Raw genomic sequence first — 65,269 nt, forward strand, 5'->3', positions numbered from 1 at the left:
GGGGGGTCTACTACTGTTGGAAAATTGAAATGAAAACCATCTTTCATTTTTTTGTGATCTACAAACTAATTTATTCTTTTATGTGAAATATAGGTGCACCATGGCTCCTAGTAAAGAGGTATCGTGTGGCTTGATAGTCTTCCTAGGATGGCTAACCATTGAATAAATGTCCATCTAGGAATTTGTTTCTTCTGCCCTTGTTTGCTAAGTATATAATTCTTTTTAGCCGTTCACTAAAAATGATAGAACTACATGTTTTTTCAGCTAAGATTCCAGCTTGATGAAGAATTGCTGAGAGAAAGTGTTTTGCAGAAAATGGATGAACTTTGAAGAGCCTCAAAGTCTAGATTAGTCAAAAAAAGAAAAAGTAAAAGACCCTTCAAATGAGGGAAAAAGGCTAAAGCTGCATGTAGCCTAATACCGTCAAGTCACGGTGCAATTGTGGCTTTTGATCCTGTTGTAGAACTTTTTGACTTACAAGTCTGGTCAGATGTCTCCTTAAATAAGCTTTTCTTTGCGGTGATGGAAGAGGTGTCTGACACAATGGCTGAAATGCAGTTCATTAAGCTTCTGTTAGCCAAATCTCCAAAGCTGCAAGCATGAGAATCAAGCTGAAGTCAATGGACATTGCTAAAGAATCGAGGAATCTGAAAAAGTTGATAGGATATCGACGTGCATCAGTTCGTGGAGTAATCACTTTCCCAAAATAAAGGTATATGAACATCAAGTTCATTAGCTTACTTACCTCCTGGAGTTACTTTTGTTTTGGCTGTCTTTTATGGACTCTCATTTTTAGCTGGATGTTCCTTTGTCTTGGTGTTCTAGTGTTCAATTCATATTGATATTTGGTTGGCTATTTGTAATTTCAATTTATATTGATGTTGTCTTCCGCTCTATGTAGGTTTGTGGCTTGAAAGAGAAATTGATGGTTCGTGACTTTTTGTCGGAGATGTAGATACGATCTTGCCAGTGCTTGTTGGAACTTCGAAGCCTGCCATTCCTATGATACTTGTTCTCGTACTGATATTCTTGTATATAAGTTTAGCATAGTACTTGATGCTAGATCAACTTTTGTTATTTCGGAGATGTAATGCTTTGAACATATTGCTAAGGAATGAGTAATAAATTGTGTCCTTCAGTTTCTATGAGTAATTTGTATGAGCTTGCTATGAAATGCCATTCAAATTTTTGAGAGTGTTAATTATGAAATTAATGCTATTAATTTGAGTTTAGAGAGCTACAAAAACAGCTTCAAGATATACTTGATTCACAAAAGCCAACCATAGCGTTCCAAACATGCTATTGAAAGCAAATTAAATACAGCAGGCTTAAAACGCTATGAAAGGTAGCTTAAAGACAGCATGCCAAAAACGCTATGAAAGGTCTCCTATAGATAGCGGTCTAAGAACGCTATTGAAAGCATAGACTTTTAATTGCATCGGCTAATAAGGCGTTCTCCGGAACGCTATGTATATCATACTATAGCGGTTTTGGCACGCTAAGAAAGGCCTTATTTGTTGTAGTGGTTTAGGTAGTCTTAAGTCTAGTTGAAAGAGAAAAAGTCTTGGAGAGTTTTCAAGTGACTACTCAATGGAGGAAAATTTCCTAGAAAGTGTACCTATGCATGTGTAGGCTTATATAGGCATGCTAACATAGCTTATGAAGTACATATATACATATATATGAGTATATATGTGTGTCTAAGAAAGTAACTCTAGGATAATTAGGTTTAAGGCTATACCTTAGGTTTGCATGCATGACATGCATAAAGATGGCCACCTTTGGAAGCAACATGATGGCTATGACTTGTCTAGTCAAAGTTATATATATATTGGCAAGTCAAATGGCCAATAACCAAGGGATAATAATTCCACTAGCATTTATTAACCAATGGTTAAAAAGGTAAATGATGGTAGGTATGGGCTTGAATGACCATTCATGGGGTATAATGATTACCTCTAAAGGTTTAAGGGTTCAATTAGGTTTGGGAGGGGTTCATAAGGTTCAAAGATGGTCAAAAAGGTCCAATTAGGGTTAGAGAAATGTAACTAGGTGAATTGGTAGTCCGATTCCTCCAACTAATCGGTTGGAAACTAACTTTACTAGTCATGTAGGGCTTTTAATCAAGAAATGAAATTTAAAAGACTAAAATCTAATTATGACGGTTTATAGAAATTAAAAATGAATATTTAAAGTAATATTAAGTAATTAAAAGAAATTCCGATAAATAAATAAAATTTTTATTCATAAAAAAAATTCCGAGTCATTACAATTACACCATAGAGCAAGTAATTCTTCACATGCTGTGTACCCAAAAAAAAGTCTTCACATGCTATAACCCTTTTTTTTTACATCACTATATTTATCTTCGCGGATAAGTGTCAAAAACATGCTATAGCGGGTCTCCTTCATGCCCCACTCTCCCTCAACTTTTGGTCGGGTATTTTTTATTTTTGTTATTTTAGATTTTTGTCTTAATTTTTTAGATTAATCATAGACAAATCAGAAAAGTATAAAAACATGAAGTGAACTTTAAAAAATTTCATATAAGATGACAAAGATACCAAAAATACCAGTTGTTTGGTATTTTCCGTCTTTAGTGAACTTTTCTTTTTCTTTTTTTTTTTTGCTTTTGATCATATTTTTAGACTCCTTTCGTTGAAATGGACAATTAATCCAATAAATATAATGTGAATCTAACCAAAATTTAAAAAAGATAGAACAAATTGAGCAAAACAAAGAATACCAAAATTTAGGGAGAACGGCTTCGGAATAGCCCCGACTTTTTCTGTTTTCATTTGTCAAGTAAATTTGTTGAGATCAATGCATGCTTAAAATATTACTGAGGAAGAAAACATGGGTTGGTATGTTTAACATGTGAAGCTGGGGTATTTCCGTCCATTACATAAACAGTTGCCCCCTTTAAAAACATAATTGATTACTCAATTATTACGCCTAGATTTCCCATGGAAGTGGAATTGAATTCTGGAGGTACAATGTATTTCTATCACGTGCCTTAGGGGCACACATTAACAAGACCGTATATAATTAGCTTGTTGTTCAAATTAAAGAGAGATTTTGTTAATATGTGCCCCAAGGGTATATGTTAGTTCTCATTAAATGAGTCACCCACTAATATGGGAATTTACAGAAGTAATAAATTGGGTTTCTGGAAAGATTACACTTTATAATTTTTAGACGAAAATGCCCTTAACTTTAATTTGGAACTAAGATTAAGATTAAGAAGTACCCAACTGATAAGCACCCGTTAATGCAATGCAGGGTGCGCTAGTATCTAGTTTTAGTTAATTTCATCGCTTAATTAGTTGCTTCTTAATTGCGTTTACTCATAAGGTATGTTTGTAGTGCTTTCAGGTAAATCGTGTGAATAAGACATATTTTGACATCATCCATGGCCCGAGTGCGTCCAAGTACCCGAGGAACCAATAAAGACCCTGTTGGCCCCTGAAAATCTGTCTAAGTATGGAAAAATCACTTTTCGAAAAAATATCAATTTTCGAGATAAAAAATGGCGGTAATTGATCCTTGAATTTTTCTAAGAGCAACTTCAAAATTGCAAGGTTTTATTCAAAGATTAAGGTCATGTTTTGAGCCATTTATTCGATAGAAAAGTGTGTTGTTTTCTATTTTACACTAAAAGCTGGGGGTCAACATTTTGATTGGATTGAAATCTCAAAATTCTGGTAATGCCATTGTTTCCAAATGGGGGGTACTTCCTTATTTTCATTAAATAAATTAAAGTAAAGAAAATGTAAAAGAAAGGTTTAAAATGTAATCTTTACTTAAATGCAATCTTTACTTAAGTAAAGATTGCATTTTAAACCTTTCTTTTACCTTTTCTTTACTTTAATTTATTTAATGAAAATAAGATGCTGTGGAGATTTGCCCGAGCAGAACCTGTCATTGCCCGAGCAGAAGCTGGATGGGCAAGGCAGAAGATGATTTGCCAAGGCAGAACCTGTCATTGCCCGAGCAAGAGGAAGGCAGCCAAGGCAGAATTCTGAGCTATTGAGCTCGGCATCGATGGGATGCCATTTGTTACATCGATGCCGAGCCCCTTAGTGGTCCAGTCTCTTATCCATCTCGGCATCGATGGGATAAAACTCTTTACATCGATGCCGAGCCCCTTAGTGAAGCATTCTAAGGCCGTTGCCATCGATGCCGAGGGGCTTAGCATGGGATTTTCAGAGCATCTAGGGAATATTCCAGGCGCGGAGCTTAGAAGTATAAAAGCTTATTTCATTGTTTTGTAGATAGAAAAAAGTAGACTTAGATTTGCTTACCTAATTTTAGATCTAGACCTAGATTCAAATTGTTCTTGAGTGTTCTTGTTGTTCTTCATTTTTTCAGCACTTATCTTTTAATTTTCTGCTCTTAGTTGTTACTTTTTGTTGTTATTGTCTTTATTAAAGTTGTTTATCTTCTCCCGATCTATCTTAATCTCTAGTTTATTTCAAGTCTTGTTATTTCATTATGTCAAGTAGTTTTTCACTTGCTTTTATCTCTCTAGATATGAATGAGTAGTTTCAAGGGTTAGGTCATGGGGTGATTAGCACCTCATGGCTCGGGCAAAAATTGCATTTTGCACCCAATAAAGCTTTAAACTTTGATTTGAAAATTGATGTGGGGTTCGGGTTTGTTTGTCAAATTACCGAGGTGTTAACCTCTTTGATCATGTGTAGGTGGGAGCTTCGCCTACCCACCACACATGATGCTTAGAGCTCTTTCGCACGAGGTATTTGCCAAATGAATTCTAGAGCTAGCTTGATTCTCAAATCATTTTATTTTCCAATTTGAGAACTTTAACCAAGTATCTTAAATTGTGTAGTTAGGTGAAAAGTGTGATTTAGCTCGGGTCTTGGGTGTTAATAATTCCTAGACCTAGCCTATCTTTTCTCTAGTTAATTCGTTTTTAATTTAGCCTTTTATTTCCACCTTTTAAAGTAAAACAAAGTTGGCTGTCTAAAAGCCAAAAGCCCTTACTTGCATCTACAAATCCGAGCAAGCCATATAATTATTCCCTTGGGTACGATCCCGGATTTCCGGTTTATTATGCTTCAACAGACGTTTTAGGCCCTATGCTTGGGGCGTTATTCCATTACATCGGAGCAAACGAAGCACCAACCATCAAAAACATAAGATGGAACTTACGATCGAGTAATTGTTTGCTTAGTTCTTCATGAGTTTTTTTTTTTTCTTTCATCGTTTTTCATGAGCTCTTGAAACTTAATTTTAGCAAAATTAATTGTTAAACATTAGAAAACAATTTGGAGCAATATGATAACTTCACTATTTCATTTTGATGAGAGAAAACATAGAAGTAACAGAGTAAAGACTAATATTAAATATGAAAAGGATTCACAAAAGACTGCTGATAAAAAAAAACATTAAACATTAAACCAAACAATAAGCCAACAATTTTATTTTATATTTTGCTTGGGGACTTTAAAATAAAAATTGATTAATAAAAACATCAATAACTCATTCAAGAATATACTGTAGTAGTTATTATAAGGAGTGTACCGTACAATGCTAAGCACTTTTTTTTTTTCATCTTCAGCCCTCTCTTGGCCTCCTCTTTTTTCCCTTTTCTTCTTGCATGTACTTAACGGGGTAAACAATTACTTTCTCTTTTGTCTTTCATCTTTGTTTATGATGTGGTGTACCCATGTTCTGAAACACCAAAGGGCTAGAAAAATAGAAGGAAATTGAAAAGATAACATAGCGGGAAATGCCAAAGGGTAATTTGGTGGTCTCACCTGGAACAAGCTTTTCTCTTGGTTAGTATTAGCAAAATTATTTATTACTTCTACAACTTTCCATACTAGTGGGTGTAGTTGGACACCTTCAATGAGAACTAAACATATGCTCTCAGGGCACATATTACTTTAAGAATTAATTAAACATGGGCAGTTTGATCCGATCGATTTAAGATCACAATAGCCACAGTTACTTGCAAGCCTCATCTCTTTCGGCTCTATGTTTCCACAGCTTGCAAATTCCTTCCCAAATCATCCCCGTAAGTGTTTAAATATACATACAAACATACCTACGTACATTTGTATATTACACAGCATTAGTGATCAATATAATTTGTCACTTCGTAAATGGTTAAGAAAGGTATCACTGTCACGTAGCTAGCTAGACAACGACATGTAGTGATTGTACTTGGAGAATGCTGAATAATTAGTGGGGGAAAAGTGAATAATTAGTGGGGGAAAAGAAAGTAGGTAAAAGTAAGGAGGGGTGAAGTGTGAGAAGGACTGAAGGAGGGAATGGGAGATGGTGCTGTGCAGTGGAGTGCACAGCACCGTGCTATGAATCTCTGAGCCGTCGGATCATGCATCCGACGGCTTGGATCTCATCTTGGCAATCAACGGTTCTCGATCGTTCATTGTCGAGATGAGATCCAAGCCGTCGAATGCACAATTCGACAGCTCGGAACTGCACAGTACGGTGCACAACACCAACCCCAAATCCCTGAAGGAGGGGGTCAAGTGTGAGAAGGAAATCAATAATGTGATCACATGAGAATGTGAAAAGGCGATGAGACGACCCAAATGAAGCGGGCTAATTTGGTTTTCCAAGGGAGTAAGGCCCCGTTCCAGTTCCTATTAGTATTTTTTAAGAAGATAATTTCAAGCTCAAAAATTATGTGTTTACGCAAATAATTTTCTTAGAAATATGGATCATATTTGATAGATCTCATTGAGATCTTTTATGTCTTGCTCACGTCAAGGTTCATGCGTCACCCCTTAAAGAGTTGAGCTATATAACCCACATGCATTTGAGAGCAAGGATGGAGCATGCATCACCCCTTAAAGAGTTGAGCTATATAACCCACATGCGTTTGAGAGCAAGGATGGAGCTGGGAAGGTCTAGTAAGGGCGGCCACCACGGCAAAATTTTAGAAAATACAATTATTAATTATTAAAAAAAATTATCCCCAACTCATATAAACTCACCACCGCTATTTTATTTTTTTCCTTATTTTTTGTTATATAGTAATCCTAAATCCTCTATTTTTTTTTTTTTTTTTGAAGAAAGGAGACCTAAAATAGTATTCCAAAACTAAATTAGTTTTTTTCGTACTCTATGTGCAAATGACAAACATCATTTACTATAGTTTTTATTGTGTTATTTTAATTTTTCCTAGAGTCGATGAATATTCATATTGCAATGCATCTTTTTATTTTTTAGTATACATTTCGCAGACTTGTGGATACTGCCAATCGGGGGTGCTTGGCAGCGGTGTGACCCAAGGATGGGACCAGGGGGGGTCTAGAGGCGGTGACCGCCACGATAAGAATTTTAGAAAATGTAATTAGTATATGTAAAAAAAAATTATGCCCAACTTTTATAGTCTCGCCACCACTAAATTTTTTTAGTATACATTTCGCCACTGCTAGGATAAAATCCTGATTCCATCCTTGGGTGTCGAGCTAGCGGCCAATCCAGCCGTTTATGCGCTCGGATTAGATCCGTGTGTGCCGGGATGAACGGCCAAATCGACCACTCGGCACCGCTGCTAAGCACCCCCGCTTGACAGCATATCCTCCAATCCTTCGCATTTAAAATTCTAGTTTCGTCTCTGTGAGAGTGAAAGCACAATAATTAGCGTGAAATGTCTTCCAAAAACATTTATGATGGAGTAACAAAAGTTTTCCGTATATGTTTCACGAAACTAAAAAAACTTAACTTGTTCACTTTCTTATCTTATTATCCTACCTCTCTTAAAGAAGATCAAGTTTGGGGTGATTTTCGCTTGGCAATTTTTGTCCAATTTGGACAATTTTGGCCCTCGATTGTTGGGCTTGTGAATTGCCTCTATTGTCCAGAATTGTAATTTGGCTCTTACCCACATGGCGCGAAGAGGCGCCTCACTCACACGTACATCATCTCCCCACCACGCATAACACACCCATCCTCTCTCTACTGAATTGTCTCAAAACTCTCTCTCTCTCTCTCTCTCTCTCTCTCTCTCTCTCTCTCTCTCTCTCTCTCTCTCTCTCTCTCTCTCTCTCTCTCTCTCTCTCTCTCTCCATTGCCCATCCACGGCCAAACGCCCCTGCTGCTCGCCAGTCGCCACCATTCGATCCGCTCGTCATTACTGCGAGACCCAGTGTTTCGATTTCCAAATGGGATCAAAGGACCGGCTTCTAGAACCATTCCTAGGTCTAGCCGATTCGACATCGACGCTCTATCTAGACCTCTCCTTTGACCGCCTACTTGAGTCCAGGCCTTGTGATTCGGACCAGAACGATATGATAAGCGAGCGATGAAGATGGGTTCTGTGCTCCTCGAAGCCCATAAGAGATCTGCCAGAAAGCATGCCACAATGCACAACGCCGTCGTTTGGGCCCTGCCTCCTGATCTCACTACCAAAATTCGTGTCAATTGATTTATTTTTTTGGGGGGTAAGTGGATATTTTTTTTTTTTTCGTAATTGGAAAGTTTTGTGTGTTGCATGTGGGGTTTTGAGTTGATTTAGATTAGGGAAATTTTTAGAAAGAAGAACATCTCTGTATTGTAATGGGATCAGACTTCTCTGTGTTTTGGGTGCTTTGGATTTTGTGCCCTGAGCACGCATGTCTCTCTTATCCCTAATTATTGAACTATTTCTCGTTCGTTGATTTTAGGGTTTGGGTTTTGGTTATTTGTTCGGTTGGAGTGCACAAAACTCTTTGACGATTTACCTGGAACACTGGATATGGAGTCTACTATTGTGATCAAGGTTTGATCTTCCACAACTCTAATTTATTCTGTTTCTTTTTGTTATGATTCGCAGCATCAATTTTTAGTTTCCCATGTATTTTTTGTATGTGATTTATCGTGCATGTGTGATTTTGTTTCTATATAGCTGATTTGCATGTCTTTGTTAGTGCTAATTTCTTTGGGTTGCATGTATATATTTGTGATTTCCGTTTGGAATTTGTCTTTGAATAAACTTTGTATTTTTTCTGGTTGTTTTCCGGAGTTCTTTGCAGAGGGTGCAATCTAAATGTTACTTGCCAGAATGCATAAATTCTCAATTGGCTCAATGATAGAGTTTACATGGGCTATCCTCAATTTCCCACGATCCCAATGATTTGTATTTTGTGCCTTACTGATAGCTGACTGCACACCTCTATTTTGATTAAGGTAGGAGGAAGAACTCTAGACAATTTTGAATAAAGTTGTGCAAAGTTTGCTACTTGAGCCTTACCCGTCAGATTGATAGTTGCTGAGAAGGCTAGTATGATATTTCAACTGGATTAAAATAGCTGTGTGTTTTGCCATTTTATAAACGAGTTTTTGTTAATCTCTTCCTATCTATTAATTGCAGCCTTGTGTTAGCTAGAATGAAGGAGTATCGTTCAATATTCAGTGTTCCATGGAAAGATCAGAGTAAGTTCGTAAATTCATTTTCTGATTCACAGAGTACATTATGACATATCCAGAGAAGAGCGCTTTTAAAAAAAAAAAAAAGGCTTTTCAAAAAAATATCCAGAGAAGAGCTGCAGCCTAAAATGTGTACATCACATCCCATAAAAGGACAGCCTCTACGATTACACCCATCCAAGATGAAATTTATGTTGTTTTAGCTGTGGACTCTGCTATTTCTTTTACATTTCTGCTTCGGGCCCTTCCCTCTAAATCTTTGTATTTTCTATCATCAGGACAAAAAAGTGAATAAGTTGTATCTTCCTCTTGCTGCTGCTGCTCCTCTTCCTGTTGGAGTAATTACCCAAGCTATGTGACATGTCAATATGGCTCCAAGAATTCTTTCGGAAGGTAACCAGCTCTGTTAACCCACATATTCATTTTAAACATTTTACTAAGTTGGGTTAGTGGCTAGAGTATGTCTATTGGTACTACCATACTGCAATGGATGAATGGTATGACCTGCACAGATGTGGTCATTTTTTGTGTATTTGTAGACTTTATTGAATTAAAAGAGCTTAATTGCATTTTGCTAACTTGCGAGTAGGGGTGGCAAACGGGCGGGTTTGGGTCAAATTGGGTAAGTTGTTAGTGGATTGGGTCTTTAATGGGTTATTGACCCATTTAGACCCATTAACTATGAGTCTAATTACCCATACACATACCCATACCCAACCCAACCCATTTATTTTAAAGCAAACCCGACCCGCTCATTAACCCAATTACATACTCCCTCCGTCCCTTTATTATAGTCCAGTATTCCATTTTGGGCTGTCCCTTAATAAGTGTCCATTTGGTAAAGTTAGTGGGTAAAAGTTGGTAAATTGTCTATTTTGTCCCTAAAAGTAGATTCCATTTTGAAAAGTTAGTGAGTAAAAAGTGTAATGATGATGGGTAAGTAGGGAAAGTGGAGGAAAAAGTTGATGTGAAAGGTAAAATGATGATGTTTTTTTAATAAGTTGGAGTTACGAAGTAGGACATTTAAAAAGGGACGGAGGGAGTATATACTAAAATTTATGATCGAAAAATAAGAAAAGTAAAAAAAAATTATGATCGAAACTCATAAATTTTTTCAAAAAGACGAGAATAAGTAATTTTTTTTGTCTTTATTCATAAAATTATAAGTTTCGATCAAATTTTTTTACTTTTCGGATTCCTCTCGTCGAAACAAATCAATAAGTCACAAAAGTTTGACACAAAACAAAAAAATGCAAAAAAAATTGAATAAAGACAAAAAAATAAGTCAATTTTTTAATCCAAACCCTATGCGGGACTACCATGAGAGAAATTTATTCACGGCGGAGCACAATTTCACCGGTCTATTCGCGCAATTAATTGATAAGATGTGTTTTCAATTTTGACTGGTCAAAATAATTGTTTTATCGGTCACAATTGATTTTTAATTCGGACCGTTCAAAATATTTTTGGATGCGTGTGATTTAGCATAGAACAATTGAATAAAAGAAAGAGAGAGAAGGCCATGCTCCGGGGGGGAGAGAGAGAGAGAGAGAGAGAGAGAGGGGGCCATACTCCTCGGCTTCCCAATTGCAAAAGAGACGGGAAACCTGGTAATTGGTAAAGAGGCAGGAATTTGGTGGGTTACTTTCATTACCCATATATTGAGTCATTTAAGTTGATCCAATTGATGCCTAATTAAGACCCAACTAATAATGGGTTAGTTGGGTTTGGACCCATTCTTACCCAACTAATAAATGGGTTGGGTTGGGTCTATTTTTTAATTGATGGGTCTGAATTTGTTAATGGGTGTGAGTTCAATTTGCCACCCCTACTTGCGAGATATAAGAGATTAGGAAATAGTATGATAATTGAAACAATAATAATTGGCTACATAAATACATGATTTCATCACAATAAGAAGCCACTATCCTTTGAATTTGGTTTCTAAAACAAAGAACTTGCCGATGCTGAGACAAAGATAACTTTAAATCCTGTCTGGGAAAAGGTATATGATTTTCTATTGCATTCTGCTTCATTTTCCTTAATGTATTTGGTAAGAAATCAAACTCATTAAACTCCTGCAGGGCTATTTCAGGAAAGGACGTGTATAAGAGGTGATGGAAAGATATGACGATGTAAGCATACCGTTCAATTAGTTCATTGGAATGCTTGAGAAAATTTATTATGTTTTCTGATGTCTTAACTGCCTACCTCATATAGGATATTTTAGTTTGATGTATAGTACACTCTAAAACTAGTTTCTCCGACATCAAATTTTAGGCAGTAGTACTATTTAACTTCTAGAATTCCTGGAACTCCAAAATCTAATACTGATAAGAAGGTTTCGACAAACAGTAGCAGTTGTTTTTTAAAATTAAGGCTCCGTTTGTTTTGATGTAAAATGTTTTACAATGTAAAATATTTTCCATGTAAAATATTTTTTTAGAAAACAAATTTCAAACATTTATTTTGCAAAAATATTTTCAGAAATTAACAAAATAGTGTAGAGAGAGAAAGAGGGGGCTTAAACGTTGAAAAGATCTGAGATTATTGGAATTGAATGTGAGTCAGGACTGACGATCGAGGAAACTGAGTAGTGAGTATTACAGTAGAAGGCAATGAATTCATTTCGGAAAATAACTTACGAAATATTTAAGGGTAAGTCATTTTCATCCAATTGATGGAAAATGTTTTACATGTAAAATGTTTTCCTCATTTTTGACAAAACCAAACACTGAAAAATAGGTAAAACAATTTACAGGAAAATATTTTACGTCCAAACACACGGAGCCTAAAATTTCAAAATCTACTATTGATATTTTGCGTACACACCTGGAGCAATTATTCAGTGTCCTTTCCCCTCTACACATTCAGATGGAATCTATACACTTAATTCATCTAAAAACCTATTGTTGAAATTTATCATAAAATAGGCACTATAAAAGATTGTCACTTCTGCTCGAGCAATCATTCAGAGGTCCTAAGACACAACGCTTCTCCACCACACATCCTAAACTCCACATTAATAAGTGGCGAGGAAGGATATTTGAGCAATTCGTGAAGTGCCTCAAGAGCACCCAATAATTTTCTATTCATTGCACACCAACATACCAACCAAAGTTGCCAGTATGAATAAGGGAATTGGGAAGGGATAGGGCACACCACACATGCACATGGCACCTGGAATTGCAAATGTCTCAACATCTATTATCAATAGCAATTAAATTATATATACCGTCGGTGTAAATATTTTTTTCCTCCAAATCAATTAGATTGTACTATGTTGCTCTGTTCTGTCTTCTGCTTCATCACTTGCCAACTCCAGGAAAACTGTAGATAATCCGAATCAGCTGAATCGTCTGGCCATGTCACAGGTACTACCAAATTCCTGAAAAAAAAAAAAAAAACAACCCTTTATGAGCAACATATCTAGAGCTTTGGTGGTGTTTTTTGCTTACAAGCCATCAAGTTACTCTTTTTCCCCTTATCCTCACCTCTTGGTCCTAAGTAAACCTGATTGCACAGAATTGACGCTCACGAGGCAGGTTGCCTTGTAAGAAAACTACAACTACTAACAACTTTGAGTAGAAGAGATATTTGTCACATTTGTTAGTTTCTATGACATTACTTCAGTTGTAAATGACTATCCAGAACCATTGGAAGCAAGATTTTGTATTTCAGCTAATAAGCACCGGGATTTTGGATCTCTTATACGATACTTTAAAACACTGGTTGGAAGCTCAGTGAGTATCAGCTGATATTCAAAATCAAGGACGGACTATGGCAGTTTCGTTGTCCCAAGGAGTTTCCAGTCCAAAGGAGTCACAGAGTGGGAGAAAAGGTTGTAGAGGTAATAATAACGTGTTGGCGACGAAAGAGATCATATGATTGAGGTAAAATGATGATGTAAGAGGTCTTATAATCAAGGTAAAGAAAAATGAAGAATGTCAAAAAATATGAGTACTTTTTCGATCGTGTCCCCGTGTCGTAGAAGATGGGAATATGGTTGTGTGTCACAGATTCAATTGTACATGGATAGCATCCAACGATTCCAACCAACCAGTGAAACATTTTGTATCACTGCTTAATCCAAGAAACCATATGATCCGTATTGCATACTTCAAAAAGTATCCTAGATTTGTGTAGCGGGCCGACCCGTGTAGTTTGGGACAACCAGGTCCTATCGGACTACAGGCGCACCTCCTAGGCTCCAACAGTTGAGAATAATTCCCACCCATTTTTAAAACATTTGCGTTTCCATGACGATGCCATCTGCCACTTGAAAGCCTTTGTAAGATGGAAAACACTTCCTTACTGAAATTATGCGGAAGCGTTCAATCTACTCCTAGAGGGGGGGTGAATAGGAGTTTTAATAAAAATATACCAATTTTTAGATTTAAAAATTAATAAAGATAAACGGGTTGATTATCTCGATTAATCAAAAATAAAATAAAAAAGTACTGCAGTAGAATAAAAATTGTAACAAGAGACGCACGATTTACGTGGAAAAACTTAGGGTCCTAAATAACCCTAAGCCAAAACCACGGCCTAACACTACTGATTTATTGTATTAATCAAAAAGAAGTACAGATTGCGAAATAGTAAATCCTTACCCAAGTCTTTACCTATTCTCGCCAATCTCCGATGTTCCCCGAGCTTCTTCAAGATCTAATAGATGCACCACGGACTTCACGCCCGATCTCCGGATTCAACCGGCTCCGAATCAATCTCCAAAAGATTCGGCCACAGCAGCAAACGGCACCAAAAATCACGAACAGTGAATGAATGAATGATATGATGCAAAGCGTGATCTAAACAACTCAAACCGCGTTCGAAGATGCAAGAGGCAAGAACAAACAAAAATCGGAATGCGGGACTGCCACACCAAAAATCCCTCAAGACCGTGCACCCCTTTCTTTCTTTTTAAAACAAAACTTTTGCCTCTGCCGAAAACAAAACAGTCGAGCTAGAGCAAAGAGACGGAACGTGGGCTGCAACCAATTAATCTCCGTTTCCAGAGAAAGAAGTCAGCGCAACCAAAAAAAAACTCTCGCCCACACCGAAGAAAACAAAAACAGTACCGCCCTCCTTTCTTTCTTTCACATATCAGAAAAAAAAAATCTCTCACGCCTCTCGGTCAATTTTATCTTTTGTGCACTCTTTTTCTATTAACCCAATGGGTCAATACATATATATATATATATATATATATATATATATATATATATATATGCAAAAATAAAATCCTTGGCTTACCTAAAACGTAGACAATCTTTCCTTTTGATAACATATTTTCCGAAGAGTAAATGACATATATATGGAAACGAGTATTTGGAGAGATTTATAGGAAAGACAAATGTGTAGAAATAAAATTTCTAATCTTGAAAATGATATGCATGATGTGCTGTGTAAAGCTTTTACCTTTCACGCAATTGGCTCGATTTCGTAGCGGTCAACTTGGCGCAGATAATGGGAGGAGCATCGAGCGAGACACTACCCCTAATTATCCTACCCATTACAATCAAGTGGAGTCGATATAACAAAAGACACTAATGGAGGTTTTGGACAACCCCGGAAAGTGCCAAAATATCTAACACTTACGAACACCTATATTCCTGATTTCGTAAATGGATTTCATAAATTCGTCACTGAAGCAAACCTACAAATAGAAAAGGAAAGAAGATGATCCCTTCGTTATCGTTCCTTTTGGAAGAAATGAAGTTAGCACAAAGGTATTGAATAAAGGTATCGGAAAAAAGGTACCCATTGTCAAGTTTTCCCTAGTAAAATTTTTTCAGTTTCAAAAAAAAGGTGTATCGAAAAAGGTTAAATCACTTGTCGGCGTCACTATTTAGGAGCCGCGTTTTGTTTATGTTATGTTAATGTAATTGGCGATTTCCGGATGCGACAAACCGTTGGAGTCTGTATTTATTCGATTTCCATTTGGGTTGGGAGGTGATTTTATTTTGTCTAGATTAGATACTCCGCCCGTTGGTTCAAGAGTTGATCACGAAGGCCGTGCCGTGCATTTTGCTTGGAAAGGTATATGCATCTCATGTGCATTTAGCTTAATATTTTTCCATGCATCATTAAAGCTATTCGGTGTCTTAATCTTTTATGAAATATCATTTATGCACTAACCTTATATTATTGGCCTTGTTTTATTTGAAGGAAAATTTTGTCTAAGGCCTTTTTAAGTGCTTGCGCCTTAGTAGCGCCTTAGCAACGCCTTACCAGACTAAGGCCCTTGCATGCGTGTTAAGAGAGCCTTAGTAGTGCCTTAGCCGAGTAAGGCCCTTGTACGCGTGCTAAGAGCGCCTTTAGAGGGCTCTCCAGGATTTTTCTTGCTTGGCCATATATAAGCTTGATTTTCATTTTTCTAGGGCAAGAAGAGAGAGAATAGCCCACTTTAGAGAGAGAAAGCATTATCTTCTTTGCTCTTGTGCCTTCATTTGCATTTGGATGAGTTGAATCTAGAATTCACTCATCTTTGTTCAATCTAGAGAAATACTTTAATGATCCGTGTATTCTCTCTAGATTGATTCTTTTGCATAAAAACCTTCACTTTACAAAATCCATACTTTCATGCCTATGATACTACTTGGCCGGATGATACCGGAGCCGTGGTGAACGGAGATCGAGGTGTTGGACTCGTGGTGGCTATGGGATCAAGAAGGAGTTCGGGGAGCTACATCAAAGTGGTGGAGTTAGGATAAGCTTTTGGGGTAAAGTTGTTAATCCTCTCTTAGCACTTTGTAAACCTTTTGATCTATAGCAATTTTGGTAGTTAGGCCGTGGTTTTATGCTTAGGGTGCGATTGACCCTAAGTAGTTTCCACGTATATCTCGGTGTTTGCGTTCTTTAGATTAATTGCCCTTAACTTATATTATTAATTTGGATAGCATTGGCATGGAGTTTGGATAGTAGCTTGAATTATTGGTTGCTTTAAATTTAAATTGCGTCCTATTCACCCCCCTCTAGGACTTTGTAGCGCATTAGATTATTTTCAATTGGTATCAGAGCGGGTTGCTCTTTGTTGGTGTAATTGCCTGAGTTTGATTCTGTGTTTGCGCTATGGAACGTGATAATCATATGGAGGGTGCTTCTAATTCTCGACCTCCTTATTTTGACGGTAGTGACTACCCTCTTTGGAAAACGAAAATGAAAAATCATTTAATATCCCTTGGCATTAAGGTTTGGAGATCCGTTTTGTATGGCTACGAAGAACCTACTATTGAAGATGCTATTACTAAGGAGATTAGAGTGAAAAAGGAGGCCGAGTGGGATTCCGGTGACATTACAAATTGTGAGACTAATGCACGCGCTTTAGGAGCCATCTTTGGTGCTATGTCTAGAAATGAAGTCACACGTATATCCTCTTGTGTCACGGCTAAAGAGGCTTGGGACATTCTTCGTACTTCTCATGAGGGAATAGAGACGGTTAGGGTGTCTAAGCTTCAAATGTGCACAACACGATTTGAACAACTTAAAATGCATGACGAGGAAAACTTTGATGGCTTTATCTCTAGGTTAACCGATATTGTCAACACTTTCCATAGTTTAGGTGAGCCACTCTCCGACCTTAAAGTGTGCCGCAAAATCCTTAGGTCTCTTCCCGAGAGGTTTAGAGTTAAGGTCACCGCTATAGAAGAACGTACGGATGTTGATAAGTTGACCTTTGCTGAACTTGTAGGAAAACTTCAAATCTTTGAGATCAACCACCTCTCCGATTTCAAACCCTCAAAGACTACCTCCAAATCTAATAACGGTATAGCCTTTAAGTCAGCTCGTGAGGAAACCTTTGAAACTTGTGAGGATGAAGATGATATAAGTGACGAAGAGATTGCCATGTTTGCTAAGAAATTTCGAAAATTCTTTAGGAAAGGAAACAATCTAGGTAAACCTTCTAAGCCATCTTCTAGTTTTAAGAAAAATGTCTTTGGAAACAATGATAAACAATTGTCGGTTGAAAAATCTAGAAAGCCACAAGGAATTCAATGTCACGAGTGTCATGGGTTCGGACACATTCAATCCGAGTGTGCTAATACTCTTAAGAAGAAAATGAAGAAAGGTCTTAAAGTCACTTGGGATGATGATAGTGATGAGGATGGTAGTGAGAGTGGTGGTCCAGAGAATGGTGAAGGAAATTCTCGTGTATCTGTGCTTGTTGCCTCTCTTGAATCCACGGAGGCATCTAAACTTCCTATATTGTCTAATACTTCTAGTGTTAAGACTTCAACTACTAGTGAGGATGAAAAAGAAGGTGATGAGGATATAGGTTCAATTCATGAAGCATATGATGAGATGTATCGTGAGTGTCTCACCCTTAAGAAGAAGAAGAAAGAGTTAGAAAGTGAGCTCAAGAGGATAGAGAAAGAAAGGATGTCACTTAGGATTGAGCTAGATGATCTTAAGAAACACAATGCAAATCTAGTCGAAAAATTTGACACCGCGGAGAAGGAAAGAGTAGAAGGTTTGAGAGAGGTTGAGAAGGCGAGATCTAGGATTTGTGAGTTAGAGAGAGACCTAAGTGAGGCTAGTGAAGCTATTAGAAGAAATGATTGTGGAGCCACTAGGATTGCCGAGATGACACGCACGTTTAGAGATAAGAGTGGTCTAGGTTTCATAGATCCACCTTCCCTACAAATGGAGTCTAGTGACCCTAAGAAGAAAATCACATTTGTAAGTGCTGAAACCATAGTGAATCCATTCTCCTCTAGCAATGCTAAATCTTGTGAGAACGAGACACTTGTGAGTGCTAAGCCCGTAGCAAATTTACCTTCTTCTAGCATCTCAAAACCTATAGTGAATGAGTTTCTTGAGAAGAGAGTCCTCATTTGTCATCATTGCGGAAATGAGGGTCACATTCGACCTAAATGCTATCGTTTGAGGAGAGAGCTTCGAAAGAAAGGTCAAACTCAAAGACCTCAAAAGCGATTCGTTCCCCGGGGCGTTGTCCTTGGTCAATCCACTTTGGAGAGACCTCGTAACACTTCTCCCAAGCCTTTCAAAACTCAAGACAATGACTTTTTTGCTCAATTGAATGATCTTGCAACTCAAACTTCTCATATTGTGAAAGAAATTAACAAATTGAGTGTATTTGCCAAGATTTTTGATGTGAATGCTCTTGCTCGTGATAGAAACTTGAATGGTAATTCGCATACTCATGCTCATTCTAACAAAACATGGAAAAAGGTTGAAAATATTTGTCATGTTGCACACATCGCATATAGAGCTCATAATGCTTGCATTTGGTATCTTGATAGTGGTTGTTCTAGGCACATGACCGGGGATAGGGGTATGTTTGCCATGCTTGAAAACTATGATGGTGGTCTTGTGACGTTTGGTGATGGTAAAAAAGGAAAAGTGGTAGGTAGAGGCACTATTTCAACCCCCGGTCTCCCTACTTTGCATGATGTTCTATTTGTTGATGGTTTGAAAGCTAATCTCTTGAGCATAGGCCAATTTTGTGATAATGAGCATAATGTGCAATTTTCAAAAGATACGTGTTCCGTTCTTAATTCTAAGGGAGAATGTGTTGTTAAAGGAATTAGATCTTCGGATAATTGCTATTGTGTTGAACCTCATCCTTCTAACATGTGTCATCGTGTTCTACTTGATGATGTTGAATTGTGGCATCAACGCTTAGGTCATGTTAATTTTCTAGAATTGTACAAAATTACCAATCGTGAGGTTGTGAGAGGTGTGCCCAAGCTTGCAAATGGGAAGGGTCTTGTGTGTGGTGGTTGTATGGAAGGAAAACAAATTAAGTCTCAACATAAGAAAACAAACATAATTGGTACCACTCGGCCTCTTGAGTTGGTACATATAGATCTCATGGGTCCTTCTAGAACTGAGAGCTTGGGAGGTAAAAAATACATTCTTGTTATGGTCGATGATTACTCTCGCTATTCCTGGGTTGGTTATCTTAGGGAAAAATCCGACGCTTGTGCTTCCTTTAAAATTTTGTGTAAACGTCTTCAAAATGAAAAAGGGTATTCATTAGTTCGTGTGAGGAGCGATCACGGTAAAGAATTTGAAAATCTTGGGCTTGACACGTATTGTGATGAAAATGGTATCAAACATGAGTTTTCAGCTCCTCGTACCCCCCAACAAAATGGGGTTGTTGAGAGAAAAAATCGAACTCTTCAAGAAATGGCACGCGTTATGTTGCATGCCAAACGTGTTCCTCGTAATCTTTGGGCCGAAGCTATTAATACCGCATGCTACACTATTAATCGTGTTTATGTGAGGCCGGGAACTTCCCAAACCCCTTATGAAATTTGGAATGGGCGAAAAGTTAAATACTTTAGGGTTTTCGGTAGTAAGTGCTACATTTTAAGAGAAGGAGATTCCTTGGGTAAGTTTGATTCTAGGAGCGATGAGGGAATTTTTCTTGGGTATTCCATTAATAGTCGTGCTTATAGGGTTTATAACCTTAGAACTTCTACTCTTGTGGAGTCGGCAAATGTTATTGTGGATGATACCGCTTTAGGAGATTCAACCCCTAGAAGTGACAATGATTTAGATCCTATTTGGGATATATTTGAGGGGGAGGTTGACCCGGGCAACATTATAGAAGGAGACTCTCATGTGGAAAGTGATGATGATCCAACGGAAGTTGTAGGAAATAGAGATGATGGAGTAGAAGATGATAGTGAGCCGGAGGGTAGTGAAACTATAGACGATGATGAACTTGGTCAACATAATCTTGTTCCTTTGTCTACCAAAGAACCTTCTGCTAGAGTCAAACTTCATCACCCTATAACCCAAGTCATAGGCGATCCAAGTGATAAGATGAAAACTAGGAGGGAAATTAGGAATGAAGTCACCTTTGTGTGCTACACATCCTCCTTAGAGCCCAAGAAAGTGGAAGAAGCCTTAGGTGATGAGAGTTGGGTAGAGGCCATGCAAGAAGAACTCCAACAATTTACTAGGAACGATGTGTGGTACTTAGTCCCTAGACCATCTCATACAAATGTCATAGGCACCAAGTGGATTTTTAAGAATAAAAAAGATGAGAGTGGTATTGTGGTAAGGAATAAGGCTAGGTTGGTGGCTCAAGGGTACACACAAATGGAGGGAATAGACTTTGAAGAAACTTTTGCTCCGGTAGCTAGGTTGGAATCAATTAGGTTGTTATTTGCTATCGCTAGTCATCTTGGTTTTAAACTTTTTCAAATGGATGTGAAGAGTGCTTTTTTAAATGGTGACCTTAAGGAAGAAGTTTATGTTGAACAACCTAAAGGCTTTGTTGACCCATCGAATCCTTCTTATGTGTATCGTCTTCGAAAGGCTTTATATGGCCTTAAACAAGCTCCTCGTGCTTGGTATGAGCGTTTAACCGACCATCTTTTGAATACAGGTTTCGTTCGAGGGGGAGTGGACCGAACTTTGTTTATACGAAAGATTGATAGTGACATTGTCATTGCTCAAATTTACGTCGATGATATAGTGTTCGGATCCACTAGCATTAAACATGCTCATCATTTTGGTGCACAAATGTCTCACGAGTTTCAAATGAGCCTTATGGGAGAATTGACATATTTCCTTGGTTTTCAAATCAAACAATTAAATGATGGAATTTTTATAAGTCAATCCACATATGCTAAAGACTTGGTTAAGAAATTTGGGTTAGAAGATGGTAAATGCACACGAACACCTATGAGCACAAGTGTAAAGATTGCTAAAGACTTTAAAGGAGTGAATGTGGATCCTACGCTCTATAGAAGCATGATAGGAAGTTTGTTGTATCTCACCGCTAGTCGTCCGGATATTGCTTTTAGTGTTGGTGTGTGCGCTAGGTATCAATCCGAACCAAAGGAATCACACTTAACCGCCGTCAAACGCATTATTCGTTATGTGAAAGGGACCTTGTCCTTAGGTTTGTGGTTTCCTAGAGGTACCAATATTGATTTAGCCGCTTTTTCGGATGCCGATTGGGCCGGAAGTGCCGACGATCGCAAAAGCACCTCGGGTGGGTGTTTCTATTTAGGAAATTGTCTAGTGGCTTGGCATAGTAAAAAGCAAAATTGTGTGTCATTATCCACGGCTGAGGCCGAATACATAGCGGCCGGTAGTTGTTGCACACAACTCTTGTGGATGAAGCAAATGTTGCAAGATTATGGTTTACCTCAAGGCACCATGACGGTATTTTGTGACAACACTAGCGCGATCAATATCTCCAAAAATCCGGTTCAACACTCTCGGACTAAGCATATCGATATTCGTCATCATTTCATCCGTGACCTTGTGGAGGATAAGGTCATCTCTCTTGAGTTCATCCCTACACTTGATCAAAAGGCCGATCTTTTCACAAAACCTTTAGACTCCGCTAGATTCGAGTTTCTTAGGAAGTCTATTGGCTTGATTTCTATCGATTGAGGTTGGATAGTTTGCATGTCACTCGTGTGTGTTTCATCTCTTGTTTGTGTCTAGAGTGCATGTGTGTCTTTCATTTTCACTTTCGTGTCTATTTTTTTTGTTATTTTTTTTTAGTTTATTTTATTTGGGATAGCATTTTTTTTTTTTTTGGTTCTTGAGTGTGCTTGCTTGTCCACATGATTGCTTGCTCGTGTTAACTATACTCCTTGTATCATGTTTTAAGGTTAAGTTTGGCTTTTCTTGCAAATTGAGCTTTGAGCTTTGATGACACTTCATGCGCCCATAAAACTATGCATAATTGCCTATATTGTGAAGAGTTTCATTATGTCATTTGAATCTCATGCTCTCTACTATTTGTACACTCTCTCTTGGGGCTTGGTCCTTTTGGTGTCTAAGGGTTCTCAATTTGATTCTTGGTTGAATTCTACTTGTCTTGATCTTAGATTGACCAAATGTTTGAGGTTTACCTTTAGATGCTTTCCCCCATTGATTCTACTCGAATGACCGCCTAGGGATTAGTGTGAAAGCTTCCCTTGGTGCATAAAAGAGTGAGATCCTTGTTTATTGTCTTTCATTTTTTTTTCTTTAAAAAAAAAAATCAAAAAAAAAAATCAAAAAAAAAAAAAAGAGGAGAAAACAACAAATTATATCCAGTTCTAGTCTTGGGGTTGTTGCTCTAGTGCACCTCCTTTTCTTTATGAGTTCTAGTCTTGGAGTTGTTGCTCTAGTGCACCTCCTTTTCTTTATGTGATCTCGCACCTTGGGCGAATGGCTACCTAATCATTGCACCATCCTAGGTGTGTGAGTCACTTGGGTCCATGAGAATGCGATATGGGGTTTGTGCGTGAAGTCTTTAGGTCCAAACGACTTATGGTTTGACTTCTATCATCAAACTTGTGTGAATTCTTCTTGGGAATTGAATTGGGTATCCCTTGGCATTTTAAAGGGTCTCGCTCCACTCTCACGGAGTTCACTTGCTCACTTTGATAGCATAGAGCATGAAATTCTATTGAAAAAAAAACATGATTCTCTTTAAAATATATTCATGTTATGTTTAAGCTTTGTGTTATCATTTTGATGTCATTACTGCTTCTCTCTCCATTTCAATGAAATTCCACGTTATACTTGAGCATGATACTTTGGAAATTTCTATTTTCTGTGTGCTTGATTTTTGGATGCTTGCATGATCATATTTTATTTGGGCATTTTAGTAAGGGGGAGTCTTGTTGTGAGGGGGAGTAATTAGTCGTTGTGTCCCCTTATTTTATTTTCTTTTAGTCTTTATGCCTTAGTTTTATTTTGGTGTAGGCATTCATTTTATTTTCTCCTGCTGTGTTTGCAATTCTGAGAGTAAAGGGCCTCCTTAGGGCCTTAGGAGGGCAGGTGCCTTCTCTAGCAGTTTTTAGCTTCGTTTCAATTTTCAGAAGATTCAGAGAGTGGGGCATTAAGAGGGCATTAATAGGGCAGTTGCGCTTGTCAGCAGGAGTTGGAACTCTCAAACTTCCGAGAGTAAGGGCCTTTGTGGGGCCTTAGTAGAGCACCTGCTCACTCTAACAGGTTTGTTTTGGAGGAGTTTCAGAAAGTTGGGGCGTGTACAGGGTTCTTACAGCGCTTTGTTTCTATGTCGCGCTGGTACGGGCTATAACAGGGCGTTAGTGGCGCACGGACCTCATCTGCTTATCTCAGCCGTTCGATTCGCGCCTCTTGTTCTGTTCCTCCTTCTCGCAGCTGCAGCGGATCAGCCCCATTAGCGCCCTTCCTCGCGTGTTTGTAGAGCGTTAGTGGGGCGGTTGCTTGCCCATTTTTGATCTGACCGTGCATCTCTTGACAACTGTCCCCGTTGTCCCTTGTGCAGCTGTAGCGGATAACATCTCCTTAGTGCCCTTTCTCGCGTGTTTACAGCGCTTCTGTAGCGCTCGTTCATTGCCTGGATATATATTCTCCTAGCCAAATTTTTTTTTATTCATTCGAACCTTATCCAATTCTCTTTTTTTTTTGAGATGGCTTTTCCTACCTGAGCACAGCAGCTCCCGTACTTCTTCTGGGTTCCTCATCTAGGGCCTCCCTTCGACTTTGAGTGATTTATTCACTCTCCGGTACGTAATTTCTTCCCATTCTCGTAGAAAATCTCAGCTTATTTACGGTCATGGCTGGTAGTTCCTCGTCTCGTGCTGCTCCTAACGGCCCTAAACCATGGAGACGCCCATCTGAGTCCCGAGTCGGTTACAAGTTCTTTGTTAATGATGCAGCTCGTGCTTCGTATACGGAAACCTATTCTCAAAAAGCTGCAAATCTGTGTGAACGAAATGTTAATCTCTCGGATCTTGACTCCATGGGTTTTGATGCTCAGTTTAAGGCTCGTGGTTGGTCTGGTTTGTGTTCTGGTCATGTTTATGCTAATCCTGAAATGGTGCGTGAATTCTTTAGTAATATTGGTGATGTTAACTCTGAGAAGGGGTATTTCTTTACCACGGTGCGCAACGTTAAGCTGCGTTTCTCTATTGAGTCGATTTGTGCGTTGCTCAAAATGCCTCGTGTTTTCGATGCTCAATGGCTTTTTGATACCTCTATTACTCCTCCTCGCTCCGAAGTCATTCGTGAGCTCACCGATGGCTTGATAACACACATAGATGACATTCCTTCCGGTATCATGTCTCCCCATTATCACATGCTTAACAAAATTGTGTGCTCCCTCATAGAACCAAATGACCATAGTCACGGTGTGAATTTCCCTCGGGCTTGTCTTCTTTATGCTATCGGTCGGGGTTACTCTATTGACTTGGCTTCTAAGATTTGGTGGCAAATCTATGTGTATGCAACTCGTGCTCCGGGCACCGCTGGTCTTCCCTTCCAATCTTTGCTCACTCGGTTCATGCTTGACAAAGATGTCCCCGAGCTTGACAATGAAATCTCCTTTACTCCTAAGGGTGCTATTTCTTCTAAAACCACACGTCTCTCAAAAGCTCAAGTAACCTTTTTGGCCAATGCCAAACCTCCAAAGTTCATTCCCACACCCGAGTATCCTCCACTTGAAGCTGTTTTCGCTCCTCTCCACCCTCCTCCGGGGTATAATTCACCTTGGAATGTCAATGTTCATGCTCCTGCATGTGACACTCCTCCTTGTCTTGCTCCGACGGCTGTGGAAGCTCCTGCCCCACCAATGGTGGCCTTGGCTCCTCCTCCTCCTCCACCCGAGTGGATGGAGTCTCTCCAAGGTCACTTTGATAAGGTGCATCTGAAGTTGGATGAGTTTGCGACCCATTTTGAGGCTTTTGACACACAGCTTTTGAAGATTGATGACTATAATGCTCAGTTTTCGGGGAGTTTTTCGAGGTTGCGCAATGACATGACTTACTTGGCTACTCAAATCAATGGGATGGCAGCTCAAATCAAGAGGTTGGAAACTCGTTTGGAACTTGATTACTCATCTCCGGTTGATGACATGGAGGCCGATGATGAGGACGGGTCTGATTCTTGAAGTGCTACCTTGGCTTTCCTCCAAATTTTGGGATACTTCTTTGCTTCCCGGGACAAAAAGGGGGAGAAAGATCGGTTGCTTGTGTGGAGAGCCTTTGTGAGGTAGTTTGGTAGTTCGGCGAGGTTCATATTAGTAGCTATTTTATCTATCTTTTTGTTTAGCCCTTGCATGGGCTAGTTCGGCGAGGTTTATATTAGCAACTAGTTTACATATCTTTTTATTTAGCCCTTGCGTGGGCTTGGTACTTAAGTTGGTACGTTTGCTCTGTTGCATGATAGTGCCCATGGTAGGGCATATGGTTTATGTTAATATGCGCGGCCGTGGCTAAGGTCGTTTTATCTCTACCTTAAATGCCTATATTGCTCTTTCTCTTCCATTAGCATTGCTTTAAATATGTTAGCTCCTCTTGGTAATTTGATTTCCGTTGCGCTAAATCCTTACTGCTGTCATATATCTATGCATGCTTGTTGCTTTGGTTGAGTTATCTTTTGCAGGATCATTTTGATTTATATGGAAGCTTTTGGTTTCTAGGTTGTTAGAGTTTTTAGAAGGTTCTCTAGCATTCTAGAATTTGTTTCCTTGTAATGAGTTTTTGTTGGAATGGTTTTGTCCCGGAAATGCCAAAGGGGGAGATTGTTAATGTAATTGGCGATTTCCGGATGCGACAAACCATTGGAGTCTGTATTTATTCTTTTTCCATTTGGGTTGGGAGGTGATTTTATTTTGTCTAGATTAGATACTCCGCCCGTTGGTTCAAGAGTTGATCACGAAGGCCGTGCCGTGCATTTTGCTTGGAAAGGTATATGCATCTCATGTGCATTTAGCTTAATATTTTTCCATGCATCATTAAAGCTATTCGGTGTCTTAATCTTTTATGAAATATCATTTATGCACTAACCTTATATTATTGGCCTTGTTTTATTTGAAGGAAAATTTTGTCTAAGGCCTTTTTAAGTGCTTGCGCCTTAGTAGCGCCTTAGCAACGCCTTACCAGACTAAGGCCCTTGCACGCGTGTTAAGAGAGCCTTAGTAGTGCCTTAGCCGAGTAAGGCCCTTGTACGCGTGCTAAGAGCGCCTTTAGAGGGCTCTCCAGGATTTTTCTTGCTTGGCCATATATAAGCTTGATTTTCATTTTTCTAGGGCAAGAAGAGAGAGAATAGCCCACTTTAGAGAGAGAAAGCATTATCTTCTTTGCTCTTGTGCCTTCATTTGCATTTGGATGAGTTGAATCTAGAATTCACTCATCTTTGTTCAATCTAGAGAAATACTTTAATGATCCGTGTATTCTCTCTAGATTGATTCTTTTGCATAAAAACCTTCACTTTACAAAATCCATACTTTCATGCCTATGATACTACTTGGCCGGATGATACCGGAGCCGTGGTGAACGGAGATCGAGGTGTTGGACTCGTGGTGGCTATGGGATCAAGAAGGAGTTCGGGGAGCTACATCAAAGTGGTGGAGTTAGGATAAGCTTTTGGGGTAAAGTTGTTAATCCTCTCTTAGCACTTTGTAAACCTTTTGATCTATAGCAATTTTGGTAGTTAGGCCGTGGTTTTATGCTTAGGGTGCGATTGACCCTAAGTAGTTTCCACGTATATCTCGGTGTTTGCGTTCTTTAGATTAATTGCCCTTAACTTATATTATTAATTTGGATAGCATTGGCATGGAGTTTGGATAGTAGCTTGAATTATTGGTTGCTTTAAATTTAAATTGCGTCCTATTCACCCCCCTCTAGGACTTTGTAGCGCATTAGATTATTTTCATGTTACCAACGTATGATTTTTAGTTTATGCAATGAAGCAGAGACAGCTTTGGTGTGTGAAACACAAAATTAGTCAAGGGATGACTACCTACTTGTAAAACACAAATTAGCTTATCGCAATCTTCCAATTTTATCATACTTAAATTATTGGTTGGAAATCATATGTACAATATGGTAATCAAGTTCCATTTTGTTTTACGAGTAAGGGAAGCATACCTTCCACCTCATATTACGGAACAGCGGTGAATCAGTTATGAGTAATGTATCAAGTTGGTTAAGCTCAACTAAAGCACCCGCAACAGCTTGAGCCAAGTTCTTGTCATCATTAGCATCATAAAAGCAATCCCGAGCCTTGGCATCGACAACAAGTTCTTTCCAAACAGAGCCGCTGTTAATCAAAGTAGCACCATCGCCCAGTATCCAGAGGCAATGCCTACACCATGAAAGCACAAATGCAAATTACAACACACTATTCAACCAACTTTTGGATAACAAGAAGGCGAGCTGATCTGCTTCGCTCAAGGAAGAAACAGCCCTTGGGGCAGAGCCGAGATTTCTAGACAGTGCGGTCAAATACCTAGAGTCAGTTTAGGCAGCAATAGGAAAGTTTCATTATTTTAGTGGGGGTCTTTGGGACAATTTTTTGGTATCTGTGGGGGCAAATGTGGGGGATTATCACTAAAATTTGGCCATTATAGGTCATCTTTCCAACTCAGTAGGGTCGCTTGACTCCACATTGCAAGTGCAACACATGGTAAAGCTAGTTATTACAATGTTCATTTATGCAAGGAGATAGAATGACATATGTTAAGCTATACAGAACAGTACCTTGCGCGAGTGAGAGCCACATTTGTTCTTTGACGATTGGAAAGAAAGCCAACAGATCCACGCCCATTACACCGCACGGGAGAGATGATTATGAGATCCTCCTCACCACCTTGAAACCCATCAACAGATCGAACGTCTACTGAGAAGTCAGGGTAAGAATCCGTATTGTATGTTTGCCCAAGTTTTTCTTGGAGTGCAAATACTTGAGCTTTATAAGGCGATATGCAACCAACCCTGAGCTTCTGTTTTGATGCCACAGATTCTGCAGCGACGCAAATGCAATCTAATTATTTACCACAATTTAGGCAGCAACAAACACTAGCAATTTAGAATTCTAAATCTTACCACGTTCTTCATTGAAAAGAGAAAAGTACCTTTGAAGAGGCTTGCAACAATCTCAGAAACAACAGCCACCTCCACCAAGTTTTTCGTGCTATGCCTATCAAGCTCCTCCTTCCCCTGGCTTACATTAATGAAAGAATAGGATCCATACATACCTCCTCGAAGAAGACGCCTCTCGTGGGCTTGTTCTTTGACATTCGGACCGTCCAAAATCTTACTTTCGTAGAACTCCCTATTTGGAAATGAACTTATCGATGGATGCATTCTGTACTGGACGTTAAGAAGATGCTTCTTATGTCCTAATATCACCAGCCTCTCGAATAAGCTTCTTCCAAATTCAGCCGACTGGCATATCTATTAGTGATAGATTCGCAGAGTCAACAAAAAAAGACATATGTTTGAGTTGATCAAGTCAAACAAGTGATTGATTTTGTTTGATTCCTCATCAAGCAATCAAATTACTACTAGTACACACTACACAGTCATTTCAAACTCGTAAGACCATAGCTTTCCAACTATTGAAAGCCTTATGTAAACTATCAGATTTCCATTTAAGCTAATTCTCATTTAAAATCCACATCTATCCAAATGGAGCATTCGTGAATAGAAAAGAAACAAAAATAACAGACCTTGCTTTCAACCGTTGCAGGCAGTTGCCGTTCATCCCCAACGAGTATAGCATGACGGATACCAGAGAGCTGCAAAGGAACAGTGGATTCACATTCTATGAGCTGAGCAGCTTCGTCAATAACCAGCAGTTCCAGTGGTCTCATTCCTTTTGTATGCAATGTAGCCGAGCTTGAAGCAGTGCAAAATATCAAGCACGCGTTTTGCAAGCAAAAACTCCAAATTTTATAGTGTGAAGTTAAAATTGGCAAATGTATTGTTTCAGTAAGGAATCTAAGTATTTGAACAAGCTCTGTCTTCGAAGAACTCAAGCTTCCGAAGTGTTCAATCGTGTTCCCAACCTCGTCAACTCCATTGATCAGGACTTCTCTCAGACTCTTAATTGCAACAGCACGGGTATACATAGTTCCAATGGATTTTAGCAAATCGAGAGCCTTAATCATCTTCTTTACCACTTCCAATGAAATGAAAGCAGTCGGCAGATGCATGTACAAATCTGTAGTACGAAAGATGAGCTGATTTCCAATGAGTTTAAATCTCTTCATGAAAAACTCCTCAAATGTCATCACCTTATCCGTCTTTTCTCCATTTTCTTTGTGTTGGTCGCGGGCCAGCATCCTGCCCACGCGGGTCGAACCGTGGCGCTTGGGGCCTGCTACGCTATGGTATAAGGAGATAGAGTTGCGCCTTTACCACTACCTGCGGGTTTTGGTAAGATGGTAAGCGGTTGATCCTACAAGTGGTATCAGAGCCAAGGTCGCGGGTTCGACTCCCCTGGATGGCATGCTGCTTGCGGGCAGGTGCTGGGGGGGGGGGATTGTTGGTCGCGGGCCAGCATCCTGCCCACGCGGGTCGAACCGTGGCGCTTGGGGCCTGCTACGCTATGGTATAAGGAGATAGAGTTGCGCCTTTACCACTACCTGCGGGTTTTGGTAAGATGGTAAGCGCTTGATCCTACACTTTGTTACTTCGAGTTGAGTCGTCCTTTTCCTCTCTTTTATCACACTCCAATATCCTTTTTCTCTTTGAACGCTCCTCCTCCTCCTCCTTTTCTGATTTCTTGTTTTCCTTCCAGGTCTGCCCAACAATTTTCCTCCTCCAAATTCTCTTTCGCTCCTCCTCCTTCTTCTTCTTTTCTGATTTCTTGTTTTCCTTCCAGGTCTGAACAATTTTCCTCCACCAAATTCTCTTTCCATCCACGTCATTTGAATCTTGATGAATGGCTTCGTCTTTGTCTTCATTGCTAATAATCATCCAATTTCCAAAACTTTTATCCTCCTCCTTTTCTCCCTCGTCATCAGCCTTATTTTTCTCCTTTTTTCTTTCTTCCAAATACAAACGGTACATCTCTTCAGGGTCTTCGAGTAAACGTATCATCGATTCAACATTATGCTTCCACCCAGTCGATGAAGCAAGACAACTGGAGAGCGCATTAACCCGGTAATCAAGAAATACATCGAAAAGGTCTTCATGATCATCAATCTCCATTCTTTTTTCATTGCCGAATAAAACTATGTCTCCCAATCCATAAGTATCATACTCCAGTGCAGGATTCACCAAACTCATAAGCCGCGAAGTAACTCCTAACACTGCTATGTTGGTTGGGGCACATGTCAGTGTTCTGCATTTTATCCTCAACAGAACAAACAGTAACGAAGCCACCGTCATTGTTTTCCCAGTTCCGGGAGGTCCCCATATAAGTTTGACAGTGTTTTGATGTTGACATTGTCCTGTGGCAACACAACTTGACACAGCATCCCATTGGGAAGTGTCCAATTTAAAGGAGCTGATAGCATTTTCCATAATGGATTTGACAGCTTGGTTACTCTCTTCAGACAAGCACTTGCTACAACTTTCCTCAATCTGTAAAGGTTTGCGAAAAGTGAGACGATGCACGTAAGTACCTTTTATCTTCGCCCATACAAAACAATGGGATGATTGATGAGGAGTGCTACATTTTCAACTGGTTATAACCATAAAAATAAAATAAGGTTGAATGTCAACAAGCAAAAACTGCATTAAAAACCAGAGAAAAGGTACAACAAAAAGGGGGACAAGAGGTCAGCCGAAGGAAAATACATCTCAAAAAAGTGAGCAAAAAACTCTACGTATTCATCACACACTGCCTTCTAATCCCATGAGATCGAAAACACTGCATCATTTCAAAAGGATGTGAAACCGATCCCACCCAAAAGATCCCACCCAAAAGACACCGTATCCCTTAGAGGGCGTCATTGACTGTAAAATGCCATTTGTTGTTTACATGGACAAGCTCGAGGTGAGATTTCTCGTCAAGGAAAGGTAACGAAAATCAACACCAGTTTGTTTACCATTTATCTCAGTACTAAAAAACCGATCTCAATTTCTTGGAGAGGAAACATTTTCCTTATACTACCATATCTCATTCGAAATTTGGAAACTTAATTTTCCAAAGCCCTCTTCGTTTGTAAATCAAACAAGTAATGGAAATCAAATACTTGTACGTTTTCGTTTCCTTAATTTCTTTTCCTGTACTCATGTGATCCCCCTGATAAGAATGCATATTTTGTAACAATAAAAACAGGTAAAAAGACCGAATTGTGATTCTTACAGTGGAATCGGGTTGCAGCACTCTACTAATGACGTTCATGTTCCTCTCCTCCAGCTCTGACCTCAATGCCATCCACATTCTCAAATTAGTTACCATGCTTGTAAGGTAAACAACAAAAAGACTTCGCCGCTTCCTATACTTTAGTCGATATCCATATTCACCCGGCACGATGAACTTTGAAGCCCGTATATCCATTTTTTCAGAACCACTTTCGCCCGCTGTATGAACAAAACCAATAAGATAAGGACATCCAGGCCTGTGTAGATCCTCCATACATTTTGGTCTGACATCTGTCAAGGCAATAAGATCTCCAAACTTGGGCTCATAACTTGCAGCGTCCCTCCTTCTATTGAATGAAATGTTGTAGTACAAGTACCTGGGAGGTCTGGACATGTCAACGGACCATATCTCACGTGTAGGAGCGCGATGCACTGTCTGTATGCTTGAGAACAAACCTTTGTGTGTTTCTTCAATGAGGGGGTTGATAAATGAGTCCATATAATCATTGGTTGATGAAAAGATCTCTGGAATTGGCTTAACCTGGTAAAAGTTCACAATTGTGACTACTTCCAAATGTACTTTCGTTTTCTAAGAGTTCGCAAGGAAATACAAGTGAATTATTAACGGATTTCCAGTTTTTCAGTAAGGGTGATTTTTTTTTTTTTTTCTTATAGAGTAAGGGTGTTGCTAATGCCAAAAATTGCATTTATGGACGTTCATTCAAACTCTTACAGAACATGGTGCATTTTTGTAGGTAAGACTTTAATTTGTCTCCTTTCCCTGGGTCAGTTAAATGAACCAAATAGGTTAATAGTAGCTTGTTCGAGATTAATTTGAAAACTTAACGAGTTTTGAAAAAAATTCAAGCTAACAAACCAATCTCAGACGAGCTTGAACTCAAACAGTTTGATCGTCGTTGAGGTCCTGAGGCCAAGTAAGAGCTCTCACAAGCCTAAACTAGATCGGACTAGACAAATTTATAACCCAGTGTGTGGCCCGGCCCATTCCTCAATGTGAAAGAGTTTGTGTATTTGTGTGTGTAAGTGTACGTGGTTGTAAAAGAATTGTTGAACCTTGGTCCTCACTTTGGGCATACGGCATACCTGGATGATTTGGGGAGCAGGGTGGGTGCTTACGGGAATCGAACCATGTCCATACGCATGGAAGTATAAAGGAGGCACCAATTGCACTCCATTCCACACGAACATGAAATAGTCTTTCAAAAATATCATAAACTACTAAAATTAGTGAAAGTGAGAATTAAAAATGTAAGCACAGAATAAGAATTGAGAGTGGGAGCGAAGGGCCCTACTAATCAGCTTCATTAGACATCATTATCCAACCAATTTTGGAGTTCAAGACAAAAACATGTAGGTCTCATCTAATGTGGTGAAACAACCATTCTACAACCACACACAAAGGGGTGAGCCCACCTCTTTGTAAGTGTGTGTACACACCCCTTTGGGAATGTATGTAAGTGTTTGTATGTTTGTGTGTGGCTATAAAATTATTGGTGGTGAAAATGGGCCTAGAGCACGAGGGGCACTGAATAATCCCGTCTTCTTTTAAAAATTAGGGGGTGTTTCCATTAACAAAAAATACTAAAAACTTAACATATTTTATCATTTTGTTTCTACTAATAAAAAAAATTTAGCATTTTACCATCTCGTTTCCTCTAACAAAAAAGTTGTCAACATAAACTTTTTTTTTTTGCTACCATCAACAACTTATTCACTATCAGAAACAACTTAACATTTCTCAATAATTTATTCACTATTGCCTATCAAAAAAATAATTTATTTACTATCGAAAACACCTAACAACTTCTCAATCCCAAATAAAAATTTACAAATTTTTCACTACGGAAAACACCCAACCCGTTACTCCATTCTCTTGGACAATAGTATGGGGTCCACCAAAAAAATGCTTAAATAATCTCTCCCTTAGGCCATTCACAGTGGTATAATCAAAAAAGAATAATCAAAAGTTGACACATCAGCTTTTGATTATTCACTTAAGAGGTTTCTAAGCTTAATAATGTTAAGCTTCACTATGGTCACTTCTAGTCCATAACCAAAATATGGGGTCCACTACAATTTCACTCTCTATCTCCCTCCATTTTCTGTCATTCACTTCCCTCCATTTACGTTTTTTATGGGTTAAAATATATCGATTCCCTCTCTTAATTTTGGAGAAAAAAATCGGTGACTTCCTTCCCTCCTATTATGAATTTTTTTTTTTTGGTGGTGTGTGTGTGTGTGTGTGGGTGGGTGGGTGGGAGGGGAATTGAAACAGGAAAGAAGAGTGAAACACCTTAATTTGGCGACGATGAGTTGAATTGTAGATGATCGAGAGATATGAGTTTCACTTCTGAAGGAAAAGAAAGAGAAATAGTTTGTGGGTGAAGTGAAGAAGACATAGAGTAGGCAAAGAAACTTGGCTATATAAAATTTTTATTCTTCAATTTTATTTTTTTTACCAAAAAAAAAAGAGTAGGCGAAGAAGAGAAAAAGAAAATACCAGTTGAAACACGTGTGTATACAAATTTTGGAATTAGTTAACTTATGTGGTGTAGGGTTCACAAATTTTGATTATTGAAAAAGGTTGCTAGTTTTGGTTATCCAAAGCCTAAAATTTAATTATTTCTAAGGATATTGCTAAGTTTGATTATACCATTGTGAGCGATTTTTTGTAACAACATTGTTAACTTTAAAAGTACCCGTTTTGATGTAAGAAAGAATCTCTCTCTCTCTCTCATTTGGAAGTCATTTTCACATCCGCTTTCAAAATCATGTTGATTGAGGGTGAGTACTTCTAAACTTAACTTATTTTTTTATTTTGTGTGTTTTGTTCGGCTTTTTTGAATTTTTGTGAAAATTTTTATATTTTTATTTGGATTAATCATTCGTCCTGACAAGGAATCTAAAAAATACAAAATTATGACCAAAAGCAAAAAAGAAGCTCACTAAAGACAAAAAAAAAAAAAAAAGTATCAAACAATTGTCTTTTGGAGCTTAAGTGCCGTCTTATTTGAATTTTTTCAACATCAGTCCATATTTTTAAACATTTCCGATTTGTCTTGACGAGACGAACGATTAACTCCTAAAATTATGTGCAAAAGCCAAACAAAAAAAAAACGCAGATACATATAACAACCAATGATTAATATTGTAGGCTTCAAAAAGTCGAGCTCTTTCTTAGTTGACTATTCTATTGACAATTCATAATTTTGTTTTACGAGAGATATGGTGGAAAATCAATCAGATACAGTTATCATTACAGAAAGTATTCCTCTTGATCATGAGTTTTTTTACTCACACTGGACTCCTATTTCATTTATACCAAGATAAAAATCAGTACAAATATCGTGATGATTGACATTCAATGAATAGAAATTTAGCACGATTAATGATAACACCTCTAAAAATGGATGATTTCATCGTGGATTATTTTCGGGCCTACAAATAGAAAACTAGGGTGGATTATAGAGGAGTCAACTTACTTTTAAGTATAACTTAACCCTAAAGGATGGGCAAAGTAGGTGCTTGACCATAAGGTCTCATGTTCGAGTTTCTCGGAAATTAATCATTCCTAACCTTGGGGCTACTGGTGGTTATGTCCAATAATTATCTTCAGGGTCCTGAGATTAGTCGAAGTACACGCAAGTTGGTCCGAACATCCGATTATAAAAAATAAAAATAAAAAAAACTTTTATGTATAACCCATGTACATACAGAAAGTGCAAACATTCTATTTCCCTCTGGACATTAAAAAAGAAAAGAAAAGGTGCATACATGCATTTTGTCCTTTTGAATTGCATTGGGACGTATACGGTAGACCTTTACTAGTATTTCTTTTGATCATCCCCGTAGACATTAATAATCAACCACTTTTGTGGTCAGGAAAATGCTAAAAAAGCTGTCAATTATTATTAAGGTTACAAAAAGAAGAAGCAAACACTCCTCCGTTTCATTTTCGTCGTTCATTATTCTGTTTGTTTGTTTTTTTATGTCTTGTGTCTATATCTTTTAGTGTAAATTTTGGAAAATATGTAATATGAATCTTGTTTGATAGATCTTGATTAGTTCTATAATACAAAATTTTCAAAATTATGAAAAATATTATAGATTGAAAGATATAAATAATTAAAAAATGGGGCAAAGTCTACTTTCACCCCCTATGGTTATCGTCATGTGCGGATACTCTCCTCATGGTTCAAAACTGGCCACATAATTTACATGTGGTTTTGAAAATGTGCTGATAGACCTCCTGACGTCATGTTTTCCATCCGTATCAACGGAGATGTATCTCACACGCCTTTAAAATGTAATTTGAGTCGTTCATAATATATTAAATAAAGAATAAAGTATTTCTGTAAAAAATCTTCTCGATCAGGTATCAATAACCCAGTGATCTAATTTTTAGTAAATTCAAATTTGAAATTATAATTTCATAATAAAATCAATTCGACTATGAGCTTTTTATTTTTTGATTGACTCGAATTTTGGCATAGATGTAGTACTCGTCAAAATTTACAATATCAACGGTTTGGATTTAAAAAAGAAAAAGAATCAATGGACATGATGAGGATATATATCGGTCTTTTAATATTATGTCCGTTAATATAAATAGGAAATATGACGGCATGTGGTCTATCCGCATATTTTCAAAACCACAAGTATATTATGTGGTCAGTTTTGAACCATGAAGAAAGTATCCGCACATAATGATAACTACAGGAGGGTCAAAGTGGACTTTTCCTAAAAAAATTACACACAATTCAAAAATGCACAATGAAAATGGAACGGAAGAGTAATAATTTACTGCTACTCCTACTACGTACTACTATAGAACAAGCTAGCTAGCTAGGTAAAAAGAAGAAATTAAGGAAGGAGTAGTCTCATGCATGTTGAAATCCAAACCTTGGCCTTGTAAAGATCTTTGTTGAGCACATCGGCAAGAGACCAAGAGAAGACCAAGTCAATTAAGCCTTCACCCTTCGATTCTCTCTTCTTTACATTTTTTTGCTTTTTGTACCCCTTCTTTACATACCTTCCCATACTTGTTGTATAATATCCCCACAAATTATGAAACCCACTTCGGTTTCAACTCAGATGTGTACAATAACCTGAAAAAACAAAAAAAAACACACAACTGAGATCGAGAAGGATTTTCCGACGAAAGTTAGTATTGTTAAAAATGCGTTCATTTACAAACACACACATTGGGAGAAGGATTTTCCGACGTACTTTCAGAGAGAGAGAGAGAGAGCGAGAGAGAGAGAAGGAAGGAAGGAAGGAATATATATAGGTCGCTCCCATTTCCGAGCTTTTAAAGGTTTCAATGCGCGTAAGACGTCATAAAGAGGAAATGCCGTACAATTTTCACCAGCAGCAACAGAAGAAGAAGAAAAAGGGACGGGAATTTACCCTACGCAATAAGAAAAGAAATTTCATGTGGAGCCCTGGGCAGCACCGGCCAGCAACAAAATGGAGTACCTTCTTTTAGAGAGAGAGAGAGAGAGAGAGAGGATCGTATAGACTCGCAGAAATAGGGAAGAGAAGTGGGAACTGGGAAGTTCATGAACATGAATGACGAGGAGAGAGAAACAGAGAGTGTTTCTTCATTTACGAATAAGCTATTTGGCTTATTTTTTGTCTTTATTTTAATTTTTTGTACATTTGTTAATTTTTTGTCAATTTTTTTAAGATTATTATTCCGTCATGACAAGAGAAATCTAAAAAGTAAAAAAAAATTACTATTGAAATTCAATTTTTTTAATAAAGACGAAAAAATTGGTTTATTGATTTATTTTTGTTTTTATTCAAAAAAAATTGATCGTAATTTTTCACTTTTTAGACTCCTCTCGTCATAACAAAGCAATAATCCTCAAAAAATCGATGATAAGCTAACAAATGCGAAAAAAAAATTGAATAAGTATAAAAAAAAAATAAGGCAAATGACTTATTAAACCGAATTAAGAGGTGACGAGAAGTACCGGGAAAAAGTGCTACATATAACAACACACACAACATCTCATATAGATATGAAGCCCAAACATACTAATTAGGCGTGTAAGCCCCAACATGTATGTGAGAGATTGTATTTATTATTGTGTTTAGATTATTGTATTTCTAACATTTTTGGTACATGAATGAATGTTGAGGAGAGAGAAATAGGTCTGTAGCCAGTTATTGGGTACTCTCTACAATTAAGAGATCGTCATCATACAGTATGGGTCACTCCTTATCTCTCAACCGCTCGACAAAAGTGAATGATAATATTCCTATCTCATGATTTGTCACTACGTGTAATTGATTACGAGCATCACGTAGCTAGGCAATCACATGCACGTGATACCTCGGGAACATTGACTTTTTTTATTTAAAAGTGATTATTTTTTAAAATACTTAAGTAAAAGTAAAAAAAAATTACTTTTCTGATTCATCTCGTTGAGAGGAACCAATAAAATCACAAAAAAAATGACGCAAAATTAATAAATTTAAAAAAAAAATCAAATAAAGAGAAAACCATAACTTTTAAAAAAAAATTAAAAGTACAACTTTATGCAGAATAGTAAAGTAAAAGCAAGGAGGGGTCAAAGTGAGAAGGACAATGAAAGACGACCAAAACGAAGCAGGTTTTGGTTTTCCAATGGAGTAAGTTAACGAAGAAGGTTTTTTTTTTTTTTTTTTTTTTTTTTTTAATTACCCCAAAAAAAAAGTTAACGAAGCGGGTTTTGGTTTTCCAAGGGAGTAAGTTATCCAGCCGGGCCTAGTGAGTGGATGCGCAGTACAAACACAGGGAGTCGTGCTCACGTCAAGGTTTATGCATCACACCTTAACAGCTAATAAGCCACAGTCACACGCGTGCGCACGCGTACACGTACGAGAGCGACAATACAATCATTAGCGATTTTAGCGTGAACATGTCTTCCAAAAACACCCATGGCAATTTGTAGGATATCTTGGAGAGCTCTGACATAAAATTCACTGACAACAGGTATTGGATAACCACATTTCATGCGGTTGAATTCTTGCTCGTGTCAACTCTCTCGCATTCTCGATCAATCAATACTTTTCATGTGCTACCGGGTTGCACATGGGGGGAGTGTTTGATTCCGTCTCACATCACTCAAGCTAAGCCTACTCAAACTTGATTAACATAATCTAGATGGCACTCTCCACATATTGCTATTTGCTTTTAGGTTGAAAGTTGGAACATTTCAAGAAATCTAACACCACCCCCGCCAAAATTAACGAGAGCAAAAATTGACAACACTCGTCTGGAAGATCACTAGAACGAGAACGAAGGAAATTCACATTTAGCTAAGCTAAGCTTTTCTACTCGATAGATGTGAAAATAGACTTTGTATCGTCATGCCTTCGATTTTTACCACTAGATTTTAGTATACGTATTTGTCATGGCTGTGAGAATATATGATTTGCGACAAAAGTTTGCAAGGTTTGTTATACAAAAATTTAAAAAAAAAAAATTAACTTTTACAATTGCTTATAATCCAAAAGATTTGATTTCGACAACACTCTACCAGTTACGGGGAATGATTTGGGAAGGAATTTGCAAGCTGTGGAAACGTAGAGCCGAAAGAGACGAGGCTTGTAAGTAACTGTGGCTATTGTGATCATAAATCTGATCAAACTGCAATTGTTTAATTAATTCTTGAAGTAATATGTGCCCCGAGGACATATGTTTAGTTCTCATTGAAGATGTCCAACTACACCCACTAGTATAGAAAATTGTAGAAGTAATAAATAGTTTTGCTAATATTGAACCAAGAGAAAAGCTTGTTTCCAGGCGAGACCACCAAATTACCCTTTTGCATTTCCCGCTGTGTTATCTTTTCAATTTCCTTCTATTTTTCTAGCCCTTTGGTGTTTCAGAACATGGGTACACCACATCATAAACAAAGATGATAGACAAAAGAGAAAGTAATTAATTGTTTACCCCGTTAAGTAGTATAAGCAAGAAGAAAAGGGGAAAAAAAGAAGCGAAGAGAGGGCTGAAGATGAAAAAAAAAAAGTGCTTAGCATTGTACGGTACACTCTTTATAATAATTACTACAGTATATTCTTGAATGAGTTATTGATGTTTTTATTAATCAATTTTTATTTAAAACTCCCCAAGCAAAATATAAAATAAAATTGTTGGCTTATTGTTTGGTTTAATGTTTTCTGGGTTTTTTTTTTTTTTTTATCAACAGTCTTTTGTGAATCCTTTTCATATTTAATATTAGTCTTTACTCTGTTACTTCTATGTTTTGTTTCATCAAAATGAAATAGTGAAGTTATCATATTGCTCCAAATTTTTTTCTAATGTTTAACAATTAATTTTGCTAAAATTAAGTTTTTCAAGAGCTCATGAAAAACGATGAAAGAAAAAAAAAAACTCATGAAGAACTAAGCAAACAATTACTCGATCGTAAGTTCCATCTTATGTTTTTGATGGTTGGGTACTTCTTAATCTTAATCTTAGTTCCAAATTAAAGTTAAGGGCATTTTCGTCTAAAAATTATAAAGTGTAATCTTTCCAGAAACCCAATTTATTACTTCTGTAAATTCCCATATTAGTGGGTGACTCATTTAATGAAAACTAACATATACCCTTGGGGCACATATTAACAAACCCCCCCTCCCCCTTCTTTAATTTGAACAACAAGCTAATTATATTTCTCTAAACCATACAAAACATTAATTTGGGATTAATGTGTTGTGATCTTCAAAACTTTATTAGTGGTTTTGTCTCCCCTTTTATACCCCAAGTGGTTCAAATTAACTTCAAAGTCAAAGCACGGGGAGACCAAAAAATTATTACTACGTAACTCCTCATGAACCAGAAATAGTTATCTTACATATGAATCAGAAATAGATATCTTACATATGAGAAAATCTTATTTCCGGAGTAGTCATAAATAAGAGTTTACAGCGCTCAATTTCAACCGTCCAAAACACTTTTGAACGGTCGCGATGGACTGCTGTTGTAAACAAGTTGTTTCCGGCTACTCTGAAAATAAGTATTTCTCCTTACATATTCACTGAATCAAATGAGATTTCTTCCCTACTACAAGGGATTTTAAATGATTGTCAGTCATAATCTTCATAATTTAGGCTGAGTTTTTGTTTGTGTGTTTGGTTTGTTTTTTTCTGAATTTTTGTTAGGTATGCACCATATTTTTTGATTGATTATTCATCTTGATGAGAAAAGTTTAAAAGTACTCCCTCCGTTCCAATTTATTTGTCCTTTTTTCACTGTTTGGAACCTTCTACAAAATTGTCTATATGTTTCAATTTATAAATGCAGTATGTATCTTGTTTGATAGATTTCAATTTGTGCTATAATATGATGTTTTCGAAATTATACAAAACATTATAACTTGTGAGATATAGACAATTTTTCGAAGGGCATATATGTCAAAATTGGACAAACAAATTGGGATGGAGGGAGTAAAAATTTAAATTTATGATCAAAAGCAAAAAAACAAGTTCACTAAATATGAAAAAAGGACCAAATAGCTGTATTTTTTTGTCTAAAGTGTCATTTTTTATAAACTTTTTTCAACATCAATCCACATTTTTTTACTTTTCTAATTCTTCTTGTCGAGACGAATGATTAACCCAAAAAATAATGACCAAAACTCAACAAAAAATTGCGAAAAGCAAAAATACCTAAAAATAATTTAAACAAAAAAGTTTACCTTGGATCCCACTGTAACTTTGATAACAAGAAATGTTGCGCCGTGATATGGTTTCCCCACTACTACAAAAAACTAAAAAGAGGCCCAATATAGTTCATAACACTAAATCCATGAAACTGTCCATAAAACAATCTGGATAGTCCAAATTGAACAGTTTCATAAATTCAGTGTCATGGATCCTACGATTTTTGAACTAAAAATATCACATGTTTTATCCGTGATTGTTATTGTCTAATCACAATTTTAAAACCGTGGCGAATCAGGCCGTAATTAAAAGTCTTGACAATCGTTAGCCTCGAAACCATTTTTTTAATAACTTGAAATTCGACTGAATGGACAAACTAATTCGGAAAACAATTTGTCCTTTCCACTCATAGGACAATTTAAAGGCTCAACCATCAAAACTCAAAGTACACAATCAACAGTCCATCAGCAATAATGCCGGCCCCGGTAGGTGGCAAAGGCTCAACCATGAATTGATAACAATGCGAGTAAGAATCTAACATCAAATCCAAAACTACTAGTGCACCTTCGGTATTCATTCGGCTCAACTTTAAGGGACAACCTCTCCCCCTATAGGCCGAAATTTCGTTGATTGTGTCGTCTCATCTGGCTCGAGCCAACTGATCGACCAACATTTTATAGGAGTAAATCGGGAGCTGCCACAAATATCCCACCAAACATGCAAGGCATGATTACATGCAATCAAGTTTTCCACAGTGAACAAACATGTGAATCAGATAGGTCCGGAATCGATTGGAATGCCTCTACAATTGGCAGGTATAAAATAGGATCTGCATTCTACCATATGCTTGAGCACTGTTATTATTGGACCTCAGGAGCAAGAACGAGCGAGAAAAAAGAAAGATGAAAAGTAGAAAAAGGAAATTGAAGCAGCAATAAAACCAACACAGAGCCCCGACAGCACAAGGCGTAGGACTAGAACGCTGTCCGTCTTTCCAGGAATATGGGCGAGGCATCGGAAAGGTTGGATGTCAAGCCGAAGCCAATGAATCAATCACAAGTGCGCAACCGCATCTTTCAACCAACAGTTGTGTCACCATTCGACAATTCATAATCATCTTGTTTGGCGTGTGTTGTAGGACTTGCAGTTGGGGCATTTCTGACCTACGATATGAAACTGCACTTCTGATGTGCTACCACAGTCGTTGCAAAGGATCCAGACCTGTAAGTATGTTGTCGTCAGTAATCCCCATATTGGGATATGAAATGCAGATGCATAAAAGATCAAAAAGAAAAGAAATGCAGATGCATAGCCTCTCTTTTTATTTTATTTTTAATTTCTTCGTGTTTGTTTCACATATTTTGGAAACAAAAACACTAAAATGTTTGAATGCACATTGTTTCATTTCTTTGCCAAAAGAACATTTTGAAGAAAACAAAGCATCTTTTTGGTGTTTCCTCAGATGCGGCCAGCAGGTAGTTGTCAGAAATTTTCCCAAAAACAATTTATCATAGAAATCGTGTTTCCTGGAAACTTACAGAAAGGAAAAGAAAAAAGAAAATGAAACAAAACAAGTTTCCGTATGTGGGTTTACGTGTGTAGGTGTGGAGAGAGAGAGAGAGAGAGAGAGAGAGAGATTTACCATCTTGTTTTGGTAAGGTTCCGGCATGGGTGTAGCCGCAATCTCCACATCAAATTTCTCCCATACCTTCGACATATCACAAACCGACTTGGAGCAGAGAGGACATGCATACCTATTCAAAGCCCGTAAATAAATATGAAGATTTCATCAAACCTAAAAGGTGAAAAGTAAAGCAACATTTGATTTCGTAAGACACTCACTGGTAATGCTCCTGCATCTCCTTCAGGCAGCTCTTGTGAATAGTATGCCCACAGGGCATAACGATCACATCATTTCTCGACTCGAATAGATACTGCACAGCTGTTTTCTGTTAGAAGTTGCTTTAAAGAAAATCTCAAATCCTCGTAGACGAGACTGCCAAATGGATAACGACATATTACCTCAAAGCAAACAGGGCAGTCATGATGCATTGCTCCTTCCACACACGGGTGGCTATTCTTCAAGAGAACAGAGTAGCAGCATCCTGAATATTATAACCACAACATTATTAGCACAACCAATGAAGATTCATTCCTGTTCCCACCCCCTAATATGGGGTTATCGCAAGCAGGAGGAAATTTTAGAAAGGCAGCCATGACTTACGGCATTTATTGCAATGGAAAAAGTTCTCCCGCCCGCCAATCCTGCAACAAAAGCAAAGTTGTCACAAGATGCACGGAAAAACACATCGCACAGAGAGAACTACACAAGGAAAGCAAGACAATAACTATAAGATTGCAAGTTCAGCTGTTTGATTGCAAGTGTACAAAACAATCTCTTAAGTCCTAACCATTTACAATCTTGTGCCAAGGGGAACTTGCCCCGGATAATCATTCTGATATTTAAGGACACATTCTTGGGTAGTACCACTAACATCAAACAAACTTGCAAGAGAGGTGCCTTGAGAATTAGCACCTAGTTACCATATATTCAACTACACTTTTATTTTTCTTCCTTGAGTTGGGAATTTTTCTTTTCCTAGAAGATAACTTTCGTCTGCAAATGAAATTATGGTGATAAAAACACGTGCTAAAATGAGACGAAGAATGATTCATACCTGCATATGCCACATCCATCGCAATGATACTGCTTCTTCAATATCTGCAAAACGGTAAGCAAAATGCTTAGATGAACCTCATCAAATTCATACAAGTCAAAGGAGCAAATGCTAGGTACCACTCCACATGTTTAAATGTGTTAGAGAAATTGTCCAGAAGACATCGCATTTTAGCCTTTTTCCCACTGTTCAGGAAATCAAACAATACCGTCACCGTCTTTCAGCCTATGCGCTGCATTAGACTTTCACCACTCACATAAGGAAATGATGAATAAGAAAAGGAGCATCCACTCACATCGTCATCAAACAGCTTGCAAGTCTCACAGAAGTATCTTCCCATACACACGCCACAACTGATACAGATTTGCCGAACCTAGTTACAGCAACCAGCACAAAGATACAGAACACAGTCAGATATTTTCCCTCAAAATTAATTGCGAACAGATACTCAAATGGATCAATAAAATTCTGAAAACTTTGAAATCCTTTCTATTTCAGAGCCAATAGAAGATTCTGAATCTTTTTCGAAATTCTTGAATACGTAATAGTTTATTCGTCCTATATATTCTCTATGAAACTGGGGTCTAGATCATTTGCCTAATTTAAAACTCAGGTTGCAATGTAGTTTGACATGGAGAAGCTGCAAACCAGACCGAATCATGACTCACCTCTTGTTCAGTGCCACATAGTGAACATATGACCTGAAAAGAAAAGGTAAAAGGTATGTAATAATCTGTACTAAGAAATCCAAGGAACAAAATATAGGGAGGGGGGAGCTGTCAAGGTCCTCAAGGACACAGAAAGAAAGTAAAGCAGTCTGTGAAATGTACAAGGGCTACCTGTTGGACTAGATGGCGTGGAATGTCATGTCTATGCTTTTGATCAACATTGATACCATTCTGCAAACACAAATATCAAGTAGGTCAACATACCTAAATGTCCTCCAACGGCTAATGTCAAACTAGCTATACCAACACAGAAACTATGCAAAACAGCACTACAATGTTCTCATCCCACTGAGCCCTACATCATTGTCACCGAGACCCATTTCCATTGTCAAAAAAAAAAAAAATACAGCTTGCTATTCTGAACACGACTATCCATGGCAGTATCTACTCTTACCAAGTTGGTCAACCAGACTACAAGACTCAACCAAAACCATCAATGAATCATCAACTTTGTGTGCAATAAATGTGCTAAGGGTTCTAGACAAAATAAAGGCAAGAAAATCCTCAGTCATGATATCTGATATAAAGATGACCAATTACTACTCCATTAAGAATTCATCCTTTGCCATTTACACGTCCTAAATATATCGAGAGTAGTCAGCAATTTTATCAAGCGCGGATAGTTAATCCAATAAGAACCAAAGTCACATTAACTGGATTGAGACAGAGCTCTTACTTCCTGAGGCTTTCGTTTTTATTCCTCTAACATCTTATTCAATTTTTTCTCACAATTCACAGTCGACAACTTAGATTTAAGCACAAATTACTTCTGAAAATTCCCCAAACATGGGTTGCTTATACCCTCGCATGGTGATTACCATGTGGCAGGTCGTAGTCAATTATCTTCACAGCAACCAAAAACAACAAAGAAAGAAATGAAAGAAACTTAAGTATACAATCAGAATAAACTAACCTTGGCCTCATTATGACAATGACGACAATCAAAAATCTCATTGCAACACGGAGCTCTAATCTGACATCTTCGTCTGTAATGAGGACACCTGTCCAATGATGCACATAATATTACCAGATTTGCGCAAGGGACAAGTATCAAATGATTAGAAGGAAGCACACAAGGACCATACCCATACTGCATGCGTCCTCGATCCAGAAGTTCTGTGCTGGTTGTTTTTGCATCACAAATTAGTTCTTCCCTCGGCAAACATTCTCTACACGGACCATGAGAGCGCAAGTCAACTGTCTCCATGTTCTGTGCTTCATGGGTCTTTTGTTGGAGGTTTTCAGGCTCAAAGTTAAGTGCCATTAATTCAAAAGACAGCCTAGTAGCCTGTTAGGAGCCTAAAGCACCTGCATTTAGGAACTAGTTAAGAAGGGATTCTAAAAACGTGTGAAGGCATATCAAGTTAACTCCCCATCCAAGCAGGCAAACACCGCATGAAAGCGTTGCTTTCTCGCCTACTGCAGCAGACAATTGAAATCGGCAACAAGATAATCCAACTAAGGTTGAACAGCTCCAATCAGCAAAACTCCAAGAGAAAGATTCATCACAAGATCTACAAGGATCCATATAATAACTAAAAATGCAGCCACTGAGAAACTCCAAAGTCTTCAGATGTGCATAGTAACCTTTGCATGGTTGAGTCTTCAAGAACTTCAAACCCATCTAAATCGGACACCACCAGTGGACCCCCAAACCTATGGTAAAACCAGTAGCAATATCAAATGTGTTCTGAATGATACATATTCAGGGGGAAAGAGCGCACGAGATTGCAGAGATGAGTTAAGCTGATTGTCCATCAACGACACGCCTACCTCAATCTGAGATTCTGCACCGTGAAATCTTCAACAAGTATAACTTACCCAGTAAGTACATCATTGAGGCTCCATGGGCTTCTCTTCAGTCAGAAGATTCTAGCTCATTCAACATCGAAGCCTGCTTGGCTGCAAGTAAAGACATCTGAACAAATCTAGGGTTCTCGAGTTTTAAAATAGGAAATCCTTGCCTAGGGTGAAGTTTGTCTATGATAACAAGGACTTCAAGGAGTTTAAAATATAAAGAGAAGAAAGAATTTGAGAAAACGTGCCCATGAGTCTGTTCAAGTTTTCGAGTTCCATTTCCTAAACTTCTGCCACTGCTATTGATGCAACAACTCTGAAAGACACGTATAGTCCACATGCATGGTGTCCATATTTACGGGTTCAAATGATATATGGCTTGAGTAGCAGGAAGATGAAAAGAAGATTGGACAAAGGAAAAACCATATGTTAAAAAGAGTCATAGTTGGTAGCTTAGGTTAGATCTTTACTCAACTGAAAAACAAAAGTTTACAGAAGCAGACAACGAGGAATGTTTGAGAGCCTGAATCGCCTCTCTTACAGCTTGGGTCTGAAACGTCACCTGGGTCTCCACGAGACGTCAGGCTGCACCTGCACTTGTCTCTGCTTCAAGAAGGGAGATACGGAATCCTGTGGATTCACTGTTCTTCTGTGGAGGTGGTAAGATGCCGAAATGACAGTCCGTTAATAATCATATGAAGCGGCATTTTCAACAAGTGTTAGTTTGACCCTCAGACTTCAAATGGCATACACTTTTAGAACTGATTTGCCAAAAGTGTTGAAAGGCATCTTGAAAAAAATCCTTCCCTTCTTCTGGATAGAGGCGTCCTGCTCATCCTCCAGTTTAGATGGCCTAACCATAGGAAAAATTTGAACCCTAAAGAAACCACCTAAACATAATTGGTCAAGTTATGCATCCTTCCATCTGAAGGGACTTTGACACGACTTATGTTGGTTGCAATACACAATCAACAGCATTGTTCGTAGAGAGGTGGAATGTCTCAAGTAAAAGTCCATCTAAATCTAGAGAAGTTCCATCTGTTCCTCTAAGGTAGAAAAGATAATATAGCTTTTTTGGGGTGCTTCGGAAGGAGATATTATAGGCAATAAATTGTGTTCTAACGTAGTCCCAAACCTTGACCAAAATGATTGCTTTCATCCATGAAGTTGTAGCACAAATTATTGAACATATGGGAAATGTAACTAAAAAAATCAGTGAATCAGTTTATCTTCCCCCAATTCTTTATTCAATCTCTCTTGCCTTACAAGAAACATAACTAAACTATTGAATTAGTTGAGCTTCTCCCACTTCTATATTCACGCTCTCTTGCTTTTGTCAGCGGTATTTTTCCCCATTTGAAATGAGAAATAACAACAGAAACGACTCATCATCTGGCAAGAATTCTGACCTGAGACTAAGAGTAAGAATACATAATCCTTTAGTCTCAATACCCAATACATGACTTGCTAACAGCACACAACTATCCAATGAACCAGTACTCAAGCACACCAAAATCTCAAGTTCAACAGCTTCACACGTAAGAAGTGTCGAGCTATCCTCAACCAGCCAACAGAAGTTAGCAAGACTATTCCTGTTGAACCCCTTAAAGCCATGGAGCATCTGTAAAAGGCTTCACATTCTCTTTCAAATTAAAATGCCAAAAAAACACAAGAAGATCATCCTAGTTCCTGAATCGGCAGTACCAGAAATTTCAGTCCTTTTTCGTTTTCGTGCAAGTTCAAGGAACTAAAAGGCCTATTCTCTTGTAGATCTCTTCTAGATATCTATATTCAAAATCTACAAGTCTCAGAAGGACTTCAGGATCCGCGGTAAAAAAAAAAACTAATAATACCTCCATCTCTGCCATTTTAGGCAATTACAAATTCTCAGAGACAACCCTAATTCCTCAATCGGCTTTAACAAAACTTTCCGTAACACTACATGGTATAGACCTATCGCACCCATAAGCATATATAGTTTAACAAGACAAAGGCAGTACCCGATGGTCCCAACTTGAACATAACTCTAGACAAAGAATACCAAAAACAATAGAGTCGCACCAGATGGAAACAGCAAAAATTCATGCAAAGTTATCAAATCAAGCACTTACAGTCTTCCATGAAATTAAATCTGACAGAACAAGAGGGCCAACAGCAAACCCTATTTGACACTAGTATACATATCAAACAGACGAGACACACAACAAAATCATCAACACAAAAAACACACCAAATCAAGAGAATATTAAACAATTACGAATTAGAACAATTCATATACGGCCACAATTTCATATAAGGCATCCTAATCTTACTTAAAAGGGGAACCTACACAAGTACAAGCTAAAACCTAGACCGCAAGAGAAGATACCAAGACAAAATTACGAAAACCTAATTCTAAAATACGCGAAAAAGAATGGGAAAACCTAATCATACATCCGTTTCTCTGAAACATAGAAAAGATAAAATATGTAATTCCTTCAAAAAACCTAAAACCTAAACCATACAACCAATGTTCTAAAAGTCGCTAGGCGTTAGTCGGGCAGAACAGGGGCTCCTGGTGCCTAGAGGCCCACTAATCGGCTGACTCATTCAGTAGGCGGCCAACTAGTCGGACCATAGGACGATTTTAATCTAGGCGTTGGACCCTGCCAAGCGTGGGGCTGCCTAGACTGATTGAACAGTGCTTACAACAGGCATTTTTTTATCCCTTCGACAAACTCTTAACAGATATCAAATACTACAACTCAACACCAAGCTTGATTGACAAAAACACCGTGAGAAGAGCAAAAAAAGAAAAATCAAACCTCCATTTGGGCTCGTATCTCAAGATTTTTCGTCAACCAAAGTTTAACGGACCCTAATTACGCGCACAAAAGTGAACTACTTGTTATGCTGTGATTCCTACCTTAAATTCAACCGGAAATCTACGAAACACAATGTGCGATGGAAAAGTAACACAGCAAATCAACGAAGAAAACAGATTAGCGATGAGAAATTTCTGATACTCAAACAAAACGAACTTTCGATTTCTCGTCGCCGGCTGATCGAAGCTCCGGTGCGAATTCGCCGACACGGCGTTGAACCTTGTGCGCGTGGATTTTTCTTAGAGAGAGAAAGTGGTGGTAATAGTTTTAGAGAGAGAGACACGGCAAGGTGGGATGTGAGAGAAAGGCTTTGGATGGGATGGGGCTTTTTATAGTCCCCACTCCCCGCCGGTCAAATCTGGCTCTTCGAGAGACTTATCTTTTTTTTTTTTTTTTTTTGATCAGTCGGGAGACTTATCTTTTGAAGGCGACAAAATGAAAGCGGCCGGGTCGTCCACCGTGAATGTACGTTAATACCCTCGAGCCGAGTGAAATATCACAAGCAAGTAGTTGAATGAAAAAGAGTCTCAGCGATGCTGAAACAAAAATGATATTCACACAATAATTCAAAATTAAACTGTGTTAATGCACAAAACGATATCATTTTAGAGTTTCTTCATCAATTTTTTGAGTACTAAAATCAATTTTCATTTCCATACTGAAAATGTACATATGTCATGTGAGCCCATTTTAGAGTTTCAAAAAAATAATTCAAATTTTACAAATTTCTAAATAATTTTTTGAGCAAATTGCAAAAAAAATCATCTCAATTGAATATTTATAAGTGATTAATCTAATCTTTAAAGTTTCATTTAGAATTTATAATCCAAATTCCAAATGAAAAATTTTAAAATTGGATAAATCAGTTTCATGTATTTAATTGAGCAAAATTTTCTGAAGGCCATTCAAAATATTGTTTTAAGATTATTAATGAATGACATGGATCACTCGTGTGTGACCTAAAAGTATGCCATGCATGGCATGTGCATTTTTCGTACCCGTAGCATTTGTTGAAAGAAAAAAAAAAAAAAAAGCTTTGATTTCCTACAAAAGTGCCCAAGCAAATGCCGTCAAAAAAAATGGGCCTACAAAAATGTTGAACCCGCACTTCTAAACATGTAATTGAGAGATAGATTAAAAAATTAGAATAATAATTGAAGAAAAAATTTATGAAGTATTTAAAGATTAGTCCTCCAACCAAGTATGGGTTATGTTTTCATTATGTCCACTTTTCTCTTACCCTATTATACCACAAAACCTTTCCCAACAAGCACCTCATTTTCCTTATGTCGACTCAAATTCGATATAAATGATTTATACGCTCTAAAATAACATAGGGCACAACTCAATAGGGTATGACTCCAATAGTTTACGTTTTTTTATATTTTTCTTGTGTGTGTATATATATACTAATTTTTAAAATTACGAATTAACCCAAAACAAATTATATTTTTGATTCCATCATTGAAACGAATCATTTGAAACAAATTATTTAAATATTTAACTCGTTCACAACCCTAGACACTTATCTTTAAACAAGAGAGATCATGGAAGTTCGCATGGACATGAGTCCTACGCGAACTTCTCACTTACCCATTGTTACACGATGAAGAAGTTTTTGGGTGTCGAACAAGTACCAAACACGCGGTATCTCTATTGACGATCTCAACCATCCAAACATATTTTGAATGATCTGATTTTTAGGGTGAAGAAAAGAAAGGGAGAGAAAGTGGTTAGGTAAGGAAAGAAAGAGGAAATAGTAAATTTAAACCGTTTAAAAACACGTTTGGAATGGCGGACACGTATTGCAACCAAAAATTTCTCCACATGACGGGGTCTCTGACAAATTGCAGGACACAAGGGCGGCTGAAGCGTACCGTCGCGTGACGTGGACAGATCCCCATACCTAGTCATTTCCTTTCGGAACCCGAGAGGGGACACACAAGAAAAACAAGTACGATCTTGACACGTGTTACGTTGTTGTTTTTGTATCCGGCACGTGTCCACATCACAACCGACCATTAATGATGGGCTTAGCCATTAATCAAGGAGCTGACGTGGATGGATTAGGATCGCGTTTAATCAAAGAGATACCACCAGCTAGGTTAATCCCCCACGTTATCCATATAGTGTGCTTGTTAAAGTGAATCCTGATAGGGATGGCAACTTGTTCCTTCTTTCTTTTTTTTGCCATATTTTATAGTTAGCGGAAGTTAACAAGAAGTTAGTCAATGAGGAGGCTCAAAGCCCGCTTCGTAAAGCAAAATTTTTTTTTATTTTTTAAGAAGATAATTTCAAGCTCAAAAATTATGAGTTTATTAAAATTTAAAAATATGCAATATGAATCTTATTTGAAAAATCTCATCTAAATCTTTTATACAGTGAAAAAAATTTGAAAATTTATTTTTCATTTATATTATTTTTTAGTTTGAAAATGTGAAATAAACTGCTTATTTTTTAAGAAGGTTTCTGAAACAAGACCTCAGAGGCTATCCATAACCCTAAAATCCAAAACTCTGCCCTCCGTGGGACTCGAACCTTGAGCTCTACGAGAGAGAAACATGAACAAACAATCTCACCAAATATGATTTCTCGCAATTTGTTCCATTCTTCATGGATATTTGTCCCCAATAATTGCGGTTATATATGGGCGGTAGGGATGTACACCTGCCCGGAATGCGATCACACGATTTTTATAATAAGGGTTTTGAATTGGTGTTTAAGCCTACGAAATTGGGTTGGGTTGAGTTTTTAAAAACATTAAACAAATGAGATGGGCTTTGGATTATCTTCTGACTTGTTTCTTTCAGGCTCTTTCCACTAATTTATGGTGTGTTTTACAAACTAAAATAAGTAGTTTTTATTTTTTGAATTAAAGATGATGTGTTGTGAGAGAATAATATGTCTCGTATAGCAAAAAATAAGTATTTAAAAAATAATAATTTTAGCGGGACGGAGCCTGCTAGTATGTTTATTTAGTGTACTAGTGACTGAAAATACTAAAAACAAAAGATATCTATAGATGCTATTGATCTAGTTTGTAGAATACGGAAGAAAAAGTTTATTAGGAGGTGATTTAGTTTTAAAAACAATTTCATAAGAGAAATTGCATAATATTATTTACCACGTTTAACATACACTCTGAAAAGAGATCGATGTCAAATGCCAAATGGTATTCATATTGCACATTCAGTCAGGCCGGTTTGACTATAATTTTTTATGTAAAAAAATTTCTCTTCAAGACAAATTAATAATTCAAAAATATTTGTGACGCAATACGAACAAAAGTTCAAAAATGAGCTAAAATAAATGAGTTAGTCCAATTAATTAATGCTCCCTTAGATGAAGCATAAAATTGCATATTTTCACCACTTTAATTGTGGTTCACTTTTCGTACTACCATGTGTGAAATTTGAGCAAAAGTGATCACCATCTATCTAGTATTATACAGTGTTAGTTCAATTTCGGCGAAAATTGCAAGTTTGGGCATTTGGAAATGACCAACTTGCCCTTTTTGTTAGATCGGCGGAATAGAGGCTACTATTTGAATGCATAAGGTTGTAATACATCACTGGAATGATATATAAAATATTATCGCGTCATTATAAATTGTAAGTCTTAAAATTTTGGAATGCGTCAGTACTAGAATCAGAGTAAACTATATCTATATATTGTCACTTTGTTTTGTGTAGTAAGCATTTCACAGAAAGATCTCTCCATTCAATTTTTCAAAATAAGAACCCGGCCGGAGTCACCATCACTTGTGTGAGGGAAGAAGAAGATACCAAATTGAGAAAAGAATAAAGGAAAAAGCTAGCCAATCAACACTAATGCCATTTAACCCTAAAATCCCAATGCATAAATAAAGAAAAGAAACAATTTTAGTAATACAACTTAAATAACTTATTTGGTATTCAAGGAGTACCGATTGGTACATGTTTCAAATAAGTGCAAACCATTATTTAGAAAAATCCAAACATAAACAAACACAACTTAATGCAATAACAAAACAGGGATATATAGCAAGGCTTCCATGGGAGGATGCATGGGAGGCTAAGTATTGATGTTGCAGATTTTGGTGGAGCAGTTATCCAAGCACCTCTCCTGTTTTTTCTCATCTGCAAAGATTTGAACACAAAAATTAATGTAAAGATGCCAATTTGTTTAGAGGCAGAGAAAAGCATGGATCTCCAAGGGCAAATTAGGAAATTCATTGCGCACGGGTTACAAAGATGGCTACATTCCATATATACACGCTACTATAAAAAGTCATGTGAAGACCGATTGGATTTGTGAAGCTTGATTTGGTTTTAGTTTGCCATTTCGCAGACCATGTCGGGATTTGACCTAGAAATATATATAAGTGTGTGTGTGTACGTAGTAGCTGGTGTATGCTGTAACTTGTACTCTTCTTCATTTGATACACACTAAAAACTAGAGTGAATCGCGGATGTGCGCGATTGTTATTTGGTTTGACTATTTTACCCCTTTTTTCTTCTGCATCAAAATTACTTCTCAAATCTAGGATCAAAACACAATTATAAGCTTTTCTGTGTCACAATTGTAAGCTACTATTATTTCCAATTTCCAAAACTTCGAACAACTCTAGGGTTTATGCCGGGCGAATTATGCATGTCAATCCCCCGGATTATTCGACAAGATTAGGTTCGTTGATCTTTCTTTAAGATGAATCTGGCCGTATTTGCAGTTAAGAAGCCATTAATTACAAGACTAATTTTTCATTTAATAAGGTGGTTGAAATCAGAGGCTCCTAATTGATTAGAAAGGAGTCACATTTTGTACTTTTCTTTCACTTCTTGTTGAAAAGGTAAAGAACACACCTATCTTTCAACTCAAAATGTCCAGATTTTTTGAATCTTGTAGCTACTAGACACCGTTCTCATTTTTCCAAGGTTCTTATTTTTTAAGTACTTATTTTTCACTTTACGATACATGTTATTCTTTCACAATATATCACCTTTAATTTAAAAAATAAAGTAGTACTTAGTTTTTTTCAAACAAGTACTTATTTTTCTTAGCGAAACGGGGATCCAAATGTTATTATGGATGTAAATAATTTGAAATATAAATTTTTCCTTACAAATTTCTTTGAAGGACTTATATGTGGTATATATAAAATGGAAAAGTAATAACAAAAGTGGCTAGTACTATTTATTGAAGCAATAATTCCGCACCCTTATCGGTATGGGCCTCCCTTCAATGATTTGTCTCTCATAGTATGCCATTATTGATTTGTTTGTTGATTCAAAAAAAAATTCCCAAGGGAAAAAAAAAAAAAAAAAAACCAATAAACAAATCAAGGACACTGTACCTTTCACGTTCTGAGAACTTCTGTGCATATTTTTTTAATTTTTTTATTTGGAAAAATTATATATGAATACGACTTTAATCTATTTAGGTGCTCTATACAGGTCCACAACGCCCGATTGTTAACTTCATGGCTCCGAAAATAACAGAAGTGCTCGCACGCTGACCCGGTCACCCGATTACACAAAAAAAACACTCTTTCAAATGCAGCCACAACTATTCGGTTTCTGGGGAAGGGGTCTGTGTTGTGCCCAAGGGCAAGGGTCCTGTCCAGTCCCCATTACAATCAGTTTGGACCCATTTGTGGGCTCGGGAAGGGCCCATAATAATGATCGGAATTGTTCACTTTTAGAACTCGTCGAGAATGTTGGCCACGCTAAAAATCACGTTGATCAGATATCGTTTGATATGATTTCGAAATGCATTTATCTCCGGATAATTGTGTCAAATGAGTTGCAATCCAGTGTAGCACTTTTTTTCCCAAACTAAATGCATTTCGAAATCATATCAAATGATATCCGATCAACATAATTTTTTACGTAATAAATGTTCTCGATGAGCTCTAAAATGTGAACGGTTCCGATCATTGTTGTGGGCTCGAAAAAGACCCACGAATAATCCAAATTGGACCAAACTGGTTGGAATGGGACTGGACAGGACCTTTGCCCTGTGCCCAGGGGTTTCCCACGCGGGCTGCACGGCCAATATTGGATTCACTTTGAGCCCAGCTATTTGGTAGTAATTTTTTCTCCTCAAAGAGGTGATCCATAAAACATTTCAATCTCATCGGACATATGTAGCCAAACGATCGAAGCACATTTCCCAAAACAAAATTGTTTCGATCACATAGTCGCTGATGCCGATCAACTTAAAAGTATTACATGGGTCACCTGCTCGATGATACGAAAAAATGAACGAACTCAAATCAAATAACCAAGTCCAAGATGAGCCTGATATAGCCCAGTGTCTCGTGGCTAATGCAGTCAGTCTAGACCACATTTTTGTGATGGAAACGAAATGAAACGTACTATTTTTAGAACATGAGTATGGAGTTTAGAGTGTTTGAGAATCGAGGATATATCTTCAACTGGGACTGAAACCAAACCTCATCTAGAAACATGCATGAAAATTTTCCTTTTTTTTGGGCAACAAAATTTTATTAATAACGAAAATTTTCCTATTTGACAAGTAAGAAAATTTCAACTTCCAAATGGGGTGACAAGAGCCATGCACCACATTATGCACTTCAAATTTTGGAAAAAATGAGTTAAAATCATACAAAAAGATGAAATGTAAACTACACATCGAAACCAATTGACCACTTTGTATGCACGTTCATTCTAGGAGTACTCCTAAACAAAATTCATAAGTGGAAACACAATATACTCTCCCGTCCCTAAATAAATGTCTGATGCGCAAACTTAACCCTTTAAAAAGATGTATTTTTTCGTAAAAGAAATCGAATTTTTTTTCCACAAATCAGTAGATATCAATGAATTTTTTTTTAAGTTGCGAAAAAAATTTAATATTTTGAAAGAAAAAATACATCTTTTTAAAAGCCTGGATTTGCGCGCCGAACATTTATTCAGGAATAGAAGGAGTAGGACACGGGGAACTACAGAGACGTAGTGCACTGTCCGAGCCATCCATCTCTACAACACTTTTGAACAGTTAGGACTTAGGAAAGTGTGTAGTACTACTGCGCCCCCACACTACAGGTTTCCGTTTCATATACTATATGTGTGTGTGTATGCATATATGTTAGTCGTATACTATATAGCTATACATATATAGAGCGAGACATGCATGGATGAGAGATGATTGAGAGTACCACATACCAGAGCTATATCTGCTGACACATTGCTGCAATGAGCAACCAAGCTGGCAGTAGTACCGGTTATTATCAGAGCCAGAGGCAGGGTTAGCAAAGCAGCTACCCACACACTGGAAATAGCAAGGCAGCCTCTCATTCGGGTTTGTCCCGGTCTGGAGAATGCACTCGTTGTAGCACCCTCCCCAGCACGCGTACCCCGTTCTGATCACTTCCGTCGGCTGCGCTATCCCCCCTATCCCGTCCTGTGATAACACCAACACCCCAACGAGAACAACGAGAACTGCCCAGTACCCCATTTTCCTCCTTTCGAACTTCTCTCTGGGTTTTTTTCTGGGTGGTCAATTTTGATTTGGGGTGATTTGATTTCTACAGGCATGGATTTATAGGGTGTGGAGAACCTAATCTTGGGGCTCATTAATGGAGGAACTGTGCTAGCTGAGGGGGTGAGGTGGGGTTTGATAATTAATGAATGTGATTAGGAGGATATATGGTTACTAACATTAATTACTAATTAATCTTATTTTATTTTATTTTATTTTTTCCGCCAGACAGCGAAATATTACTCCCTCCGTCCCAAATTGTTATGTCTGTTTTCTTTTTGGGTCTATCTCAAAAAACTGTCTGTATTTTACAATTTATAATATTTTTTTATGATTTCAAAATCTTTGTTAAACAAAATTAATTGAGATCTACCAAATAAAATCCATATTCAATATAAAAAATACTACAAATAAAGATATAGACAATTTTTCCAAAAAGGAAACAAGCACAACAATTTAAGACGGAGGGAGTAGTATGTTAGTTAAGTTAGATTATTATAAAGGGTTCCATCAGCTTGAACCCATAACCTCCCAGCACCTATGTCACACAACCAATTGAGCTAGAAGCCCCGATCAATTTTGTTTTATTAATCCACCCTCCTTTTTATGTAAAGAGGTAGGAGAATTACATTTGAAGAATTATGATAACCGGACATTTCATCAATCATGTGAGATTTATAATAACTTAGTCAAATCCAATACATAATCCAAGAAAGTACGCCATACGAGAAAGAAAATAAACTAGTAATAGTGAAAAACTCCTATAAAGAAGAACTAATAATCAATTCGGCAAGAGTTGACTCGGTAACATCTTGGTAGAGATTGACTCGGTAACTAGACTAGTTCTAGTTGGTTTGAATCAATAAATTTCTTCTTTATCAAAGAGGTTTAACTAACAAGTACTACTGCATTTATGAAATCCAAACTACCACATTTTACAAATTAACTTACCTTAACCATACGTGTGGCAACTGAGTTGTCCTTGTAACATTGTTTTGAGGATTTCAGTTTGATTAGCTACCCAGATTTTATATATATTACTAGAAAATGGAATCTTCTTCGGTCTTTAATTTGAATTAAATGAGACGTGACGATTTGAATTTGAATCGTTTATTGTCGCGATTAAGTGATTCGGATTTGCTCAGATAACTCTTACAGGTAAGATTATCGTTTTCGTTTTTTGTTCTTGTTTATGTTTTTTTGTTCTTGTTTTGTTGTTTTTGGGCCTATAAGCTACGCAATTTGTTTTCGATTTGTATCAAAATAACTTGCGTTTTCTTTCCGGTCAAAAAAAAAAAATTTCTTTTTGGGGAGTTAATAATTAACCATTGTACTTAAAAAAAAAAAAAACTAGTGTATATAGAACTTAGATTTCTGAATGGAAGAAAAAACGTAGAGCAATTTAAGAAAATTTAGCTGCTAAAGAGGCTTTTGTCCCTACATATATATATCCTTCTCTTGTAACCAGGGGTGGTAGTTCAAGCGACTAAGGCAGACGGGTTAAAAAACAACCTTCCTTTTTCACCGGTCCTAAATTGAGTTGATTTAGAACCAGATGGTTGGGCTGTGGGGGTATTGTTTGTTGCGGGCTTATATTTTGCCCACACGGGTCGAATTGTGGCGTTTGGGGTCTGCTACGCTTTAGTCTAAAAAAATAGAGTTACGCCTTTACCATTATCTGTGAGTTTTGGTAAAATGGTAAGCACTTGATCCTAACAATTGGTATCAGAGTCAAGGTGGAGGGGATTTCCCTCATGTCCTCTTGAATTTCAGTGGGGTTCTGGTGACGGATCCCTCATCGTGGTGATGGACATATGTTTTCCTCTCCAACCGGATCAGCCTATGGCTCAAAATCCAGATATTTCAAGGGAGTTTTTTTTTATAAGGCAAAAGGAAATTTTATAATCTCTAAAATTGTTACAAATATTAAAGGAACTTAGGTTGACGGCATTAGACTTCTAAATCTAAGAACAAAAAATTCCTAAATCTAGTGGTAATTCTGTGCCCCAAGACCCAAGACTTAATCCCTTAATTGGCAATAAGTCAACCAATTGGAGCACTCATTGAGACAAACCTCACACCTCTAAAACGCCGTAAAGCCTAGATAAAACAATTAAAACAATTGGGACGCAGCCCAAACACCCATATTCCAAGAAAGGTCAACTACGCTGGTCGCCTCAACCTACCTTTAACCGAGCAAAATATACATATAATATGTAAGTAGTATTTATGTATATCCTCTAGTAATGGTGTGGTTGAAAAGGCCTAGGTCGTTCTACTGCTCCCTTTGTCGTAGAGTTTGGTGTGGTTGTAAAGGCCTATCGGTCATTCTACTTGCTCCGGTCCTTTGTCTTAAAGTTTGGCATTAATGTTCTCGTTTAGTAAATGAGGAAGGAAAAATGTTTATCCAAAAATAATGAGGAAGGAAAATAATTTTTAATCTATTTATTCTTATAAATGTATTAATATTTTTGTCTTTTTTGGTTTAAAATTATGCACAGTGTATTTTCAAAGCGCGATAAAAAAAAAATTTATTCTAGAACCACATCCAAACACACACCCACACATACAAGTGTGTGGGCCCCACACACTTGTGTGTGTGGGTGTGTATATGGGCGTGTGTTTTGGGTGCGGAGGTATAATTACTCAAAAAAAATTCGATGTGTATTTATGAAAAGGGAAATTTTTATAAATGGTCCCTCTAGTTTGCATGAATTTTTATTTTCGTCCCTTTAGTATCAATTGTGTTACTTTTAGTCCTATAATTTGCATTCTGTCTCAATTTCGTCCCTCTCGCTTATGGCGTTAATGAAACAAACGGAATTGGAGGACAAAATTGTCATTTCTCCTCACAGAGGGACTAAATTGAGATTTCATGTAAACTAGAGGGACTATTTCTATAATTTTGTTTTTGTAAATAAATTTAGGGCGCCGCTATTCGCAGCCCTCTATTTACTCCCGTAGCCCACTAAATTTCGGTAAATGATTGTTGAAAATCATAAATAACATTTCGGTAAATTGCTGTTGAAAACAAGATTATATTTCGGTAACTATATGTCGAAAATATGTTCAACTTTCGGTAAACAACTGCCGAATATGCATTTTCGGTAAACATCTGTTGAAAAAAATATTATATTTCGGTAATTGGACGCTGAAAATATATCTCAATTTCAGTAACTAACTGTCGAGTATAATTGGAAATTTTTAACGGGCTATGGGAGTAAATAGAGGGCTGCGAATAGCAGCGCCCTAAATTTAAAATACATCATATATAATATATTTCTCATCTCATTTTATATTGAATAATAAAAAATATGTTGAAATTTTGTAAAGTTTTAATTATATACATCATAAAAAATATGAGAAAATTCAAAAAACAACCCTTATGATAATTATCTTGGTCTTGTATTTTTTTTTCAATTGAATTTTCACTATCGTTATTTTTTTTGTCACATGATTAAAAAGAAAAAGTTGTTCAGTAGTATTTAGAAATCTTGTAATTGTGTTTAATTAAGCAATGAAACACTATTAAATATTAAGAGATCAAATACATTAAAAAAAGGGTATAAGTGTATTTATTTTGTGACTTACTCATAAGATCACTCATATAACAAATAAACACGGATTTTAAACATTTTTTTTATTGGGTGAAAAAATAAGAAGATTATAAGAACATGATACAAAGACATTAGCTAAGAGGTTGATTTGTGCATTTTCTAATATTTTTGTAATATGTAATGAAATATAAATTTTTCAATATAGTTTGATTACCCAATAAAAAATAATTCAGTTGTCAAATACATTACTTATGGTCTTTTTTATTTTATTTGCAAAAAACGAAAGTAAAATGTAAAATTTTAAAAATAATCCCTCTGGTTTGCATAAAATTTCAATTTGGTCCCTCTGTGAGAGAAAATGACAATTTTGCCCTTCAATTCAGTTTGTTTCATGGACGGCGTCAGGGAGAAGGGCGAAATTGAGATGGAATGAAAACTACAGGGTTAAAATTGATACAATTAATAGTAGAGGGACGAAAATGAGAACTCGTGCAAACTAGAGGGACCATTTTTAAAAATTTCCTTTATGAAAAATATATAGAGTGCAGAAATTATTTTTCAATGAAGAATATCATGTGCTACTTCAATTCTATGCGTTATTCTAGTTAAAATGGTCATATATCACAGCTCTCAAGATATTCGGGAACGCCAACCCGGCCCTACCGTAAGAAAGTGATGAGATGTAGCATTGCGACAGTCCTGCCACCTAATTTTGCAGGATTCATTTTACATGTAAGAGAAATTTCTTTATACAAATTAGCCCCACGAACACAGAAAGTTACTCGCTTTCGCACATAAAACTTAAGAGAGATCAATCCCGAAGTTTCAAATCTTGATCATCGGTTCAAGTTCTGAAATAGTGGAATATTTCAAGCATGCGCAAGGAATATTGAAATAGATTTTGAACAAAAGACCGCAAACTCCGAAGTCTCCGATATTTGACCATCCTGCCAAGTACTCGTGAACTACAATAATCATGAGCGTGGTTGAAACATGCGTAATGAATCGTATTTTGAAATTCGGTGGCTCACTGCCCCGACTAATTATTGGGGACTTTCGAAATATCAGTGGCCTACTCAAAAAGTATGAATAGCGAGAGGCAAAAAATGGCCTTGCGCGGATTAATATCTTCGAGCCGACAAATCTGCTGTTGACTTTTCCATGAAAACAAAATACTGCTACAATCTTATCGAATTGGATTATGGAAATGAAACGGAAAAGGGGATGAAGAGAGAAAATTTTATACCTTGTTCTCTTTACAATTCAAAAAGAATTTAAAAAAAAATTCTCCCTAGATTCCTTCTACTTTCAATATTTCTCTCTCTATCTTTCTCTACTTATTATTCCTACTATTTTTTAAAAAATATTTCAAACACTAATCCAAACATATCATAATATCACAGGATCAACCCCCAAATTTAATTGTTTGGTGGGTATACGTCATCAATCTTGTGGGCTTTGGAGTAGGTTAAAAGAACAATGCAATTTTATCACCTTTCGGTGCATTAAATTGTTACAATGTCACTTCTCAATCAAAAGATAAAAAGCAGTAGAAGTCACATGTTTGTCTCCATAAATGATAGTAACATGATTGCAGGCATGTGCTTGCAGCAACATTTAGCTCTAATATATAGTACTCCTTCCGTCCCAAAATGGATGACAATTTTTAAAACTCGTGTTATTTTTCATCGCTTATATCTTTCAATATATAATATTTTTCATGAGTTTGAAAATTTTGTATAATAGAACTAATCAAGAACTATCAAACAAGATCCATATTGCATATATTTTGAGATTCATATTGAAATATATAAGTAATTGAAATTGGCACAGATATCAAAAATTGACATCCAATTTGGGACGGAGGGAGTAAGAGGGATGGTAACTGTTTCTTTTTTAACTCAAATTGAGACCTTGAATGGCTATATAGAAGAAGGTTGCTTATATAGCCCTATAACGGCCCATTTGGATGGATGATTTATTTTGGATGGATATAAAATGATGGTATATTTGAAGGTGGATATGTAACGAGGAGTGATATGTTAAGAAGGATGGTTCCACCTCTTAAGAATGGTGGATTTGTAATGAGGTATTTGAATGATTTTTTGAGAATGAGGATATAAAAGGTGAATATGATGGGATTAGATGTTGAATGACTAAATTGCCCCCACTTAGATTTTTAAATGATCAAAATTTGTTTACTTAATTATAATTAAAGTAAATACATATTTATTATTAATTATGGGATAAAATAATTCATTTTATTTTACAAATGTTTAAACCATATTATTTATTAGAAAAAAATATTATTTTCCAAATTTTAAAAAAAAAATGTAATTGAAAAGTATTTTTTTTATAAAAAAAATTATAATTCCCATACACAGTTATGGGCCTTATGGCTAAAAATACAATGGGCTCACATATACCCCATGCGCCCATCATATATACCTGAGATATACACAATCCTCGTTTTTATCGTTTCCTCAAAAAAAAAACCATTCCAGAGGTACAACTCCTCTTTCAACGCCGATGTGAACGACACAATCCCATTCTTCTCCAATGCCGACGAGCTCTATGAGGTACCACCCACCCACCCCCCTGTTCTTCTTCTTCGTAAAACATTGTGTGGGGGTGAGGGAGGATTTGTTAACGATAGGGATGAGGCTCCGCTTGGCAAATCCACCCAAAACACTGTTGGAGGTGGATTTGTAGTCCCAACAATGTTTTAATCGACCCTCCCAAAAATGGAACCAAAGACCAGATATGGGTGGGACCAAGAGATGAAATCCGGGCGGCTCCAAATCCGGCATCCAAACAGGGCGTAAAAGGTTAGTACATTGGTTGATGGGTTTGCTTTCCACACAATTGATCAAGGTTGATTCTTGAGACAGACCGTAATAATTTCTTGTGAGTTTCCTAGTTCCAGAGTGGATGGTCTACCTTTGATCAAAACGAGGAGGGAATCAGTTGAGGTGTGCGTAAACTGACCCGAACACCGGACACCCCTGACCCTCTAACCAAAGAGAAAAAGAAGGTTGTTTGACAATACTACTTGAAAAGGGTGGAGTCATGATTTATGAGCAGGGGATCCATTCCAGAAATATACTAGATCTTTTTCTTGTTAATTTAATAAAAAAAAAGAAAAGAAGCAGTATAGTACTTTGACTATCCTTAGGTAATAGCTAATGTGCAAAAAATGTCGCATGAAAAGTGCATAAAAATCTGCAAAATGTATGTTGATATTCCCAAACTTTTCTTTGAAATTTCAACTTTTTGGCCATTCTGTGCATTCACGCATATTAGTTGAAATTTGTATCAATATAAATTGTGTTTTCTAAGAAAATTATTTAGTGTTGAAAGGAGCAAAGTCATAATTTTCGTGGGAGTTCTTGATGCTTGGGCAATTCCACCTTACTTGTGGGGTCAAATTGATCAAATCAATTGATCAAGGGAGAGAGTTGGAAAATAGTGGTACCTCAGGTCCTCGGCATATGGTTAAAAAAGAAGATCATGAGTGTGCATGGTTCACTACCATGGGTGAAGGTCCGGTCCAGTTTTTCTTATGTCTAGTCCGGTCCAATTACAATGATCGAAATCATTTATTTTGTAGAGCTCGTCGATTATGGTAATCACGCTAAAAATTAGCTTGATTGAACCTCGATAGATACATGAACGAAATACTTAATTTTTGTTATTGCATTTTTCTTGTACAAATATGTTTTGTTTATGTATCTATCGATGTGCAATCAGGCAAGTAATTTTTTGCGTAGATGACGTTGACATACTCGATGAGGTCTACAAAATGAACGGTGTCCGAGCAACGTGATTTTTGGCGTAGTCAATGTTCTCGACGAGCTTCAAAAAAAGTGAACGGTTCCGATTATTGTTGTGGGCCCAGAAAGAACCCACAAATAATCCAAAACTGGACCTGACTGGTTGGAAGAAAAGACTGGACGAGATCCTCTCCCAAGGCCGCAATGGAGAGAGGTTGGTTGTCATCACTCGAACTTGTGCCACAACACTGTTACTATACACGAGGAAAAAAATTAGCAGTCAGTCGTCCCCGGTCGGAGTTTGAGCCCATCACCATGAATCTTTCATCAAGCCAGAAAAATGCGTTACTGGGGCACTGTAAAACCAAAATTTCTGGTGACAGCCAACTTCCGGCAACATTCCACGGACACCATGACCTTAAAAAGTTAAGACTTTAAAAATTGCCTTTGACAATTGGAGTGGGGGTTAGTTTGGATTCTAAATAAAGTAGATAATTAAATGTTTATCCTATTTTTCACTTAGCGAATGCATAGTTGTGTGAAATAATTGGTTGAATTATATAAAAAGCAATAATAGTTTGATTCAAATACAACTACACTACCAATTTCAAAAAAAAAAAAAAAAAGCTGAACTCTTCAAAAAATAAACTAGACTAAAAAAACTAAAAAAAAGTGGAGGGAGGGCTGTGCCCACTACTCTACTAGTATTAAACATCGCTCTGTGTAACATCACGTCTTATCTTGAAAGTCTACATGGATGATCTTGAGCATATAACAAATCTTATGGACTACTACTAATACCTTGGCTTTAAGCATTTTGGACTTTAAGCATTTCGGACCATGCAGGGCGCGCCGGCCCCGGGGTAAGCCCACGGTCTCAAGCAACCCCGGCCTTCATACTGATGCAAGCACCCAGCATTGGTTATTGCATGTCATACTTTTTTTTGTTGATCCTTTTGCATGTCGTACATGGATGCGAGTAGAACTGAACTAATTGTAGCTAGCTGCTCACTTAGGGGATCGGAAGCTACTGTCAATGTTACGATGAATTGGTAGCTCTTGCTTTTTCTTTTGTTATTGTTTGCGGAACAAATCTTTAATTTCCTTGTATTTAATTTGCATCTAAAATGTTTGGCAAAAGAATCTTCTTATCAGGGTCGTCGTTGTTGACTTTCAAGGTAATTTTTTTTATTTTTTTTTTATTTTTGAGATAACAGAGTGAAAATGAGCTCCTTGAAGTTAATAAATCTTTTCCTTGTTTTTAATGGGGAAGTATGACAGCATGCTAGCTAGGTTT

The 65,269-nt window shown here is 37.3% G+C and overlaps 4 protein-coding genes and 3 long non-coding RNA genes across 12 annotated transcripts in view; 3 read left to right on the forward strand and 4 right to left on the reverse strand.

The window, feature by feature from the left end:
* Positions 1 to 1,169, forward strand: part of LOC131315573 (uncharacterized) — a 4,105-nt gene extending 2,936 nt beyond the window's left edge. The window contains exons 2-3 of the long non-coding RNA XR_009196817.1: positions 559 to 712; positions 902 to 1,169. This is a non-coding gene — a long non-coding RNA (uncharacterized LOC131315573). The remainder of the gene's footprint in view (positions 1 to 558; positions 713 to 901) is intronic.
* A 6,889-nt stretch (positions 1,170 to 8,058) lies between these two features.
* LOC131315574 (uncharacterized) lies at positions 8,059 to 11,623 on the forward strand. Of its 4 annotated transcripts, none has more exons than XR_009196821.1 (6): positions 8,061 to 8,309; positions 8,347 to 8,438; positions 8,661 to 8,755; positions 9,009 to 9,256; positions 9,347 to 9,408; positions 9,681 to 9,980. It is a non-coding gene; the product is annotated as an uncharacterized LOC131315574 (long non-coding RNA). The 4 variants fall into 4 exon arrangements; XR_009196819.1 differs by adding an exon at positions 11,487 to 11,623 and having other exon boundaries at positions 8,062 to 8,438; positions 9,681 to 9,795; XR_009196820.1 differs by having other exon boundaries at positions 8,059 to 8,442.
* An 896-nt stretch (positions 11,624 to 12,519) lies between these two features.
* Positions 12,520 to 29,792, reverse strand: LOC131315575 (probable helicase MAGATAMA 3). Its single transcript, XM_058344713.1, has 5 exons — positions 28,829 to 29,792; positions 28,232 to 28,553; positions 27,858 to 28,119; positions 27,246 to 27,462; positions 12,520 to 12,790 (listed from the first exon to the last, which is right to left on the reverse strand). Exons 1-5 carry the CDS (start codon positions 29,441 to 29,443, stop codon positions 12,749 to 12,751), a joined length of 1,458 nt encoding a protein of 485 aa, XP_058200696.1. The 5' UTR covers positions 29,444 to 29,792; the 3' UTR covers positions 12,520 to 12,748.
* On the reverse strand, positions 29,781 to 36,544 carry LOC131317504 (uncharacterized). Its single transcript, XM_058347051.1, has 3 exons — positions 36,339 to 36,544; positions 31,417 to 31,956; positions 29,781 to 30,689 (listed from the first exon to the last, which is right to left on the reverse strand). The coding sequence occupies exons 1-3, from the start codon at positions 36,474 to 36,476 to the stop codon at positions 29,781 to 29,783; spliced, it is 1,587 nt and encodes a 528-aa protein (XP_058203034.1). The 5' UTR covers positions 36,477 to 36,544.
* Positions 36,545 to 42,171: 5,627 nt separating this feature from the next.
* LOC131315576 (probable E3 ubiquitin-protein ligase RZFP34) lies at positions 42,172 to 49,467 on the reverse strand. Of its 3 annotated transcripts, XM_058344715.1 has the most exons (13): positions 46,273 to 47,401; positions 46,087 to 46,155; positions 45,585 to 45,807; positions 45,413 to 45,500; positions 44,611 to 44,670; positions 44,440 to 44,472; positions 44,067 to 44,144; positions 43,772 to 43,815; positions 43,318 to 43,358; positions 43,116 to 43,198; positions 42,936 to 43,027; positions 42,736 to 42,847; positions 42,172 to 42,314 (listed from the first exon to the last, which is right to left on the reverse strand). In XM_058344715.1, exons 3-13 carry the CDS (start codon positions 45,761 to 45,763, stop codon positions 42,207 to 42,209), a joined length of 918 nt encoding a protein of 305 aa, XP_058200698.1. In that variant the 5' UTR covers positions 45,764 to 45,807; positions 46,087 to 46,155; positions 46,273 to 47,401; the 3' UTR covers positions 42,172 to 42,206. The 3 variants fall into 3 exon arrangements, with proteins under 3 accessions (XP_058200698.1, XP_058200699.1, XP_058200697.1); XM_058344716.1 differs by lacking the exons at positions 46,087 to 46,155; positions 46,273 to 47,401 and adding an exon at positions 49,317 to 49,467; XM_058344714.1 differs by having other exon boundaries at positions 45,585 to 46,155.
* On the forward strand, positions 47,162 to 47,451 carry LOC131315577 (uncharacterized). Its single transcript, XR_009196822.1, has 2 exons — positions 47,162 to 47,301; positions 47,400 to 47,451. It is a non-coding gene; the product is annotated as an uncharacterized LOC131315577 (long non-coding RNA).
* Positions 49,468 to 52,996: 3,529 nt separating the features above from the next.
* LOC131315578 (uncharacterized) lies at positions 52,997 to 56,750 on the reverse strand. The gene is made up of 2 exons (XM_058344717.1): positions 56,327 to 56,750; positions 52,997 to 53,278 (listed from the first exon to the last, which is right to left on the reverse strand). The coding sequence occupies exons 1-2, from the start codon at positions 56,616 to 56,618 to the stop codon at positions 53,214 to 53,216; spliced, it is 357 nt and encodes a 118-aa protein (XP_058200700.1). The 5' UTR covers positions 56,619 to 56,750; the 3' UTR covers positions 52,997 to 53,213.
* Positions 56,751 to 65,269: the final 8,519 nt, after the last annotated feature.

This window comes from Rhododendron vialii, chromosome 2a, assembly GCF_030253575.1.
Source record: "Rhododendron vialii isolate Sample 1 chromosome 2a, ASM3025357v1".
NCBI classification, from domain to species: Eukaryota; Viridiplantae; Streptophyta; class Magnoliopsida; order Ericales; family Ericaceae; genus Rhododendron; species Rhododendron vialii.

Bases quoted from the DNA above. Each gene is read 5' to 3' on its own strand.
- LOC131315575 (XM_058344713.1), bottom strand. From the start codon at position 29,443: ATGCTGGCCCGCGACCAACACAAAGAAAATGGAGAAAAGACGGATAAG. The intron at 28,554-28,828 runs GTCTGTTATTTT...TATCACTAATAG, and splicing joins CTGCAACGGTTGAAAGCAAG to ATATGCCAGTCGGCTGAATT. The intron at 12,791-27,245 runs GTATGCTTCCCT...TTTTTTTTTCAG, and splicing joins TCCGTAATATGAGGTGGAAG to GAATTTGGTAGTACCTGTGA.
- LOC131315576 (XM_058344716.1), bottom strand. From the start codon at position 45,763: ATGGCACTTAACTTTGAGCCTGAAAACCTCCAACAAAAGACCCATGAA. The intron at 43,359-43,771 runs GTATGAATCATT...CTTTTGTTGCAG, and splicing joins GATGGATGTGGCATATGCAG to GATTGGCGGGCGGGAGAACT. The intron at 43,028-43,115 runs GTAATATGTCGT...ACAGCTGTGCAG, and splicing joins ACTGCCCTGTTTGCTTTGAG to TATCTATTCGAGTCGAGAAA.
- LOC131317504 (XM_058347051.1), bottom strand. From the start codon at position 36,476: ATGGGAAGGTATGTAAAGAAGGGGTACAAAAAGCAAAAAAATGTAAAG. The intron at 31,957-36,338 runs GTTTGGATTTCA...AACTTTTACCAG, and splicing joins AAGATCTTTACAAGGCCAAG to GTTAAGCCAATTCCAGAGAT. The intron at 30,690-31,416 runs GTAAGAATCACA...AAACCTTTACAG, and splicing joins TGCTGCAACCCGATTCCACT to ATTGAGGAAAGTTGTAGCAA.
- LOC131315578 (XM_058344717.1), bottom strand. From the start codon at position 56,618: ATGGGGTACTGGGCAGTTCTCGTTGTTCTCGTTGGGGTGTTGGTGTTA. The intron at 53,279-56,326 runs GTATGTGGTACT...AAATCTTTGCAG, and splicing joins TGTCAGCAGATATAGCTCTG to ATGAGAAAAAACAGGAGAGG.